We start from the raw sequence: 65,778 nt of genomic DNA, 5'->3' as shown, positions 1-65,778 counted from the left end.
TTATCTGCTAGACACTGCTCTTGGTGTTAGGATGTACCTCTGATCTTGTCTCAGAGAGGATGTCTCCAATACCCTGAATTCTTAAAATTAAGAACAACTTTAGAATAATCACCCTATGGCATGGCAACCGATAGGCTACTGATCTTACTCTTCACTGTTTTTCTGTGGTTTGTGTTTAAATGGGCCACACCAAGTCATAGAAAGAAGAATTGATTTTGGCCTCCTTTTTAGCCTGATTATTGCTCTAAGATAGAACTTCACACATTTTCATACTGTCACCACTCTTAATAATCACAGGAATAGTCAGCTCTATCTCAAGATACTCTTAGTTACCTAACTGATAGCTACTCGCCCTGCTTTAACCTTGCTGACAGAGCCCAGCTTTTTTCTAAGGGTGGTGACCCCAGCCTTAGAGAAGGCAAAAGGGTTGATCTACAATGGTCACAACTCCATTCTGGCCAGTGGAGTGTAAAAGCAAGTCTGTTGAGCTTTTTGGAAGTAATATTCCCACCCTGTTAGAGAGAAATGCTTAAGAAGTATCTGCTCAGGGCAGTGTGAGCATTTTTACACCATGAAGGCTGGTCAAGAGAAGCCTGGAGATGCCATATCAAATCTCTGTTACTGCTAAACAGCTGAATGACCCACGCACCTGTAGACTTCTTGTTAAGGGAATAATACACGTTTGTGTTACCTAAGTCACTACTCGTCAGGTTTACTACCCTGTGAAAAGCAATCAAACTGATGTAAATTTTTCTGTGCCAGGCACTGTGCTAAGTGCTTTACAGTCATTATCTCACTGAATCATCCTCACTTAGCAATCCTAAAAAGATACATATTGTCATTTTCCTAATTTTTGCAGATGTGGAAACAGGTTTACCCAAATCACAGATGATTAATGACTGTCTGACAATGATGTCTTCCTGACTTGGGAAGACTGGAGTTTTAGTTTGCTAAAGAGTTGGCTTTTATGGAGGGTATTTATTTGGGGTAAAAGCTTACAGTTCCAAGGCCGTGAAAAGTCCAACTCAAGGTACCCTAACAAGTGCTTGCTTCACCAAAGTCAGCTGCCACTTTGTGGTAAAGCAAGAAGGCCACTGATCTCTGCTGAGGTCTCTGCCTTCCCCTCCAGAATCTATTGTCATCTCCTGGAGTTCAGCTGTGGGCAACTAAGCATAGGGCTTGTCTCTTTCTGGGCCTCTATCAGTCTTGGCTGCTCCGCTTTCTTTCTGAGTTCTGCTGCAAGCTATCAGACATCTCTCCCTGGGCCTCAGCTCTTTGAACCTCTCAGGGGTTTTTCTCCTTGTAGCTCAGCTGTGGGTGAAAATGGAATCCTTTCCCTCACATGGCAGGATCACATATGGTGGCTCCCTTTTCCTGTGTGTCTTTGTTTATATCAGACCCAGCAAGAGGGCAGAGACTCAACCTGAGTCACTCCTCACTGACTAGTCCAATCGAAAGGGTCTCATACCCACAGGAATGGATTAGTTCACAAGCACATGCTTTCTCTTTTTGGGATTCAAGGAAATATTTCAAACTGCCACTTTAGGGAATATTGGTCACCCAGCCTTGTACCTCTATTCCCAGCACAGTGCCAGGTGACAGGTGGATGTCCCTTAGGTCAATAGAAAGGTTATTGAATGAAGGTTTTGTGCTTCATTTCCTCCTCATTCAACTACTTTTTCATCATTTTGTCTCAAGCAAATACAAGCATCAACAAGGGATGACACTTTCTAATGAAACATTATTTTTCCCTGTGTTTCAAATAGAAACAACATAGTACGAAATGAAAACGTCAAATAGGCATTTATAGTTATAAAAGTTCTGAAATTTCAGGCAGATAAGGGGCTCTTGCCATTCCATCTAATGTTCTTGGGAACTGGGGACAGTTCTGATAAGGAGTGCTCTGGTGTCAAGACTCATATGAAATTCATAAATTCTATCACAAGTCCTTGATGAGATTCCACCCTCAAATGTTCTTTCTCATCTCAAAAGTTACCTAGGGGGAAGCGGCTGTGGCTCAATCAGTTGGGCTCCCATCTACCATATGGGAGGCCCTGGGTTCAGGTCCCAGGGCCTTCTTGTGAAGGCAGGCTTGCCTGCATTCCACAGAGAACTGCCGGCCCCCAAGTGTCGCGGAGAGCCGACTCAGCAAGGTGACACAACAAAAAGGGAGACAAGTAAAATCATAGAAGAGCATGCAGTAAATGGACACAGAGAGTATACAACAAGCAAACTGCAAGGGGGGAGGAGGAATAAAGAAAAATAAATACAGACACACAGAAGAATGCTCAGCGAATGGACACAGAGAGCAGAGAACAAGCAAGCCCGGGGTTGGGTAGGGGGAGGGGAGGGGAGTGGGGAGTAAAATAAAAATAAAATAAAGTTACTTAGGTATCTTAGGTGAATCTGACACAAAACTTTCAGGTTATTCTTCTTGTCTCTTCAGAAAACTGAATGTTTTTTTAAACAAAATAAACATTGTGTCTGCTCTGAAAATTGCTTCAAGTTACTTATTATCTCTCAGCCTCAGGTGCCCTGATCTGAAAAGACAAGTTATTCACCAGCTCATTCATTCAATCAATCAGTCACTCACAAAACATTTCTTGAGCAGTTACTATGTGTCAAGAGAGATGCTAGGCATCAGAAACGGAGTGGTGCTCGAAGCAGACATTGTCCTCCTTAAGAAACTTCTGTCCCTCCGAAGGGAGATCTGTGAGTCTATGTGACTGAATAGTGGGAGAAAATGGACTTACATGGGGGTATTAAAGGAAAGGAAGAACAAGGAGAAGAATATTTCAAGTAAAAGAACTGGCTGGTGCAAAGACCCTGGAGAGGAAACAAGACCAGCCTGTTTGAAGCTGGTGTGTCTGGAGCCCAGAGAATGAGAGGATTGTGATAAGAGATGAGGTTGGAAGGTGGAAGCCAGCCACAAGGGCCTTGAAGTCTTGCGAAGGACTTTGTTTTCATCCTATAGCAATGAAAAGGCACTAAAGAATTGTAAGTAGTTAGATGTATTCTGTATACAGTGTGTGCAGTGTGGAGAGTTGATTAGGGTGGAAGTAGGCAGTCCAGCTTCTCGGCCATGCAACAGTGGTCTGGGGAAAAGATGGTGATAACTTGGATGAAAATGGCTGCTTGGTGTTCTCTGTTACTGCCTGTGATGGTTAGGCTAATGTGTCAGCTCAGCCAGGTAATTGTGCCCAGTTGTTTGAGTCAAGTAAGCACCGGGACTAATTGTAATACAAGGACAATTATGGGCTTTAGTCATCAGTGAGTTTACTGCATAGATGGATAATTACATCTATACCCACCAGGGAGATTGCCATCAGCAATGAGTGACACTTTATCTAATCAGTTGAATGCTTGAAAAGGGGAAGTGATTTCAGCATTCAGAGAGAATTTCCCAGTTTGTCTTTGGACAGCCAACTTCTCCTGGAAACTCATCAAGGACCTTCACTGGACTTTTCATCAGAGCCCCTGGTTTGCAGGCTCCCTATGGAATCTGGACTTGTGCATTCCCTTGGTCCATGTGAGAGAATCTTATAAATCTCATACTATTTACAGATATCTCCTGCTGATTCTGTTTCACAAAAGAATGCTGACTAATACGCTGCCCCACTTGGTGCCCACACAGTAGGCTGATGGCATGCAAAGGCACGGGGTAAAATGCTTAAGAATGTTTTTCAATTTGAGATGGTAATTTAAAACATCATTTTATATTAAATAAAATAGAATATGGAATAGAATGAAACATTCATATGACTTTTTAAAAATAAAACAGATTTCAAAGGCTTTTTCTGCTTGGGCTAGAATACTTCAGGCTATGCCTCCTGGTTTCCCTGTATGTGTGTGTGTGCACATGTAATTTTCTCTACAATAGAGGTACTTTTGTGAAATACTTTGAAAAATATTGTGTTCAGGTGTTATCACAACACCTGCCCCCAGGGTGGTTATTGTCTTTCGATAAATGAATCTTGAAACACCCAAAGGCTTTTGAAATATAAAGTACATCGCTAATTGGAGAATGCAAAAAATTGGGACAGGGGCCTTAATGGTGGTGCTCAAATTACATTGCATTGGCAGCTGTCCACCTTAAAGACAAATTAAAGTTGATCCCCTGCTTCAAATACTTTAAGGAGGGGTTTCATCTCTCCCTTTCATTGGATAAGTAACCATGATAACAGTTTGTTCAAGGTATTTCTGAGTTCACCCTCCCATCCCATCTTACTCTATATATTTTGGAACAAGCTCTTTATTTCTTTTTCCTATTATCTAAATTTGTTCTCATTTTTGAAGCTAATGTTTAATGTCAGTTCAATTGAATTTAATTCAATTTATGGAACCATAGAATCCTTAATGATCATTACATCATTTAGGACTCATGATTTTAAGTGACCAGAATTGCTATTCCAATTAATGGAAGCAGCAAAGAAAGTTTATACGCTGATGTAACTGAAAAACACCAAAAGCTTAAAAGATGTCATCGGATTTCAGGTTCTTTCTCTTTAATTTTCCTCAAGAAGGTCACAGTTTATTGGAAGTGGTCCAATTTTTAAAAATTGTGCTAAAACACACACTAAAAAATCACATCATTCCCATCTTTATGGACTTTATATAGGAAAACAAGGGGTATGAGAGGTGGGCTGGTTAAGAATCATTTGCAATCTTTGTTTAATCTCTCTCATATCCAGATACAAGTTCACTCCTTTCCCAGACATTAAGGTTCTTGCAATTTTGGGTAAAGGATATCATAAATGTACAATGCCTTTTCAGTAAACATTGTCCTAGCAAAAGATTACCTGGTTGGGAAATCATACAGAGTCACTCCCAGTGTGAAGTCTCAGTTTTTTATGATAATGTGGATTTCAACTCTCAATGTAGATGTCACGTCCTCTACAAAGCTTCCTGACCCCACCTGCCTCCTACCCCTAACAAGGATGACCTAGTAGCCCTCCCATGTAGCAAAGTGGTTAAGCTTGGACTTGGAGACAATGATCAGTGTTGGAATTCCAGACTTTTCCTTTCCCTGACTGGGTGTCCTTCCACAAGTCCCTTGCCCTCCCAGAGGGTCAGTTCCTCCTCCGTAAATTAAGGTGAACAACTCCACCCATAGGTTCATGTGGCAATAATAATTATTGTTATTGTTGTTAAATTTCTAGTGCCTTTATCAGTGTCCAGTAAGCACTAGGCAGTCAATAAATGTTCCCTCATCAATGAATGGAGGTTTTATGCATTTTCCCTGTGACATACTTATACTTCCAGTCTCAGCCCTCTACTTTCTGTCTCCCTTCCCTAGTAGCCTAAACAAAGCACCATAAAAAATAGAAAGTCTGTTCTCCAAGAATCATGATTTATTTCTGGATTACCTGCTACCTTGAACTTTGGAGCTGTGGCTTCTTTCTTTCAGTGCAAGAAAGGCAAAGCTGGCCCTCTTAAGCTGGCCCTCTTAAGAGGCAAGAGTTTTAAAATTTTCAAGTTAGCATTTCAAGAGTAAATTCATTTTCAATAAAACTCATAGTCATTATGCTAGCATCTTACTCACTTTCTTAGTGACACATTTTTCTTTGTTAGTGGCTTCTGATGGGACCAGTTAACCACAATGGGTGGAAGGTAGGTTCTTTTTTTTTTTTTTAAAGATTTATTTTATTATTTATTTATTTCTCTCCCACCCCCGTTGTCTGCTCTCTGTCCCCGTTTGCTGTGTGTTCTTCTTTGTCCTCTCGCATTCTTGTCAGTGGTACCAGGAATCTGTGTCTCTTTTAGTTGCATCATCTTGCTATGTCAGCTCTCCTTGTGTGCAGTGTCACTCCTGGGCAGGCTGCACTTTTATCGTGCAGGGCGCACTCTTTGTGCTTAGGCCCCCCGCTACAGGGGGACACCCCTGCGTGGCATGGCACTCCTTATGAGCATCAGCACGGCGTGTGGGCCAGCTCACCACACAGGTCAGGAGGTCCATGGATTTGAGCCCTGGACCTCCCACATGGTAGGTGGATGCTCTATCAGTTGAGCCAGATCCACTTCCCTGGAAGGTGAGTTCTTGGTGAAACTAATTTGGTTAGCAGTTGCCCTGTCAGTCATTGCTTCCAAACTAGCTTTGTCTATTTATCAAACCTTAGCTGTCAGGTGCACTCATAGTTGTGGGAGTGAGAGAGGGCATTAGATTCTTTTGGAGGTATCGGACTGAAACACTGAGTAGGTTTTGCCTTGCAGAGTCTCTGTGAAGTTTACAGGTTACTATGGTAACCAGCCAGAGATGGGTGTGTGCCATTCATCTCTCTTGCCTGCTGTTTCGTATCAGCACATGCCAAGGCGTGATGAGGCAGCTCAGCCACATGCAAACTGCCAGTGCCGTGTGCCAGCCAGACCCAGTGTGTGAGCAGAGGCTGGCCATCCATATCTTATCTCAGCCTGGCTCCCCAGTACACTCCTTCTAGAACTCCCTCCGTTTCCTCTCCCCGTGACTGCATGGGCCCCACATTTATATATCACATCATGCTTGGTCTGCAGTATTATGTTCTTGGGTTTGTATGTGTGGGTGTCTTTTTTCTGTCTTAGTTGAGGAAAAAAACATGATTTTTAAAAGCATATTTTTATCCTAGTGGATGATAAAACAAGATTTCTAAAAGCATATTTTGAAATGAAAAATATTACTTTTTAAAAAAGTAAATGTTTTGTTTACTTTTATAGTAAGGAAAGGCTCAATCAATACTCACAAATGCTCCTGAGCGTTCCCATAGAAAATATTTTCCATTTTTGTATTTGGTAAAAATAAGCATCTTAAATGATAATTCATGGTGCTACATTTATAGACTTTTGATTCTTTAAGGCATTTTCTGGAATCTATATGGTAATACTTTTGAAAATAATGAACTAATGAATCAGATATTCCTAAGATGGCAGAATGTTGTATGTGACAATAATAAATGAGAATAGCAGATATGATTTTATAAAAGATGAGCAGTAAAATCCTTAAGATTTAAGTTTCTATCTCAGAATAGATGCACAATATATGTTTATTGAATGAGTCATCATCATGTACATCAAGCTGTCACAAGTATAAACTTTCATCAATAAAACAGTCTTTTAGAAACTACTGAACAAGGCAAGATCCTTTTCATAGTTCACTAATTGTCTTGCAAGCTTCCCAATCTTTTTTACTGTCCTTGCCCCCCACTCTCCCTCCAACGGTGAAAACTTGGGCAGAACAGCTACTGGCAGCAGTGTGAGCCAATCAACAAAAATCCTGGGGTCAACCATTATTTAGTTTTTATTGAGCCATTGTTCAGTCATATAATTATTGGTGTTGCTGTTGTAATTACATTGTTACCATTCCTTATTAACCTCTTTGCTTTGCCAGAAGGTGAATTCTGATAACTGGAGAATTCCTTGCTAGCTGAGCACCTAGGTATGAATTTAAAAATCTATGGGAAAACACAGCTCACAGCTCACTAGTTTAAGATAGGGGCATGAAGACTGGACAAGATGCTGGGCAAAAGAATGCAGAATGTCTGCTTGACAGAGCAGGTGGAACTCCTAGAAAAGAATATAAGTCATACTGAGTTTATGAAGTTATATTCTATTGTGGAATATATAAGATAATGTCTTTTACTATTGTTCGTAGTAACCTGGACTAAAATCTACACCAACCACCCATGCTTTGGGTGAAGCGGATTCTGTCTGAATGTGAAGAGTCATTGAGATCTCTATTTAGCTAGGGACAGGATCAAGACAGCACACATGGATATCTGGGTTTCACAGAGATAACCAACATCTGATCTGATGGCTTTCTCATTAAAGGAGAACCATGGTCAACTCAAATCTGTGTAAAAATGAAAAAAGTACAATGAAATTTGTTTAGCTGAACTTTCAATATTCTCTTATATTTGCCAAAATTCTCTTTTGGCAAATATAAAATAAAATTGTAGTTATGAACACTATTGATATGATTAAAAGTTGAGGTTTGCTCATGAAAAGGGTGTCTCACATCTTTGGTGCCTCTATCAACAAGTACTAGCTTAAATATGTTAAGTGAATTAGTTGATGCAGCATTTTAGGATGCCTGGTCAAAGCTAATACTGAATTCTAGGTCCGATTCTTGGACAAGTTGGCTACCACCAAGCTACCATCATGCTTTCCAGTGGGTCAAGTCTATCAGGTGACCCAAGGATTTCCAGACAGATTTTTTTTATAAGGGAGAAATCATACCTCTCCTGGGAATAGCACAGGGTACTTAATGTTTTTAGTTTATTCTTTTATATAAAGACTTATCATCTGGAAAAATGCTGGCATTCTGGTGAAAGGAATGAGAGACCTGAGAAGTAAACTCAAAACCTCAAACCTAACCTGCCTCTTGGTTACCTGCAGGAGTCCAGTCTAGCTGAACCCCACCAAGGTCAGCCAAGCCCAGCAGACCTGAGACCCAATCTGGAGACCTGAGAGTGTAAAACAAACGTTCATTGTTGCGAAGAACTGTGATTTGGGGGTTGTTTGTTATATAACATTATCACAACAAAATCTGACTAATGAATATGGTGAAAGTGGTTTATGTTTTAAGATATTGTGATATCTGGTAGAGAGCCCATTTTCTTGACTCTCTTCTCCCACCCCCAGTTGGTTATTTGTCTACCTTTATTCCAACTTATTCATTTTCAAGTCAGCTTTTCAAGTTCTCCAGCAACAACAAAAAATCATGCTGGGTTTTGATTGCAGTGTTGTTGAATACATTGAAATTCTATCCATGAACATGATTCATTATCCATTTTTGTATCCTTTAATAATTAAAAATTATCCAGCAGACCTGAGACAGACACATTCCTGTATCAGAGGTTCTCAAAGTGTGATCCAGAAACTCCTGGGGATCCCTGATACACTTTCAGGGACTCTGCAATGTCAAACAATTTTTTATAAGTATTTGTCTTTTTCATTTTTATTTTTCAGAAGCTGAATGTGATATAATAGACTGAATGCAAATGCAGATGTGTGAATTTAGTCAAACATTAAAGAGATTTCCAAAAAATGTAAAACAATGCCACTCTTCTCACTAATCTTTTTGTTATTTTTCATTTAAATACTGTATTACATATGTTAACATCTAGTAATTTCTTATGATTTTAAAATTAATTTATATAAAATTTTTAAATCAGTTTTAATATTAAATAAGGTAACTGCTGACTAATGCAACTCACCACAAAAGCTCCTGGGGCCCTGGGTAATTAGGCGTGTAAAGGGGTTCTGAAACTGAAAAGTTGAAGAGCCTCTGTCCTATTATAGTTTTCTTGCTACTGTAGGCAGTATTTTATTTTGTCTTACATTTGCTAGTTGATTACTGCTAATGTATTTTAATAAATTTTTAGTTTTAGATTTCCAGAAAAGTTGAGAAGATAGTACAGAGAGTTCCCACACCCCTGTTGTTAACATCTTAACATTAGTATGGTACATTTGTCATAACTAATGAGCCAGTATTGATCGTTACTATTACCTAAAGCTAGACTTTAATTTGATTTCCTTAGTTTACCTTAAATGGCTTTCTTCTGTTCCAGTATCCCATCTAGGGTATCCCATTACGTTTAGTCATCATGGACACTCTGGAGTGTGATAGACTTTCCTTGTTTTTGATGACCATGACAGTTGTGAGGTATACTGTACAGGTATTTTGTAGAATGTTCTTCAATTGGGGTTTGTCTAATGTTTTTCTCATGACTGGACTGGGGTTATGGGTTTGGGGGAAGAAGCCCACCAAGGTAAAGTTCCACTCTCATCATGTCATATCAAGGTACATACTATCAAGATGTCTTATCACTATAGAGATTAACTATGATCACCTGGTTGAGGTGGTGGTGATCAGCTTTCTCCACAGTTAATTTACTCTTTTTCCCCCTTTCCATACTGTACTCTTTGGAAGAAAGTCACTATGCACAGTCCACACTTGGAGTGAATATTGCTTGTATACTTTATACTAGTGTAAGTTATTGGCTTTTTTTTAGTTGATGTTGTATTTAGCAACTTCCTTGAACTTTATTAATTCTAGGATTTGGTGTGTTGCTTGGATTTTTATTGTCAGTCATTTTATCTTTTAATTATGAAAAATTTACCACTGCTCCTTTGGTTCTTACATTTGTTTATTTTTTTTTTCGTCTTCACCACTGGGTGTCTTTATTTTTATTTTTTTTTTAATTTAAAATTTCTTTTCTTCTTTTTTTTCTTTTAAATGTTACCTTCAAAAAATATGAGGTCCCCATATACCCCACACCCCACCCATGCCACCCCTCCCACATCAACAAATTCTTCCATAATTGTGGCACAGCCACTGTACCCAGTGAATACATTCTGGAGAACTGCTGCAGCACATGGACAGTGGTCCACATTGTAGTCCACACTCTCCCCCAGTCCACCCAGTGGGCCATGACAGGACTCACAATGTCCAGCATCCACCCCTGCAGCACCACCTAGGACAACTCCAAATCCTGAAAATGCCCCCACACCGTATCTCTTCTTCCCTCTCCCGACCATCAGCAGCCATCGTGGCCACCCTTTCCACATCACTACTACAATTTCTTCCCTTACTAATCACAATAGTTCCCCAGAAGAACACCAGTAAGTCCACTCTAATCCATACTCTATTCCTCCATCTTGTGGACCTGGGATGGCTATGTCCAGTCCCCCTCTACATCAAGAGAGGGTTTAGATTCCACATGGATGATGGATGCAATTCTCCTGCTTGCAGCTGTAGGCACTCTTGGCTCCCTGGTGTGGTGGTTGACCCTCTTCACCTCCCTGTCAGCTGGCCAGGGTAAGTCCAAGAAACCAGAGGGTAGGAGCTGCAAGTCTACTGAGGCCCAGGGCCTGGCCGTCACATGGACAGTTCAGAGATTTAGGTCTCCTGAGTATATACCAACCCAAACACCAACCACAGGTCCATTAAAAATAACAGAAGAGGCATGTGTAGAAAGGTTTTATCTGAGTCCAACTCCATCTCCTTCAGGAACACAAACTCCAAATAGGGCCAACTGATGTGACCCTGAACTCCAGAGCCATCTGCCTTGACCATAGAACCTGTGGTTCACTGCAGCCCTCAGGAGAACCAGCACCTGGGTTTCCATCTACCTTGGCTGTTTCTGGTACCCTGCTGAGGCATGCATAAGCATCACCGCCTGATGACCTCCCAACTCTTTTTTGGAGACTCTTACCCATATAAACTCACTTGTCCTTTCCATTTCCCCCTTTTTATCCAAAGTCAAAAAGCAGTTTTTAACACCTGATATTACATGTAGGCTGAGATATTCTGCCAGTCTGAGTTGACCTCTTTTTTCATGGTCTTTCTGTAGTTACATCATCAGCTGGTGCTTGGTAGTAATCCCTCAGTGCCAGAGAGGCTCTCCCCGGGAGTCATGTCCCATGCTGGGGAGAAGACAATGCATCTACATGCTGAGTTTGGCTTAGAGAATGGCCACATATGAGCAACATGGAGGCTCTCAGGAGGTAACTTTTAGGCACCCCACAGCTAAAGGCTTAGTTCATATTTTAGGCACAGAGGCTCATTTGGAGCCATCAGTACCAATGGCTCATCATTGTGGTCCTTACATTTAATTTTTAAATCTTTGTGTGTGTGTGTGTGTGTTGGAAAGAATCTTCAGGACTGTATTGGTCAGCTATTATTAAGTTATAATGTGATAAGATACAAGCCCAAACGTGGTGGTTTACAAAAGGATGGTAATAATAATGATAAGATCAGTCATCTTTGTCCTTTTCTAAACTTAAAGGAAATGAGTAAGGAGTTTTTTTCATTAAGTACAAGTCTCACTGTAGGTTTTTTACTAGTAAATAGCTTGTTATTCTGTCATGGAAAGTTCTCTTGTATTTGTAGATTCTACTTTTTAAAAAAAAATCTTACTTTGGTTTTGAACCTTAATACATGAATTTCCTTTCCTATTTCTGCTGAGGAGATCATGTAAATTTTCTCCTTTAGTTCATAACATGAGTTAAATGGGTGTTTTATGTCTATCCATCTTTTCTTTTCCAGAAAGAAAAGCCTATTTGATCATGATGTATTTTTTAAAAATTCTATTGGATTCAGGTAGCTAATACTTTATTTAGGATTTTGATGTGTACTTTAAGTGAAATTGACCTACAGTTTTTCTCTTCTTGTATGTATTTGTCTAGATTTTGGAATAACCTCATAGCCTTGTAAAATTATTTGGGCTGCTTTCCTTATTTTCCTGTGTGCTAGAGGAATTTGTTTAAGACCAGGATTATTCTTTCCTTTGGAGTCTGGTGTAAAACTATCTGAACCTAGGACTTTGTTTGGGGGTGGGGTGGGGGCCAGAGAGAATATCTTGCAGACAATTTTATTGTCCTTAATAGTTTGGTGCATTCCAATTTCCTGTTTATTCTTGTGTCAGTTGCCCACCCCTCCCCAAATTAATGCATTTAACACAGGTTTCAGAATTACTGGTATATAGTTGTTCATGATTATCTTTTATAGTTTTAAAAATATCTGTTATATCCTTTTCCCTAATTTCTATCAACATGTTTCCTTCACTATTTTGTCAGATTTTTCAACAAAATCATTATCTCTGAATTTTGAAGAAGATTTTCATTTTTGGTTTATCATCAGCACAGAAAAATGGAGATATAGGACTTGCCCATGAACATATAAAGATGTATTTGGGCATTGACATTCAACTGAACTTAATAGAGGCACTTATTATATATCTTTTAATGAAAATATTGATGAGAAAAAGAGCTGTGATTTTTTTCTCTGAAGACCACCTTTTTTTCTCATAAAAGAAAACCCTAAGATGTGCTAAATATGATAGACAAAAGCAGTTAAAATATCAGGAGGGAAGAGAGCTCAATCTTGGCATATCAATTAGGAGGTTGGAAAACTAAAGGAAACCAATTTCAAATTGAGAATTAAGTGATTGACCAGATCGAAAGAATAGCAGCTGGAAACTTTGGCTTATCAAATTTGGACAAGCTGTATCTGTTTTTCTCAGACAGTAAATGCTAAACCTTGAGAAGAATTCATTTATCCAGTGCATATAACAATATGGTTTAAAACAAGCACACACATACACAAACACAGACACATCCATGGGCACACAAATGACAGAAAAACAAAACACTTTTATTGTGTCCAGATGAACCAACTGATGATAAATCAGGTTCCCAAAGCAGCCACAATGAGAAAGGGCAGCAGATAAGGAATGACTGCCCCCAAAAAAGAATTATAACTCTGCAACCTGAAAATTGGAGAGAGAGAAAAAATGACTAAACTGCTTATACAGACCAAGAATTGTACATATGTTACCTCATTTAATACTACAACTCAGGGAGGTAGCTTTTATTGTTTCCAGTTTAAAGATGAGGCTGAGTTTTAAAATGTCCCCAAGGTAACACATCTCGTGTGAAAAGGGCACAGGGATCTCTGAGTCCAGACAGTCAAGTACGTAGTTAAGAACCAGATGTTGCAGCTGCATTGTCTGGATTTGAATCCGGCTCTGCTGCTTAACAGCTGTATGGCACTGGTTATATTATGTGACCTCTCTGTGCCTTAAATTCCTTATCTGTAAAATGGCTACTAACAGTGCCTACTTCCTAGGGTTATGGTGACTAAACGAATGAAGACATAATGAAGCAGAACTGTTCCTGGACCTGAGTAAGCCCTCTGTATCTTGTGACACTAGAAAGGAGAGAAGAACTAGGAAAGCAGGGGAAGGTGCAGTGATGTCCTGAGGAGGATCTGACTTGCCCCTGGAGAATGCACTGAATACCTCACCATGGGGACGTAAAAAATAGTAATTCTGTCTGTTCTCTGTTCTCAGGCTTCAACTTTCCACCTAAACTATCCTCTGTCAGGAGACCTTCAAGTGTGCCAGCTTGGCTACAGATACATTATGCTGTCTCAGCCCCCTGGCATAATCAAGAACCTGGGGCTCCACCTCTCCCTCCTCTCCTTCTGTTTTCTTCTCCTCTTCCTCCTCCTTGTTCTCTCCCCCCCCCCCCTTCCTCCTCATTCTCCTCCTCACTCTTCTTTGCTCTAATTTCTGGTTTCTTAGAGTACTATAATCATGCTATTTCCATCCCACCTCCTTACTTTCACCACTAAACCTTTAGACTCAGCATCCTGTGTATTCCTAAACCTGATAGAAAAACAATCATGAAATTAGAGTCCAAATATTTTACTTCATAGATGAGAAAATATGCCAGGAGGGCTAAATGATGCACCCAAGATTACTGAGGTGATGAAGGAGCTAAAATGGTATGGTTAGAACATGTCCTCTAGCAGGTAGGGTGGGATGCTCTCCATTATCGTAGGGTACAGTCAATATTCAGGACTCTGATTTTTAAAAAATAATTATTAGAAACAATCATTATGTCCCTTTGAATTTTATTTATATTTTTTATTATAAAGCATGTTATATGCGCTCCTTGCATTCTTCTTACTATTATCATTATTTTCACTTTGTTGACCCTAAGTGGAAAAAGGGGACAAGGTTCCTTCCCTTATAAAGCTGAAGCTGGGCAAAGCTTCCCAGGGAGCATCACCCAATGGATGACTTGTGGAATTAGGCTGGAAACTTGGAATCCAGCTACTAGATGGTCCTAGACAAAGTCATGTGAGCATAGAAAGAATGACTAATATCCTAGCAGCTAAACATCATCAGGTGTTGACGACGTGGGCACACAGAAAGCAGGGAGGAAAACAACTGTGTTAAAAATGTTCTTCCACTCCCTCCTAATGAGGACCATACACGTAGTATAAAAGTAAACTGGAAAAATGAGCAAAGTAGACTTTGTGTGGGAAAATAATGAACTTGTCATTTAGTGGGGGAATACTGAGAAGAAAACAAGGTCAGGTGACAACAGGAGATGGAGACGGGTAGTCACCCGTTCCTCAAGAGCCTGCACTCTCCTCCCTGGGGCCTCCAACAAGCTCTGTGTCCTATGGACCTTGTTTCTTACCCTCCCTGGGCCTCGGTTTTCTTCTCTGTATAAGGAAGGATTTGGACTCCCTTGTCTCTAAATTCTCTTTTAGAGAAAGATGGTTTCAATGATTCAAAGCCTATAATTCTATCTAGTCTTGATCTTGCATTATTTTCTACAGGAAAAAGGAACCACTACAATCTGTGTGCCAGATGTCAGAGGTAGGGGGTTAGACAATAAGGGCACTCTTTATTGGGAAAGTATTTAACAAATCATGTTTTCAAAACAATTTCTCCTGACAGACAGGTCAACCCAATGGTTAGGTGCACAGGCCAGGGAGTCAGATGGCTACCATCAGCATGGATTAATTGCATGATCTTTATCCAGGTGTGAAATTGCTCTGGGGGTATCTGTATGTCCACCAAGGCTGCTGGAGGATGACACAGTCTAGCACAGAGGAAGCACTGTGTTAACGATCATGCCGTTACTTGGTCCAAAAGTCAACTGTGCTGTCTGCCCAAGTATTGCCTTTAATGCAAACATGGTTATGATGCTCGAGAACTGGCAAGAACACTGCATTGGCCAGGGTTTAACCCCAGGAGAAGGTGTTCCTCTTCCTACACTGCATTTATTCCACAGCACAGTCAAAAGCAGGGGTGCTTAAGAGGTCAGTGAGCTTGACCTGAAATTCAAACAAAATATTCTGGTAGGTATATGTTGTGTGGGTGTGATATATTTTTATTAAACAATACACAGTATAGTGTAGACTTAGTAAGGAGTCTGTGGTGTTCATCTGGCTGGCAAAGGGGCCCATGGAACAAAGAAGGTTAAGAGCCCCTGGTCTAAGGCGATGCTGCCGTCTCTATGGTTATCAAGGTGGAAGCAAATCAGAGCATTTAAACGCGTATCCTGGAGATGGTACAGGTTGCTGCGTTTGCGTGAGAACTGGCAGGACCCATATCACTGACCCAGTGGTTTGTGTCCCTTTCCTTCTTCTTCATGGACACAGCACCCCAGCCTCACCACCACACCCCTAGTGCTTACACTTTTGTAGCACTTTCTAAGCACCAGTAACAGTGTTAAGTGCTTCTGTTTTACTCCACATCATTGTCCCCATTTTACAAATGAGTAAACTAAGGATAAATGACAGTGTCTTGCTGGGGTCCCAGCGGTGGTGAGCTGTAGAGCCAGGATCACATTTGATGGGTCTCACTCTTCACCCTTGCCCTTTTCTGACTTTCCTCCTATATCCCAGCCACCCTCTGGTGGGTGCCCTTCAGACAAAGCCATAAAAAGAAATGCAGAGAATACATTCATCTTCCTTCTATGTAAGCTGCTGTATTAGTCAGCCAAAATGTGCTGATGCAAAATACCAGAAATCCTTTAGTTTTCATAAAGGGTATTTATTTGGGGTAGAAGTTGGCAGTTACTAGGCTATAAAGCATAAATTACTTCCCTGACCAAAGTCTTTTGCCATGTGTTGGAGCAAGATGGCTGCTGATGTCTGCCAGGGTTCAGGCTTCTTGAGTTCCTTTCTTCCTGGGGTTCATTTCTCTCTGGGCTCAGTGCCTTTTTTTTTCTCCGCAAGGCCAGCTGTAGACTATTAGGCAAATGGTTGTTTCTCTTCCCAGGGCCTTCTTTCTTTCATTACCACCACACTTCTCTGTGTGCTTACTTCCCTTGGCTCCAGCTCAAGACTCCAGCATCAAAAATCCCAGCATCAAAACTCCAACATCAAAACTCCAACTAAGTCCTCTGGTGCCATGGGTGGGGACTCAACAGCCTACTTGACATGGTCCAATCAAAACCCTAATCATAATTTAATCATGCCCAGGTACAGACCAGTTGACAAACATAATCCAATATCTATTTTTGGAGTTCATAAACCATCTCAAACTGCTAAAGTAGCATATCAATATTGTATCTTACTGAAGACAACAATTCCAAGGAGGTTTTATTTGTCTTCTTGTGTTAAGTTAATGTTGTATTTGATGTGTGGCTACAAATGGTTATTAACTCCCAATGCAAATAACATGTGCGTGTGCTAAACTACAAGTGGAGGGAATTCCTCTTAATACTCCACTTTACAGAGAAAGCCACAGAGGCCTGGAGAAGCTGTGACTTTCAAAAGTTACAATGCTGTTTCACAAGATTCCATCTTACTATTTTATAACTGAGGGGAAAAAAAAAAACAACATTCCCGAATTACTGCTTTGTTCCTGGCAAATAATACAATTCATATACCTGGGTTCTTACTTCTGTCTTATGGATCATTATTCTTTCCTACCTTACTCTGGAAACCTGGTCAAAATTATCCCACTCATATTGGAATAACTAAAGAAAGGTAATAATTTAATTATGATAAAGTGAGAAGTGGCTACAAGCCCTTAATTTATTTATCAGTCTGGCATGTTTTGGACTTTTTTTTTTTCATTTTTAAGACCTAGATGTTAATAAATGATTAAAAACATAGAAAATCAATAAGCAGAGTCTACACTGATTTTTTTCTCTAGTTTTTCACAGTTCCATTGAAGTGTTTCTTTTTCTTTTCCTTCCTCCCTCTCTCCATCCCTCCCTTCCACCTGCCTTCCTTTCTTCCTTCCCTTCTTTCTGCCTTCCTGCTTCCTGCCTTTCTCCCTCCCTCCCTCTCTTCCTCCCTTCTTCCTTCCCTGCTCTCTATTTTCTCTCTCTTTCTCTCATTTCTTTTGTATACTCTAGTAGAAATGCTCTCCATTCCTTTTGCATCTGGTGAGCTCCTACTAATACCCTAAAACCCATCTCAAGTGTCAACTCCTCTGGGAAGCATGGCCCTACCTCTCCCTGTTACCAGAGCAAATAGCTCCTTCTCTGCATTTGCATAGTCCTTGGCTCCTGTTCCTACGACAGTGCCCACCATGTTGCATTGTAAATATTTGATGCAAGATGCTGATCTGATCACCTGACTTCACTGCTCAAAATCCTTTAAGGACTTCTCTTTACTTTCAGAAGAAATCCTAAACCCTTACCCTGAGATCCACATTCGTTGTGGTATAAACCCTCATAACCTCCAGTTTCATATCTGACCATCCATACTTGCATCCTGAATTCTAGATACAATGTTTGGAATGCAGGAAAGGCCTCTGCTTCCTCACCTCTGCATCTCCAGCCCCTGTTTTAATGATGCCTTGACCTCCTCCAACCTTTGCCAGTTCAGAGCTCACCACTTCCAGGACCCCTTTCCTACACCCTCCTGACTCCTGAGGGGCCCCTTCCTGCTCTCCCAGGACACTTCTTGTACCATCACCAACAGCACTGGGCACATGGCATGGGATTTATCTACCCAACCCTCTTCCCCCAAGATCATGAGCTCTCTGAGTGGAAGGTCTGCACCTTCTTTGTCTATAGCCCCAGCCCCTAGATGAGTGCCAGGCACATTTTAGGTGCTCAACAAATTCTTGTTGATTTTCATAAATCAAGAGCAGCCATTGCCCATGATGATTCTGATAGAGCATTGCATGGAAATTGAATATTAAAAAGTGATTTTAATAACCTGTAATAGGAAGGTGTTTCACAAGAGTGCAAGGTATTGGTGAAAGGGAGATAGATGTTTGATGATAAGTGTGTTTGTTTTGTGAATTCACAACTTTTACTATATACTTATTTTTTATGTATGTTCATGTATGAATGATAGACTTGGATGAAATTTTATTAAATAAAAAAACCTATAATAGCAAACTAGAGAAGATAATCTTTTGGCACGAGATGCTGATGCGGTGGAACAATTCCAAAGCCAATTACTATTGTTGTTATTGCAGTTATTGTTATTTTCATTCTTCTGAGAGTTAGGGGGTAAAACACAATGTAAGCGTCCCCCCATTAAATACAGTAATTTGGGGCAGAGAGCTTGCTTGGAATTCACCCTAGGTGCTCCCTCTCACTGAAGCTGCAACCACACTCCACCTTGGCTTTACCACTCCGTTTGTCCTCTTAGGTCATTTATTTGCCCCACTGGCCAGCTCTCTCTCTCTCAACTATAATTTTTATTTGACCTCAGCAGGTGTAATGCAATATTTTGAGGTACTGCATGATTGTTCTAAAACAGTGCTTCGTTTTGTTCGTTACAAAACTAACAGAGTCCCTTCACATGCCACAGAGATAATGAAGAGAAAAAGTGAACACCTCGAAAATTATTGTCAGAGGTCATTTCCCTCCTGTTTCTGGTTACTCACCCCCTTAATTCCTGGCAGCCCTGCGTTCGTAGAGCTCTGGTCGCCAGCACCAAATGGTAATTTATCATCTTTCTTGGCAGGCTTCCTGCTTCATCCTGCACCTGCCTTCTTGAAAGAAAACAAGACATCAGATACTTATTCAAATAATGGAATAGCTGATCAACTGAGTATCAGAACAATAGTGACTTATCCATGATAAAAGAACAACTTTTTCATGCCTCATATGTGACATATGCATCCTTTCTCTTAAGATTTATGAACTCATGACTATTGGTATTGTTAATATAATCAAACCTTTTACAGCCTCACTCCAAAGCTTAAACTTATTATCAGTTGGCTGCTAGAGGGGAGTCAATCAATTTCATAAATGCTTAAACACCTGCACTCACTTTGAATCGGGAGGAGAAAATCAATACCAAGTCCTCGTTTTTCTCCAAGTATAGTACGACCAAATCTTGCTTACAAGTTCAGGAGGACTTGTAACTCAGGCAATTATGATGAATTAAAGACATCATAAACTTGATCCTGAACGGTGTTGGTATTTTTAGGAAATCACCCTTCCTTTTTTTGTTCCTGAGTGCTAATGAGGGCAAGGAGAGAAGGCGGCAGGGAGAGAATAAAGAAACAGGTTCTGCTAATGCCATTTGGGATTAAGTGCCCTGTTTGTGGTGTATGTGTTGCAATACACATTTATGTATCTATTAGCCAGGCATAGTGTCAGTCCCTAAATATGCAAGTGTGTCTAAGCCAGGGTCCCTGACTTCTGGCTGCTTGCTATCTATTAATGGAAGAAGACATACAAACAATGTGCTCTAATTAAAACATGAAATAGAATAATTTAGAATATGGGAGAAAGGGAAGGGAAAGGGAAAGGAAAGGAAAAAGAAAGGACAGTTTATCAGATGCTTGTTGCTATGGCCTTGCTAGAAACTTTGCTTCTATGATCACATTTGATTTCTGCAATGTATTGTGAAAATATGGAGGGAGACATCAGTTTTCTCAGCATGCTTTTAATTACTCTTTTGGTTGTATTTTTTTTCTTCTTTGTTACTTTGAAAATATTTTTTAAACAGAAAAGCTGAGACTAGTAGAGGAAGAACTGTTTATCCATCACAAAGAATTAATAGAAGTTAACCTTTTGCCCTTGCTGTTTCAGATTTTATTTAAATAAAATAAATGAATGTTACAGATAAAACTGAAGTCCCTTTGTCCCTTTCTCTATTCCATATCCCTCCCTTTCTCCTTTCTGAGAGACAACCACTCTCCTGAATTTGGTGTGTATCCTTTCAGTTCATGTGTTAATAAGTTTACTCCACTTGCTTACTCCCTGGCATTGTAAAATAAAGAAGGTGTCCTTTTTATCTCAAGGGGATTTTTTTGTGCATCATAAGATACTGATGTGGGCGGCTGACTTGGCCCAGTGGTTAGAGCGTCCATCTACCATATAGGAGGTCCACGGTTCAAATCCCACACCTCCTTGACCCGTGTGGAGCTGGCCCATGAGCAGTGCTGATGTGCACAAGGAGTGCCGAGCCATGCAGGGGTGTCCCCGCGTAGGGGAGCCCCATGTGCAAGGAGTGCACCCCGTAAGAAGAGCCGCCCAGTGTGAAAGAAAGTGCAGCCTGCCCAGGAATGGTGCCACACACACGGAGAGCTGACACAACAAGATGACGCAACAAAAAGAAACACAGATTCCCGTGCTGCTGACAACAACAGAAGCAGACAAAGAAGACACAGTAAATAGACACAGAGAACAGACAACCGGGGTGGGGGGGGGGGGGAAGGGGAGATAAATAAATAAATCTTAAAAAAAAAAAGATACTGATATGAAAGTGCTTGTAAATTACTATTTACTAGTTGTAAATGACTTTTGAAATGTCATTTATTACATAATTCAAATTCTGTTCATAGATAAATATGGTACGGTACTGCTTGTATATTTATATAATTTACATAACTGCTCAGATACACACACATATACATATTTAGGCACACACACACACATATGTGGAGCCGGCCGCCCTTCCTCCCACACACATACATTGCAACTTTTCCCTCAATATTGGACTTTGACATCTACCCATATTAATGTGGGTTCCAATAATAATCAGAATAGTGCCTGGTCCACAGTGGGCACTCAAGCAGTGTTTGTTGAATGGATGGCGTCTTCCTTTCCATTAGCCCTCAGCTCCTTGGGGACACTCGCTTTTCCTTGCAGTTGATCCCTTAGTGCCTGGTATGGGGTCTGGTGCCCTGTCAGTGAACAAAATATTGACTGAATTGCCTTGAGCCAGAGAATGCCTCCTGAAAGGGATGACATCTTACCTGAGTCCAGAAGGATTTGAAGCATTTCCGCAGGGGCGTCAAGGATGGAAGAACTCCATAGGCTCAAAGCAGGGTGGCTCCCAGACAGGCACTGGTGGTTTTGTTCTGCTCCCTGGACACTTCTTCCTGGATTAATACATCTTTTTAATCGTCATATTGTCTTTACAGAAGCATTGAAAGACAAGGTGACCACTAGGGGCTGGGAACACCACTGTCTGGCCTTTCTCAGAATTTTCCCCAGGTCCCCTAAAAGGTTATTTTTCCACTTTTTACACCTGGTGTGCTGTTTGATAGTGTGATACCTGGTGATTGGAATTTTCTAGCTTTCCACCTGCTCACAAATATGTTATTTCTTTAATCTAAAAATACTCTACTGTTTAAAAAAGCTGTAGAAAAGAAAAGAACCAAATAAAAAAGTTTAAATAGTCAAATTAAGCAAGAAACAGTCAAGGTTAGCTGGGGCTCCGTCTGACTGCTGTTAGTTTGTGTACACTCCTAGATGGAGGGAGGAAGTAGAAGAGATGGCTCCACTTTTACAAATGCTTGTCTTGACAGAGGTGATATTCCCTTCGCTTAGCTTTTTGTTATTTCTTTTAATTTCTTCAGAATTTAAAACTACAAAGGGGGTACAAACATGGCCACCTGAACTGTTGAGAAACAAAATGTTGCAAAGGGGGCTGATCAAACCAGATAATCTAATAGTCATTTTCCATCCCTGATTTCTTGGGTAACATAGGGCACGCACGTTCTCCTCAATGAGAACCATCAACTGGACAGTCTAGAAATGAAACATCTGCCTTATAACATACAGATATAGACTCAATAACGCCAACTCTGCAAATTCTGTTCTTATGTGACTTCCTTCTATTTTGGACCCCTAGCTTTTAGAACTTCAGTATCATTTCCAAATAAAAAAAAAATTTTTTTTTTAAATTTAATTAGTGATTTATAGAAGATGGAGGATTAAACAGGTGGAGGGATCACGTCACTCCCAGAAAAAATAGCTAGCGCTCAGGCAGAGATGGTCTGGAGGGCTGTTTTGGGGCTCAGGACACCAGGAAAAGGTGAGACACTACCCAAAAGAGAGAGGGATGAAGGAAAGGAGTCTCAGCTGGCTGAAAAGCTGAAAAATCCCATGAGTAGAGCTGCAAAAGCAGCAGCGGGTGTCTTCCAACCCCCTAACCCCCCTATGGAGCAAATAGCAGTCTGCAGACTTCAGTGGCTGTGGACTGCAGTGGCTACAGACTGAGGGGGTTGCAGAGGTCCTTTTCCCCAAGAAAAGGAAGAGGGAGGGACACAACCTACAGCAAATTCAGATTTTGGCCAGCGAACTTGGTCTGCTGCATTGGAGGAGTTCCAAGCTTCCAGGTAGGAAGGGACCATGACATTGCTTGCAGTGCAAGCCCTCAGGGAACTTAAGATAATTTGCCTTTCAAACACCCTTCGCATTGCCCAGGCTGGTAACTGAAGAGGCAGAGGGTGTGGCCGGTCAAGGGTGGAGAACATCCTCTGAGAAAGTTTGTGAGGCTTGGCCAGCCCTAAGGACATTGCTTCTGCACTGCCTACCTGCCCGAGGAGTTACCCGGAATGCATTCCCCCTTAGCACCTGTGGTCTGAGCTGAGAGGTCTGCCAAAGAGTGCCATCTGCTGGCCAGACCAGAAAAGTGCACGAAAAAGCAAAAAATATTTAAAAGGCAAGCAGATGCCTTTACTGACACCCTCTCCAAGGCCCTTGGAAACTTGCCTGAACCCCATTACTGGGTCCTTAGCAGTTAAACATGGGTAATACTATCCACTTGTAATATCTTCTACAAGTTGGCACAAAGCCACTTAACAGTAAATCCCTAGGCAAGAAAGAGAAACTAAACATCAGAGTAAACACAGAATCAGAAGCAGATGCCCAGATATCAGCAAAAAATTACAAGCCATACAAAGAAAAAAGAAGATATGACAAAGGAACAAATCAAAGCACCAGATGAGACACAGGACTTGAAACAACTAATCAGTATGGTTATTACAAGGATCCTAAATCAAATCATGGAGTTGAAGAACAACATGGCTAAAGGTATAGAAGACATTAAGAAGACATGAGTAAGCACAATGAAAAATTAGAACTCTGAATAGAAAAATAGTATAGCTTATGGGAATGAAAGACACAATAAGTGAAATTGAAAATACAGTAAAGACATAATAGCAGATTTGAAATCATGGAAGAATCAAGGATGTAGAGGAAAGAACAATTGAAATTGAATAGAAGAACAGAAAGAGAAAAGAATGGAAAAAATGATACACTAAGCACACCAACATACATGTTATAGGAGTTCCAGAAGGAGATGAGAAGGGAAAAGGGAAAGAAAGTATTTGAGGAAAAAAATGACCATAAAAACTCCCAATTCTCATGAAAGACATGAATATACATGTTCAGGAAGCAAAGTGTACTCCAATTAGAATAAATCCAAATAGACCTACCCCAAGGCACATAATATGCAGAATGCCAGATGCCAAAGATAAAGAGAAAATTCTGAAAGCAGTAAGGGAAAAATGGAACATCATATAAAGAATGTCCAATAAGAGTTAGTGCAGATTTCTCTTCAGAAACCATGGAGGCAAGAAGGCAGTGGTATGACATAATTATAGTACTGAAAGAGAAAAATTGCCATCAAGAATTCTTTATCTGGCAAAATTGTCCTTAAAATATGACTGTAAGCATAAAATATTCACAGATAAACAGAAACTAAGAGAGTTCATGAACAAGAATCCAGTTCTGCAGGAAACACTAAAGGGAGTTCTGCAGCCAGAAAAGTAAAGAGAAGAGAGAGGGGCTTGGAAGGGAATATAGAAGTGAAAACTGTCAAAGAGAGTAACCAAAAAGGTAAAAAGATGGACAAAAATAAGATATGACATATGAAAGGATAAAATGGCTGAAGTAATGCCTTTACAGTAATAACATTGAATGTTAATGGATTAAACCCCCAAATCAAAAGACATAGACTGATAGAATTGATAAGAAAACATAAACCATCCATATGCTATCTGCCAAAGACTCAACTTAGACCCAAGGATCCAAACAAACTGCAAGTGAAAGTTTGGAAAAAGGATATTTCATGCAAATAGTAACCAAAAGAGAACACGAGTAGCTATAATGGTGTCAGACAAAACAGACATTAAATGCAAACAAAGTGATGAGATGCAGAAGGTTACTATATATTAGTAAAAGGGTAATCCACCTGGAAGGAGTAATAGTCATAAATATCTATGACTCTAACCACCGTGCCCCAAAATTCATGAGGCAAACTTTGACAAAACTGAAAGGTGGAATAAACATCTCTACAGTATTAGTTGGAGCCTTGAACATGCCACTCACATCAATGGTTAAACAACTAGACAGAATGTCAACAAAGAAACAGAACTTGAATGATAAACAATCTGGACATGACAGATATATAAGAACATTATACCCCAAATCAGCAAGTTATACATTCTTCTCAAATGCCCATGGATCTTTCTCTAGAACAGACCACATTTTGGGCTACAACATAACTATCGATAAATTTAAGAAGATTGAAATGATACAAAGCACCTTCTCTGATCACAATGGAATGAAGCTGGAATCAATAATAGGTGGGAAAAGGGAAAATTCGCAAATGTGTGGAGGCTAAACAACACCCAATTAAGCAATCAGTGGGTCAAAGAAGAAATTGCAACCAAAATTAGTAGATACCTCAAGACGAATGATAAAGAATGTAACATATCAAAAACTTATGGGATACTGCAAAATTAGTGCTGAGAGGGAAATTTATAGCCCTAAATACCTGTATTAAAAAAGAGCTAAAATCAAAGAGCTTACTGAACAACTAGAGAAAGAAGAAAAGGAACAGCAAATCAATCCCAAAGCAAGGAGAAAGAAAGAAATAACAAAGATAAGAGCAGAAATAAATGAAATTGAGAACAAAAAAAAATAGAGAAATTCAACAAAACGAAAAGTTGGTTCATTAAAATGAACAAACCCTTAATAAGACTAACAAAGAAAAAAATAAAGATGGCAATAAAATTAGGAATGTGGAAAATACAATTAACTCCACAGAAATAAGAAGGATCGTAGGATATTATCAGAAACTGTAGGCCAACAAATTGGACAACCTAGATGAAATGAACAAATTCCTAGAAATGCACAAACAACCTGCATTGACTGTGCAAGAAATACAGCAACTCAACAAATGAATCACATGCAAAAAGACTGAATCAGTTATCAAAAATCTTCCAACAAAGAAAAGTCCAGAACCAGGTGGCTTCACAGGTGAATTCTACCAAACATTTCAAAAAGAATGATTACAAATTCTGTTTAAACTCTTCCAAAATATTGAAAAGGGGACAAAATTACCCAACACATTTTATAAAGCCAACATCACTCTAATACCAAAACCAGATAAAGATACAAGAAAAGAAAATGACAGACTAATGTCTCTAATGAACATAGATGCAAAAATTCTCAACAAATACTTGTAAATCAAATTCAACAGCATATAAAAACAATTACATATCATGATCAAATGGATTTTATTCCTGGTATGGAAGGGTGATTCAACATAAGAAAATAAATTTAACATAACACACTGCATTAACAGATTGAAGGATACATTGATTAATGCAGAAAAGGCATTTAGCAAAATCTAGCATCTTTCTTGGTAAAAATGCTGCAAAAGATAGGAATAGAAGGAAAGTTCCTCAACATAATAAAGGGCACATAAGAAAATCCCATAGCCAACATTGCACTCAGTGGGGAGAGGTTGAAAGTTTTCCCTCTAAGATCAGGAAGAAGACAAAGATTCCTACTGCCACCACTGTTATTCAACACTGTGCTAGAAGGTCTAGCTAGAGCAATTAGGCAAAAAAAAAAAAGGTAAAAGGCATCCAACTTGAAAAGAGGAAGTAAAACTCTCACTATTCACAGATGACATAATCCTGTATTTATAAAATCCAAAAATATCTACAACAAAGCTATTGAGCTAATAAATGAGTTCAGCAAAGTGGCAGGATACAAGACCAACATGCAAAAATCAGTGGCATTTTTGTACATTAGTAATGAACAAGCTGAGGAGGAAATCAAGAAAAAAATCCATTTACAATAGCAAAAATACAACTCAAATACGTAGGAATTAATTTAGTCGTAAATGTAAAGGATCTGTATTCAGAATACTACAAAACACTGCTAAAAGAAATCAAGGAAGCCCTAACCAAATGGAAGAACATTCTGTGTTAATGGACTGAAAGAGTAAACATCATGAAGTTGTCAGTTCTACCCAACTTGATTTATAGATTCAATGCAATACAAATCAAAACTCAAGCAACATACATCACAGAAATAGAAAAGTCAATCATCAAATTTATTTGGAAGGCAAAAGGGTCCTGAATAACCAAAAATATTCTAAAAAAGAAGTGCAAAGTCAGAGGACTCATACTCCTTGAACTTGCAGTGAATTATAAAGCTACAGTGGTCAAAACACCATGGTACTGGCATAAATATAGACACATTGATCAATGGAATAAAATTTAGAGTTCAGAAGTAGACCCTCGCCTCTATGGTCAACTAATTTTCAATAAGCATATCAAGCTCACTTTTGTGGGGCAGAACAATCTCTTCAACAAATGGTGCTGAGAGAACTGGATATCCATAACCAAAAGAATGAAAGAGGACCCCTATCTCACTCCCTATATAAGGATCAACTCAAAATGGATCAAAGACCTAAACATAAAAGCTAGGACCATAAAACTCCTAGAAGATATAGTAGGGAAACATCTGGAAGACCATGTATTAAGTGGGGGTTTCTTAAACCTTACATCCAAAGCACAAGCAACAAAAGAAAAAATAAATGAGACCTCTTCAAAATTAAACACTTCTGCACATCAAAGAAGTTTGTGAAGAGGGTAAAAAGGCAGCCTACTCAGTGGGAGAAAATATTTGGAAATCACACATCCAACAAGGGTCTAAAATCCAGAAAATATAAAGAAAAACTACAACTCAACAATAAAAAGACAAATGACCTAATTAAAAAATGAGCAAAAGACCTAAGCAGACATTTTTCTAAAGAAGAAATATAAATGGTGAAAAAACAGATGAAAAAATGTTCAACATCACTGGCTATTAGGGAAATGCAGATTGAAACTATTATATAATAAGATATCAGTTCAAACTTATTAGAATGGCCACTATTAACAAAAGAAAACTGAAAGTGTTGGAGAGGATGTAGAGAGGTAGGAATGATTATTCACTGCTGGTGGGAATGTGGAATGGCGCAGCCACTGTGCAAGGCTGTTTGGTGGTTCCTAAGGAAGTTAGACACGTATCTACTATGTGACCCAGCAATACCGCTACTCTATGTGTATGCAGAAGAACTGAGAGCAGTGACATGAACAGATAACTGCACAATGATGTTCATGGTGACATTATTCACAATTGTCAAGGAATGGAAACAACCCAGGTGTCCATCAACTGGTGAATGGATATACAACCTGTGGTTATAAACACATGATGGAGTGTTTCATCTGTAAGAAAAAATGAAGGCATGAAGCAAATGACAACATGGATGAACCTGGAAGATGTTATGTTGAGTGAAGCAAGCCAGGCACAAAAGGACAAATATTGCATGACTTTGCTATTATGAACTAAATATCATGGAATTAATGGCTAGAATAAAAGTCACCAGAAAAGAGTGTGGTTAGAGGAATGTAGAGCTGAGGTTTAATCTGTGCAGAATTGGAAAAAAGTTAGTTGTTTGTAAATATTTGGAAATGAACAGAGAAGGTGAGAACACATCATAGGATTTGTAATTAGTAGCACTAAAATATGGGTATGATAGTGTTTTTTTTTAAGTAATGAAAATGCTATTTTATTGATTGAAGTGATGAGTGCACAACTTGGTGATTATACCAAATGCCATTGATTTCACATTTTAGATAAAATACATGGTTTATGAACAAAAAATAATAGGATGGATTGGGGAAAAATACACCATTAGTGTATTTTTTATTAGACTATAGTTAGTAGTAATAATTTGATGGTGCTCTTTCATAATTTGTTACAAAAGTTTCACAACAATGCAAGGTATTTGTGGTGGGGTCATGTATGGGAACACTGTATGATTTTATGCATGGTTGTTTTGTAAGTTCACAACTTTTACTATATACTTATTGTTTATATATATTCATTTATGAATATATACTTCATTAAATTGTTTTTAAAGTAAAACAAATTTAATTAGCACAATTTTAAAGTGACTTCTTCAGTAATACACTTGTTTAATGCATTTAGAAGCTTTAGTAGAACTTAAAGGAAAAACTAGAGGCTGTCCTCAGAGAATGTAAACCCCACGGAAGATGATATTGCTAAACCCATCTGGGCAAAGACCATGTCCTCTGCTTGCAACTCTGTCCAGTCCCAATCATAAATTACACTGTGAGAGAGGCCTTCTCCCCTGCATTAGGGAGAAGAATATCTCTTTAAGATGAAAATCAAGGCTGGCCTTGATCAATGGACTCTCAGGCCAAAGCAGCAATCATGGCAGTGAATAGAGTTATTGCCACAGAATGTATCCTATGAGAGCAAAAAGCAGCAAAAGAAATTTCCAGTGCACAGTGATGGGCAGTGTGCATGGACTATATTTTCTCCCCCATATGCTAACTCTTGTCTTCTTCTCCTCTAGCAATTTCCCAGGCCCCCCACGCTATGCAAGTCTCAGTTTGGACATACCCTTGGAATGACCCCTGCTAATGTCATTATATCCAGAGTCTTAGCTTTGTCTTCTGTAAAAAGACAATTAAAACTAGTTTCTTTTCCTATCTTGTGGGTCTTTTTTGAGCATCAAATAAGGTACTAGATGTAAAACAGTTTTGTAAATTTCTATCAAAATATTATGCCATTATTTTATTATATAATTCTAATTCTTTTAGAATAGGACAGAATGAAATAGAATTTAAAAAATATGTAAAGCACTGATCTACCACTTCAGTTGGTGGTGAACAGGGCAGGGACATTTTCACTCCTAGTTTTGTTGCATCCCTTCCATCTAGCACAGTACCTGGTACACAGAAGGCCCTTAATAAATACTTGCTGCAATGAATTCTGCAAAGAATGAATGAAATTGTTCTTTAAGACCTTAAGCATTAGTAGCAAGATAAATAACAGAGAGTAGGAAAAGCTAGAAGAGATGGAAATGATCATCTGACCAAATAAAAGCACCATGTGTCCAGAAGGTATGTAGCTTAGAGTGACTTCAATGTTGGTGTTTATATAAATGAAACTGTTTTTTAACCTTTACATTCATTTCATTTCTATTTTTTCAGTGGGAAAAAAACTACAAATGCCAGTCTCTAAGAAATCCAGTCAAACCGAAGGATAAAATAACATGCTAGTTTGGGGATTGTTGAATGGGAAATGTCAGGCTGCAGGAATTTGCAAGCTAAACTTATTTGGAACGTGTGGCACAGCATTAAAATCCATGCATCAGTCAGCTAGCAAATACAGAGGGCTTAGGCATGCCGTGGTCTCTGCTGGGCACCGTGGGTGCCAAGGCCCACCACTCTCTCCAGATATCTTCTTTTGGCTCACCAGAAGCTGTACTGCTTGGATGGTGACCCATTTCCTTTCTCAGTGCTCCATGAGCAAAGCAGTCAAATGGGCAGTGCTTCTGAATTAAACCCTTCTTCTTCCAGTGGTTTCAGCAGTGTCTATAGGTGAAACTCTGTTTCATTTTGCAACAGATACCAATGCCAGGATTCATTTTATGTGCTACAGCACATCTATGACCTAAAACCAAGTGAACCTTTCAAATGGTACTTTAGCTGTATGTTTCAGAAATATCTTCACTCTCTCAGGTGTGATGTCAGCCATCAAAGGGCATGCAATAAACATGTTTCCAAGATAGGATGTGTTGTGCTGGCATGAACTTCACAGGAACTGCTTTTGTGTTTGTTTGTTTGTTTGTTTTCTTTCTTTCTTTTTTAAAGGAGGGGCAGGACAATGTTTTTCAAGCCATAGTGAAAAACACGGAGGACATATAACCCACCTTCAATCCCCTGGACTACGGGAGGAACAATTCACCCTAAGCAGTGCATCAAGACAGCCAGCTTCCATTAAAGGATAAGGTGAAGAGGATGAATGTTTGGAGAAGAGCTGACGATGCAGGGCGTTTTACTGCTAACCAAGCAGCCTTGCAGAAATTGCAGATTAGGGGACGTTCAGAGGTATATGGGGATGAGAGTCTGCAGTATATGGGATAGCCTGAGATCAAAAATTGGGATGGAAGGGCATAATGGGGTGAGCCTAGGGTTTCAAAGGGCGATGAGGCCCAGGGTGCGGGTGGGAGGAGGGGAGCTCCTGGTCAGGAATGCGTGGAGCTGCGAGCATGTGGCAGTGGCCAGGCTGCCGGGGGCGGCGTCTCCTTTGAGCCTAGGACTCAGAGGATGTCCCCCAAAGGCAGTCTAGTTAAGGAGGATGACATTATGGCAGGCTAGTAGTGAAGGGACCATGAAAAGGGTTAAAACAGGGAGGTTTTATGGCTTCTATCAAATCACCTTTTCTTCTGTGGTGACCATTCTGCTTGGGCACATGTGGGGCCTACTTCGAATTAAAGGTGTTCTTTTTAATATAATGCTGCTTTTTGCCCCCCTTATTATACATAGTTTCTTTTAAAAATAAAATTGAATATGCAGAAAAATAAAAGGAAGAGAATTAAGAGCACTGGTAATCATATTACTCAGAAATAACCACCATTATTATTCTGGTCTAGGGTCTTCAGACTATAATCACTAGTACACACATCTAATATTATTTACAAAACTGGAATTAGATTGTCTGGAGTGTAACTTTTTAAAACTTAACATAATATTGAGAACATTTTGCTACATCCTTTGAAACTGCATAATGTTTTCTACCATATAGGTAGGTCATAATTTATACTTCAGTTTTTTAATTAAAAGCCTGGAGAAATAGACTTGCACATGAATTTCTATGTGCATTGCTCATTGTTTCCCTAGGACAAATCATAAAAGGAGAATTACTGGATCAAAGAATACAGATAAATTTAGATTAGTTTTTTGGCTTAGATCATAAACATTCTTATCACAGATCTCTTTCTCTTCTATTAACATAGGGTCATTGTGACAAGCAGTGACCAGTAACCATTTCCAGTGGATGAACTGCATGTGCTAATGATGTTCTCCTACATAAACATGTTTAAAATTTTTAAAAGTACCTTATGACAGGAGAAAGTCTGGGCATAAAATCCAGAGATCTGGGTATTAATTCCCATTCTGGCACCAACCTATTATTTTCTCTTTGGCCTGGTACTGACTCCTATAAATTCAATTTCCATATCTTCTCCAAATTAAGTATGCTGGACTAGTAATTCTCAAGGCTTCCTCCACTTGTGAAATTCTATGATTCTATACTTGGTAATTTTATGAAAAAATTTTTTTCAGAGATGTGGATACTAATGTGTTTCTAGCACACAACATTAAGTCAATAAATACTTGTTGAAAGAGGGGAAGGTGAAAGTTATAAAATTTGGTAAGTAAAGTGGAGTTAAACCATACAAAATAAAATAAAATAAAATTCTAGTCAAAGAATAATTTGGGTGTCTACTTTGGGTAATAATTTATGTTAAGTTTTATTGGAAGACAGGAATATAAAGGGAACAGTTCCCTTCCAGCAGAACATTGATATGAAAAGTCATAAATAATTTTCATGGGGAAAATCTACAAATAAATAGCCATTATAACAATTGCCCTTAAGGTGCTTATAATATTGTAAATAGAGAAATTTGTAGACCCAGGTAAAGTGGCTCAAATACACCAGTAAGAAAAATGTAAAAATGTAAATGATACAAGTAAGACATTTTGTAAGACAGTGTTGTTTATCCCAAGTGCAGTGCCCTTAGACTTCTTGAACAAAAATACTAGAACAATATAATATTTTGGTTTGAAGAAAACTGCCTTCCAATTTGTTGAGGCAGTAACAGCTCAAGGGATCACTAAAAGGGAATAAATATTGCCAGTCTTTGCCACTATTCATGAGACTTCACATTGAAGTGGCAAAACTCACATTTCAGACTTCTTGGAAATGGTTTCTGAAAAATCTATGCAAAAACAGATATGCATTTGCATGCTATACCGAATTGCCAGTTTCACATTTTGGCAAGGCTCTGAAAATGTCTTTGTCTATTTTCAGCAAATTCTAATTATTCTCCTGGGTATTTGTCTTTGGGCTCTTGTGGTCTATTATTATTACTAGTTTTTAATTTGCTAGGTCACCTTGTACTCTCTGCCACAGTTTAGCATATCCTAATTTTCCCTAGAAACAAGAGGGGTACAAAACCACTTACTTAAGACCTAGCTTTAATGCCCATGACTTAGAAAGCTCACTTGGAATTCAAAGAGCAGAACTAATATACAAAGCTGGGTGCATCTGGTTGCCCGGGCTAGTCGACTTTCCCTGCACATGTGAAGATATTAAATTCCTATCCAGTTAATTAAAAAGAGCTTCTTCATGTGTCAACATAAGACCTACTCCATAAATGGGGTATTAGGAATTTACTCTTGTTTCAGGAAACAGCATCGTCTCCAAGTTTCTCACACATTTACTTGTTTTTCAGAAGCACCCACTGATCACCTCATCAGCAGACTAAAAACAATGTCTTAAAAATAAAGCTGATTGGGTTTTATAAAAGTGTTTCCAGGAGAGATAATTGGTCAGTTTCCATTAATTCAGATTGTATGATTTTTCCTCTACTCTTATTTTCAGACTGAAAATGTATGTGCTCATTTTTAAACAGAGCAATGACATTATTTTATAGAAAGGCAGTGTGGTGCAGTGACTTAGAGCCCAGGCCCTGCTGTTTGACAGATAACATCCCCAGCTCCATCACCTACTATCTAATTGACCTTAGAAAAGTTATTTATCTCCTCTAAACCTCGATTTTCCCAACCGTAAGATGACGATGATAATTGCACCTGCCTTGTAAGGTTGCTTTGAGGATTAACTCCCCATAATTCACATAAAGTGTGTTGTGCAGTGTCTGGCCCATGGTAAAGCTTCAACAGCTATTACCATTATTGCTTTTGGCCATGAGGCAGAGGGGTACTTGAGAATTTTTAAGTGCTTTTGTGAACATTATTGTATTTTATCTTCAAATGAGGAAAGAGGGGTTGAGCAACTTGCCTGGAGTCACTCAACCATGATGAGCCTTTGGCAAAAGACAACACTGCATTTCATGTTTCCTGCCTGCAACGCCAGTGCTTTCCCACTATACTCACTGGTTGCCTAAACAAAGACCTGTATAAAAATTGAACATATTGAAATTTAAAATCACTTTCTATATAGCAAGTGATGATAATAAATTGACTCCAGAGGAACAGATCTTGTTGCAATCCAATTCCAGTTTGGAGTCTCAGAATAGTAATACCTGAGCCCCAACAAAATACTACACTCCAGACTCTAAACCGGAATCAACTAAAATTATGGCTCAGAGTTCAATTTTTTAATTTGTTTGTTTCTGTTTTTCTGTCCTCTTTAACTGATCTTTTTGTCTATCCCTCTGCCAAGAGATACCTAGACCACACTATTTTAATTACTACAACTTTCTAATGAATCATGAAGTTTGGTAGACGTATTTTCAAAAATGCTTGGTCATTTGCTTTCTCATGTTAATTCTAAGAACAGCTTGTTGAGTTGGGATTTTAATTGAAATTACATTAAATTCAATTAATTTGAGGAAAATTGATTACGATATTGATTCTTCCCATCCCTGAACATAGTATAATTCTCCATTTATTAGATAAACTTTAAGGTCTTTGAATAAAGTTTTTTTATTTTTTTACACATTAATTTCTTGTACATCTTCACTTAGATTTGTTCCTTGGTATACTTTTAAAAATACATATTCTAATTGTTGGTATATGGAAGCATTAATTTTTGTACATTCACCTTTTTTGTTTGTTTGCTTGGGCCAAACTTTTTTTTTTAGTACTCTGTAGTTGTTTAACACACATTATTTCAGTGGTCTTATTGGGGGAGGGGTAAATAGGGCGGTTATTGCAGATTCCTAAAGAAATGTCAGAAAGGCAAGATAAGGCCAGCATTATCCATTTGCTTTTTTGTGTTTACTGGGTGAATTTCACTTCCTTACATGAGCATCTAATTTCAGTTTTTCATGCTGAAAACATTGAGATTTCAATTTGAAGACATCCTGAAATCCAAAGAGTAGTATTACTCTGTCCACTCTCTAATATCTAGCTTGTATAGGTAGAAAGATTTATCTCTCCACTTTAGAGGGCTAGATGTTTGTGTAAGCTCTTAGGAATGTTTGCCGCATTTACTGGGAAAAATCGGATGGGAAGTGGCCTTTAGGGACATTAAAACACTAGTACACAAGTCAACTCTTACACATTTAACATTTACTTGTTGAAAGCAATATCATAAATCAAATAAAATTAAACATGTTTTACTTTTTCCTCTCAAGAAAATAAAAATTATGGAGGAGAACTTAACAGGAAATTTTAAAAAGGTAACAAAATTTTTCCTCCTAGTAGTCCTTGGGTAGTTATAATGACAGTTTCCACATTCGTTTGAACAGGAGTTTTGGTCCATAGTTTTGTTTTTTAGTATCTGCTTCTGCCTCCTCCCCTCTCCACCCTCCATCCCCCCTCACCCCCAATCAGAACAGCTTTTTCTGCAGCCATCAGTTCTTAGTGCTCTGTGGCTTGAACTTCTGTAGGAATCACATGGAAGAGGGGACCCCCTTTCCATAGAAGGGAGAAGCCCTTTTTCTTGTCTGCCAACCCGATCATGACCACTTGAGTAGAGATCACTTTGGCTGCTTGAGTAACTATCTCAACTTTCACCATATCCTTCACATGAGCTGCTGCAATCATCATAGGAACTGCTTCTACCAAAAGATAGTGGGGCCCTCATCCAGGTGGAGCACTATGGGAGTTACCATGACTCTCAAACGAATCTCTGTAGGAACCTCCACTTGGATGATCTGAATAGTCTTGATCATGACTATAGATATCTCTGTCACTATAGTGACAGATGGTCACCACATGAACTGGAATGACCATAATCATGGTGTGTTTAATCTCTTGGTAGTGCATATTCTCTTGTATCACAGAACTTGGGTAACCTCTGCTTGAGTAGCTGTCTTTAGTAGAATACCCATCATCTCTTGGGGACAAATGAACATCTTTATAAGAGGGCAAGGGTTCTCTTCATGGTTAGCCTCCATAACTGTCTCTTTCAGGTGATACAGGAGCTCTCCAGCCACATTCATTGCTGCTGCAAACTGGTCCCGAGAGGGCAGAGGGGGACCTCCACTTCATGTGGTGGTCCTCTTTTTACTGAAAGTGGTTCCCTTGGAAGAACTCATGCTAAAATCCATGAAATAGCTACCACCATCCTTGTGCCCTCCACGTAAGGGAGGTCCCTGGTTCCTCGACTTCCTCTGCTGCCTCCTCTAAGACCTCTAGGAGGGCCTCTGCTTCTTGGAGGTGGAGGTTGTCCACGCCTACCACATTCAAATGATGGTTTAGTAGTTTGCTCCACCTTGATGGCTTTTGCATCTAAGGACTTTGCATTCATGTGTCAGGCTACATCCTTAGCATCTGCCCAGCTTTCAAAGGTGACAAAAGCAAAACCTCTTGATATTTTGGTTTCACAATCTTTCATCAAGAGTACTCCCACTCTTCCTTACATTTGCCAAGGGCTTCAAGGGCTGTCTCATTTGTTTCTGTATTGAGCCCTCCAACAAAGAGCTTCCCTGGATGATCTGCTTCAACTATCTTTTTTCCCAAGTCAGAGAGGTGAGGACAATTTCAAGCTTCCAGGAGCAGGCTGACAGGTGCTTCCTAGTGGCTCAGCAGGCATGAGGGTTGCCGGGTTGGAGGACAAGAGGGGGATGCCCCTAGCACTACCACAAAAGAAGCTGTACACTGATCTTTAATAAAGTAACATTGAACCTTTTATTAAATAACATTAATTCGAATAGTTTATATAGTCTTTTAGACTATCATGTCTGAATTATTACATACACATTGAAAAAAATTTTTCACAATTGTTCTGGCTTGTAGCACTGGTTCAATGTTGAATAGAAGTGGTAGTGGACCATCTTTGACTTATTTGTAACTTCAAATTGAAGGCTTCATCATTAAATATCACATTTTCTGTAGCTTTTCAGTATATGACATATGCTTTTTCCATCCTCATCTAATTTAAAAGGTAGTTTATATCATCTACATTGTCAGAGAATTCATCTATTACATACTATCCCCTTCTTAGCTCTTGTTATTCTTGGTTCTTTAGTCATTTAGACTGAAAATTATTCTCTAATAAAGTCCTCAGGAAGGGTTCATGGGAATAAATTCTGAATTCTTGCAAGTTGATAATAGTTTGTCTGTATCTAATATACTTTAAAATTTAATTTTATTGCGTATGAAAACCATGGCTCACTTTCCTTAAATATTTTGAATATACTACTCTATTTTCTCTTGGAATAAAGTGTTGATGTTGAAAAGTCTGGTAGAAACTGAATTTTATTTCCCTTTTAAGTCACATGGTATTCTTTTTTCTAGATACCCAAAGGATTTTTTTTTCTTTTCCTTTAAATTTCAGTGATTTTATTAGAGTTTTTCTCAGTGTTGGTTATTGTGGGGTGATAGTCTCAGATTCTAAGTATGCTCTTTCAATATAGTTTTTTTTTTTTTTTAATTTTGGGAAAGTCTCCTTGAATTTTAATTTTCACATTTGTCTTGTTCCCTTGTTTTGGTTTTCTTGCTCCAGGACTCTTGATATTTATATTTTGGATATTCTTTGCCTGTCTTTGCATTTGCCACTTTTGCTTGAACTCTTTCTATTGCTTTGTCTTAGATTTTTAAAAATGTTCCTCTTTTTCACTTTCTGTTTTCCTTCATATGTTATGTGGGTTTTGTTTCTTCTTCTTTTGTTCTGATTTTATCTATTTCTCTCCCCTCTCCCCTCCCCCACCCCTTTGTCTGCTCTCTGTGTCCATTCACTGTGAGTTTTTTTGCATCCATTTGTGTTATCAGGTGGCACTGGGAAACTGTGTCTCTTTTTTGTTGCATCACCTTGCTGCATCAGCTCTCTGTGTGTGGTGCCACTCCTGGGTGGGCTGTGCTTTTCTCATGAGGGATGGCTCTCCTTGCATGTAGTGCTCCCCTATGTGGGGGACACCCTTCGTGGCACAGCACTCCTTGCACACAGCAGCACTGCATGTGGACTAGCTCACCACATGGTCAGGAGGTCCTGGGTATAGAACCCTGGACCCTCCATATGGTAGGAGGATGCTCTATCAGTTGAGCCACATCGGCTTCCCATGTGTTTTATTTTTGTAGTTGAATATTTCTAGTTTTGGTTTTTTTCTGAACTGATATTTTATTTTATGTCTAATTTTTTCATGAGCTCTGTTACTTCATTTCTCAGCTTTAAAAGTTCTGATTTATGCTGTTTTTCATGTCTTGTATAATTTTCTTACTTTTCAAGCTTATTTTGAAATAGTAAGTTGTATTTTTGGTTTGTTTTATAGGCATGCCTTTCTGGCTTGCTTTTATCATCTCTAGGAATGTTATTCTGCTTCTCTTATCTCTTCTTTACTTACAAATTTGTATGGTATTTGCCTTGATACTTTCCGTTGCTCATTTTTGCATGAATTTAGTTGTCCTGAATTTTAGTATGAGGCAGGATTTAGTATGAGGACTTTCTAATATCACAACCTGTCCTCTTTTGTTGTTTTTAGATAGTGTTTGAAAATATAGTCACCTGCTTCCTGATATTTCCTGACTCTTTTCCTCACCCCACTTTCATCCACATTTTCTCTTTTCTTGTCCTTGTCTCTAACCTCCTCAATTTTCATTCTACTGCCTGAAGTTTATCCATAGTGCTGTTCCTGTTCTGGGACCATTTCAGTTTTGAGAGTTCATACGAGTTAAGCTATTCCAACCCCTTCAGTCTTTACGTTATGCTCTTTGAATTCACCTGGTAGTAGAGAGGGACAATCCTTTCCACGTTTTATCACTGTGCTTCCAAGAGAATACAGGTTGGCTCTTTGGAGTTCTGCTAGCCACCAGACACTGCCCATTTGTTTTGCTCTTTTTCTCCTGCCCAGACTCCAAGACCAGGTAGCTCTTGTGGGTTTTGGTGGTTTTCCCCTACTTCCTTGTATTTAAGGGTTTATGGAGATACTGTGTCATCTAATTTTATTGTAAGTATTGTCAATGAATATTTAAATGCTCTGCTTGCTTATGTGTGGGAATTTGAAGAGATCAAAAAACTATGCTGATGCTATTGCCAATTTCCTCCAGAAGCTCTAGATTGGGCTTAAAAAGCAAAAGCTACAACTATAAGTAGCATTCAGTTGTATAGTCATTATAATAAATACACATAAGGCATATTTACACAGAAAATTTTGAAGTCATAGAAAAAGGTAAAATGTTCAATTATTAATCAAAATATAATTGGCATAACAATATTAATTTCAGACTAAATAGACCTTAGAAAGCATTATTAGTTTTAGAAAAGACTATCATTGCACAGGAAATAATTCATTAGGAGTATATAATCATGAACCTGTACTCTCTTAAGAAAATAGCCATTAAAAATATTGAGAGCAAAAACTGAGATAATTGAAAGCTTAAAATACAATGATCAAAGCTGAGATCATTAATATTGTAGTCTTCTGTATAAAATAACTACAGAATACATATTTTTCAAGGATAAAGTGGGCACTTATACAATTTGAGTCTTTAGAAGGCCATAAATGAGAACTCAATAAATACCACAGTTGATATCACACAAACTACATTCTCTGACCACAGTGAAAAACAATTATACCAAAAAATTATCCCTCTCTGAAAATCCACATGCTTGGGAAACTAGAAAACATCCATAATAATTATTAGTTAAATAATACTGAAAGTTAGAAATATTTAGCATTTGACAAACAAAACACTAATAGCAAAACACTAATAGTTAGAGTCTTAAATGTGTATATCCAAAAGAAAGATTGAAAATTAGTGAGCCAAGTGCTCAACTCAAGAAGTTAGAAAAAGAGCAGAATCAACTCTAGGAGGAACAAAAGAATAACATTTTGAGAAGAACACAAATTAACAAAATAGAAAAAAAAGACTATGTTTTAAAAAGGTAAAAGTTGGCTCTTGGAGAAGATATATCATGTGGACAAAACTCGAGCAAGGCTGTCATTCTTGTAGAATGCATATAACCCTGGTGAGCCTTTAAAAATTTTTTAAAAATTAAAAAAAAATGGATCTGGCTACAAGAATTTAGAAAAGTTCATGGCACTTTGTTGAGATCTTTTGACATTTTACTTCCCGTAAGGCTGCATTTCTTTTGCACAGAGATTACCTCACATGATTTTACCTCTTTATTATTATCAGGAAAGTAAATACCAAGTGCACAAAGCATGACAATTTTTAAGAAGAACAACCAAACACAACATGGGATAATCCAGCTTCTAATGTATAGTACAATTTTCTCTGAAGTGTTCTTTGTTCTACAAAAGCATTTACAATTTAATTCCTTTAAGTAGTAAGTTTCCCTAGTGTTTTTGAACAATGATTTAAATTTTTTTTACCACTTTTTAAGAATATGGCTTGTCTATAAAATGAATTATTCTTATGTAAACTATATACCCAACAATAATCCAAATACTGAAATGGGATTTGAATTAGCTTTTCTCCCTAAACCATGGATACATGCACTTGTCTGATTCCTTAAATCAACTGTTTCCTTAAATTTGTGCCGTATGTACCTCACTCTCTTCACCCTAGTATTGGCCCTAGATATTTGTTCCTCTTTTCTAAAGCTACTTTTAATCCATATTATAGTTAGTCAGGGAACAGAAGAAGTAATTGTATCCCCTGAGCACAGTCTGGAAGATGATACCTTTTCAACCATTTTTCCCATCTTTCAGATGAGGAAATGGAAACATGGAAAGTTAGTTAACTGGTTCAAGGTCACACAGTCACTACGTGGCCAAGCCAGGACTGACAGCAGACAGCAGTGCTCTCAACCCCAGTAGTCCAAGGGCACAATCTTAAAGCAGGATTTACACTACAATATACTGTTCAGTACTGTGCTTTAGTCTCTTTAGAGGTAGATTGTTGGGGTTGGGTATAAAATTTGGGGTCTGTAAAATCTTTCTTAGACATTTATTTCCTAGTTTTTGGAAATGGTTGTATTAGATGTTCTCTATCATTCAATAATATACTCATGGACTCAAAGATTTAGTTGCTATATAAAATCAGCCAATTACATTAAACTAGCATATCTGCCTTTATTGTGTTTGCCATTAGCCTGAATTTAGAAAGGCCTTTACATTTTTTTTAGAAAGCATTTGAATGTGTTTTGTTTGGTATTGTATTTATTCAATAAACTATTTAAGTGTGAACTGGACCCTGTTGCTAAGCCCCAGCAAGCAATCATATCCTATTTTTTATGCATATCTGTCCTGCCCTATTCAGACAGCCCAGGATCATGAATACTTGTCTTCTCAGCAGTGATGAAAATAACTCATTTTTTTCTCAGGCATTTTGCAATGCTCTGTGTCACCAGAGGCCAGTACAATGCTGGCACCAAGTAGACCTCAATAAAGGTCTTCAGATTAATGAAGGAATGAATCAACTGGGCAAAAACATGCTAGACACTGTGCTTGTGGTAGCTCTAAAGATCATCAAGAATATGACACTTGCCATGTCTTTCAAGAGCACATATTCTAGTGAGGAGCTATTGAAAGATCAACATTCTCTCCAAATGGTTCAGAATATGGATTTTTAAATCAGACAGACCAGATTCACCTTATGGCTATGTGATCTTAGGCAAGTTACTTTATGCCCTTCATTCTATTTACTCCTCTGTGGAATCTCTATGAAATCGTCCTTGGTATGTCATGAGGATTAAATGAAATAACAATTGGAAGACCTCAGCGCAATGCCTGGCGTACAGGAAGCACCTAATACAGGTGGCCGTTGTTGTTGTTGACATAATTATGGGTGTCAAAGGATCACCCAACCTGGGATAGTGTATGTGGTGGACACTTGTGTGTGATGCTCTACTTGACAAGTTCAGTGGGTGCTCCAGCCAAAGCATTCCCATGCTGGTTCTTGTGGATTTTCAGCAATGGTAAGACAAGAGGCAGCCCTGTTCCATTATTCTCATAAACTGAGGTTTGTCTGTGCCTCTCTTCCAGGCCCTCCATTGGTGGCCAAGGCTCTGCTGAAAAAGGCAGTAGACCCAGACCCACCAGATGTCTCTTCCTGTGACAACTCCTACTTTATGGAAATATTTCTCATACTTCTCCCTAGCAAACCTGCAATCTGGTCAGCTCAACAACACTGCTTTTTAGGCACCACCTCCAGAAAGACACCCCAGCATGAATGCCCCAGCTACAGGGAAGGTAGTGTGTTGCCATAACTCCCTTAGACTCCTTTGCAAGGAAGCACAACTGTGTGACCCACAGGGCCACACTCCTTACTCTTGACTCTGTTCTGACATGGGCAGCAGGTTCATTAACTCCCTCTTAGCTCAGGAGAGCTCTCCCCCAGCCTAAGGTGCCCTGAGGGGTCTGGTCAAAGGAGAGGATGTGGGGTCAAGGATGTCTGGAGCGGACGACAAGCCTCACCACTGTGTGACCAAAGCCATCTTGGGTCAAGTCAGACAAACTTGTGTCCAACTCCCTGCCCTAGCATTTAATAGCTCTGTGATCTTAAGTTACCAAACCCATCGCAGTCTCGATTTCATGGGGATCTAACCATCCAAATTCTAAATCCCTCCCAAAGAGTTATGTGACTCCCTAAGAGGTTTATGTATTAGTCAACCAAAGGGGTGCTGATGCTAAGTACCTAAAATCTGTTGGCTTTCATAAAGGGTATTTATTTGGGGTAGAAGCTTATAGTCACAAGGCCTTAAAAAGTCCAATTCAAGGTACTGTAAGAGGTACTTTCTCACCCAAAGTCATTTGCTATGTGTTGAAACAAGGTGGTGGGCAATGTCTGCAAGGGTTCAGCCATCCTTCTTCCTCTTAAAGCTCTTTGGTCCCAGCTTCTTCTGATCCCAGCTGTAGGTTGGCATAAGGCTTGTCTCTGGGCTTCTCAGCTGCTCTGTTCTTTTCAGCTACAGACTATCTGGCTCATCTCTTCCCAGGGCCTCTGCCATGTCTATGGAGTTGTCTCTCTTCCTCTGTGTTCTATTTCTCTGTGTATCTACTTCAGTGTTCTTAATTGAGCATCCATCTATATAGCCCATCAAGGGGGTGGTAACTCAATCCTGCATGCCCTGTTGACATGGTTGAATCAAAGCCCTAATCTTGATTTAATCAAGTCAATGCAAAACCTTTGAATTTAACACAATCAAAGGGTATCACACTTTGGGAAACAGACCAGTTTACAAACATATTCAGTATCTCTTTTTGGAAATCATAAATAATATCAAACTGCCACAGCTTACATTCCTATCACTGAAGGATCCTTGAACAACACAGTTGCTCTCCTCCCTACCATGCCTTCCCACCTTTTTCCACCATTTTCCCAAACAGGAGAGCTTGACCAGTTTCCTCTATTTTGCTTGAGTTCCTGCTGACAGCCAAGCCCTAAGGTTGCCAACCTCTAGTGCAGGTTGTTTATCAAGATTTTGTTTCTCAAGATTTCGTCAACATTTTTCAATGACCTAAAAGGTGTTTTGGTAGCCACTATAAAGAAAAAATATATTTTTAATTTCATTACTTGTGAAAAGGGATTAATAATACCCATTGTGAGAATCGGATAGGTTAATAAGCAAAGTGTTGGTGCAGTGAAGAGCAACAAGCAATCACTTCTAGCAGATGTGAAGATTAACTGATACATGTGAAAACATTTTAAAAACTATAACACACTGTAAATATGAAAAGTTATTTTTATCATTACTGGTAGCTTCAGTACTAGTAGATGACATACTATGCAGGCCATCCTCAAAATGAGTGGAGGTAATGAGACTCCATGGCCATGTTCCTGTATTTTTATCTGAGCACTCTCCTCTCCTGTCTATAAGATGGTGGAGTAGAAGCTGTAAAGAAATTCTAAAATGAAATCCCTGGGTGACAAACCCAGTAGAAAACACATATATCAGCCATGGTTCACTTAGGGAAGCAGAACATTATGAATAATACAGATTAAGAAACTATTTTATGGGAACTAGGCTTTACTTCATCACAGGAAGAGCTGGGGATGAAAGCCCTGTAAAGAGAAACTGGAAGATCATAGAAGAGCCACTAGCCAGTCACCCAAACCACTAGTTCCAGACAGGTTGGAGATTGCTGAGAACTCTGGGAGCTAAGCACATTCAGCTGCTGGAGTGGGGGTAGGTGCAGACATCTGTGGAAGGCTGTTGTTCCTTCTTTGTGGGCATGCAGCCAAGCATCTTATATGGGCTTGTTTTAGGCCAGAAAGGTAGGCAGTCTGGAAAAAGAGCTGGACACAGAGCAGGTAAGAGAGGGACCAAACTGGAATTTGCTGGTACCTCTGCAATCTCTCACAAATTTCTTTTTGGCCAATTCTAAGCCAGAATCATGCAGAGAGGGGGATCCTGGGAAATGTAGTTCCAGCTTAGCCAGGTTGCTTGAACACAAATCCACCACCATAGTGCATCTGGAGATGTGTTTCTGGCATGGTGACCTGGCATGTTCCAAGCACTGTGTTTATGCCTACAGAATACAAAACAAAAACAAAAACAAACCCATGGTCTATGATGTTGAATAGTTTATTACCTTTTAATAATATATTTCCATTAAAGGAATACATGCAAAGGGTCATGGAGGTGGAGAGGGCTAAACTGTGAAAGTGACTCCAAGCATTAGGGACAGCATGTTGAAAGAGCATGTCAATACAAGAAATTTAAAGGTCACTGTGGCTGCAGTATAGCACACAGAGAGGGATAATGACAGGAGATATGCATGAAATAAAGTTGCTTGGACCTAATGACCAGGAGGAAAGGAAGGAGATCTGAGAGCTTAGGTGGTTGGTGTTTCATTAATTGTGACACAGAATATAGAAGATGATTTTGGGGAGGTAGTGAATTTGGATTTATACATGTTGTTTGAGGTATTACAAGCGAAGTAGAGTCATTCAGGGTAGACTGTTGGTCTCTAGACACATACAACAAATTGTTCTCTTTACATAGTATTAATCACATTTGCAATCACTGTTCAATGCCTACCTTCATATCAGAATGTCTACTCCATGTAGGCAGAAACCATATCTTGCTTTTGTTTGGCTGTTACCCTGTTAAATAGTGAAAGTCATATAGCAGATAAATATTTGTTGAATGAATGAATGAGTGAATATATCTAAGACAGGGATTCTCTTTGGAAGCATCAAAGAGAGTTCTGAATTCAAGATATGGATTTCAATAGTATTTGAAGTCATGGAAGTAGAAGGACTTATTCTGTAATGTATACAAAATAATATATTTTTAAAAGCCCCAGAACAGAAGCTTGCAGGTATCCCCATATTCAAGGGGCAAGCTGAAAAGAAAGTAAAAAAGACAGCTGGTGATGAGGTCTGAGAAGAAGTGATTAATGGGAGAGGAGGACCAAAAGAAACTGGAATTTGAGAAAGCAGGAATTATGTCATTTTAAAATAAAGCTTGCTATTGAAGCAGTGTGACTATCTACTTTAATTCTGTGTATATAGTGATGATGACCCTCTGCTCCACCTAACATGCCATGAAGATCAGTGTGCTTTGTTTTATTTCAGTCCCTTCTCTCCTTTCAGGAACTCCTCACCACATTTCATGAGCAAGTGTACTGCACATTCATTGTTTGCTTCTGCCTTCCTGGAGTTATCAAAAGGCTGCAATTCTGCGGCCACTGGATTTGTTCCTTCAGGCTGGGCAAGGCTGATGCTACACCAATTGGATTGTTTCTCAGAACTGAATATAAGTGTTACTGGGAAAAAGGATCCTGGGATATAAAAGTGAGAGAAGGAGGTCTGGGGCTGCTAAAGCCATCTTGCAACCACGAGAGGAGAAAAGAGTCAACATGGGGAAGAGAACTGAGAGATGGAGGAAAACTAGGGCCCCGTGACATCATTTAAGCTGCCAGTTAAGCCATGCCTGAAGCAAGCCGTCTCCCAGTTATATGAGCTGATAAACCTCTTTGCATTTTTATCTCAAGTCTTAACTGACATTCTAAGAAATAATGTATATTAGAGTCCTTTACAAAATTGAACACACACATGTAGATACATTTGATTACTCAAAAGAAGAAAAATTTCTTTTTCATTTATGTCAGCTATGTAAAAACTGATGTTCTCTAAGTACTATTGTCATAGCTTGAACAAAAACCTTAGCAGAGAGTAGCATGACTTTCCATCTGAATAGTAACTAGCTCTGCTGAGTCAATGTTGACATATGTAACTCTTTCCTGGAAGGCTAGAAAATCTGAGGGTTGACTGGTTTGCTCACTCACCCTGGCTTTTGTTCTCTAATGAATGGGTAATATTAGTCTTTCAGCATGATAACATAAAGCAGACTGATTTGCCTCACTTGGTATTATCAGCCCTGTGGATTTGAGTTTGTTCTCTTACTTAACATGAGCTGTACTGAAACTGGGTAGTCCCTGTTTGTTCAGCAGCCTCGTTGGAGTGCCTCCCTTCCCTCCTGGATTGGACTGGAGCAGTGAAAAGAGAGATGTGGAAAATGAGAGAAGAGGTATACTTAGCAAAAACACCCATTCCCAAACTTCACTGTGCCAAGGACTTCCATCAGGAACTTGGGTATTATTGGACATCCAGTAACTCCCAGACTGAGAATAGAGTTGATTTCCCATTTGGGCCCAGCTGGTCTTCGTTCACTATGCTCTTTTGCAGTGTTTCTGAATCATGGTAGCATAATACTGTGATCTTTAATTACTTTCTAGTATTCATACTTGTAGAAATTGATAAACTCTCTCTAGATCCTGCTGTTTCATCTGAAAAGTGGAGATAGTTATATGTAACTTTCAAGGTTATTAGGAGGTTTAAATGAGAAAACAAGGTTATTAGGAGATTTAAGTGAGAAAAGAATACCACTCGCAATCTCCTGAGTTTCGCAGGCCTGGATTGTCCCCTCTAAGTCCACTCCTGTCTGCTGTGTGGAAGGCACATCCCCTCCGTGGCCCTCCCCAGAGCCCCCACTCCGCCCTGACGCCTCCTGCCACTCAGCTCATTTCTGCGGCGGCACAGGGTAAGCTGGACAGAGTTGCTGGTTTTCTCATCATTCTTCCCCACCGAACTGTGAGCTGTTTGGAACAGGAATTCCACCTCAATCTCCATGTTTCCAGGGACTGAACCATGTCTGGAACATTAATAGGCACTCCATAAATGTATGCGAAATGTTAAAAAGAAAAGGGAATTATTTTTTTAAGTCAACTATATACCAGGCACTGAGAAAGCACGTTCGCATACATCATTACCCTTAATCCATTCAATAAAGCGTTTTTACAGATGAACAAATTGAGAGACAAAAAGAGGTTAAGTGACTTGTGAAGGATCCACAGTTGGAGGGTATTAGAGGAGGATTCCGTTCCATTCCTATTTGACTCTGAAGTAACTGCCTAAAAGGCAAATAAAAATTCACCTCCTTCGAGATTTCCTTAACTTTGGAATTTTCTAGTTCATTTTCATGTCTGTTTAGTTTCTCAAAAGAACCATAAAATCTTTTTAATTATATGTATATATATATATACACATATATAACCATTTGAGTGAAAGACAACTTAATTTGCAAATGAAAATGTTTTGTTCATATAGAAATTTTACGTGAATAATTGTCTTCATATAACTGGATTACTTGAATTATTGTTTAGCTTTGCAGACAGTGCCAGAAAGAGTTTAAATCAAATTATTTGAATATTTCATTATTGGCCTACTGTAATATCATATCATGATATTTCAATTGTGAGAGTTAAACATGATCACGGTGATTTCCATAGATGTAAATGAATAATGGTAGTGTATGATGACAATTTGTTATAGCATAGCTAAATATATGCCAAGAAAAATTCATTCACTATTTTGAAAAGAAAATGAAGTTTTTTCTTCTTCTTGTAAATTATGTATTTAAGTTTCAAATGAGTTTTATGTCTTAAGCACAGAAAAGGATCTGAAAGAAAGGAAATGTACCTGAGTGGTTAAGAGAACAGGGTTTGAAGTAATAAAGACCTGGATAAAAGTGCTCTCTCTCTCATTTACAGTGTGACCTTGAGTAGATTACTTATCTCTTTCAAGCCTCAGTTTTCTCACCTGTAAAATGGGAGTAATAGTGCATAACTGCTAAGCTTGTTAGGAGGATGGAATGAGAACCTGTGTAAAAGGACTGAGTCCAGTGCCTGGCATCAGTGAATACTGAAGCGCTCTTAATCTATTGACTCTCCTCATAACTAAATCTTCATTACTGAAATTTTAGGTACATGCTCATTTTAATACAAGCTTGGTACCAGTAGAGCTAAGTCCAACTGCTAGAGATTTATACAGAGTAGGCAGGAAGCTTGGCCCAGCTGGAGCAGGGGCAATCAGGGAGCCTCTCCTGGCGAAGGTGATGTGCAAGGTGAGTCTTAAAAGGAGGAGTTATAGGAAAGGAAGAAAACTGGGGTAATAGTGGGAAGACAAACCGACCTGTGAATATTCATGGGAACTAGAAGGGCAGAGCTGCACTTCTGCTTTCTTGTTTCAACCTTGCAGCATTTAAAATTTTATCCCTGAAAGGAAAGATGAATAATTTTTAAAATTTTAATTTTACAAGAAATGATGACGTTATAAACAATATGCTCAATATGTTCACTGACATATAAAAACTTCTTTGACATAAAATGAGCAAAATATTGGATGGATTTCTTCACCAAGGATAAAATTATTTTGTGGTGCCTAGAACAGATTAAAGGCTTGTTTTTGCTCTATTTTATATGTAGGTATGAGTCAAAGAAACTGCAAAGCACTTTGCTGGCTTATGTTGTGCTATAATACTTAGATTTCTAGCACATTTTATCTATGTCATTTTTGATTAAATATTAACTGAAAATATTAATACTATGAGACTATTAATTAACAATATTTTGGAGAAAATGGTACTTGTTACAGGAAGGAAAAGGCCTTAATTTGACCAAGTTAAAAATTCATAGACTTGAAATTTCTTATTAATATTGATTTTTCAGTTGGTTCTTTTTTAAAGATGATAAACTTTGTAGTTTCTTGCAAAACATAGCTTTATAAAGATAAAATATTAAAGTAGCTAAAATAATTTTCAAATGATTGAAAATAGAGAAAAACAACATATAATAATCTAAGTTAATTTGGTTTTTACAAAATTAACTATTTATATTAAAAATAAGTCATCCCTACTGATAAATAATCCAGGTTGAGAAATTTCAGGCCCAGGGTATTTTAATGTTTTCTTATCCATATATTAATGAGACAAATTTCACACTGAGTAGAGAAGAAGGTTTTTTAAAACATAGTCATTTTAAGCTCTGCATTTTCATTCCTCTCTGCTTTCACTTCCCCAGATTCAAAGCCTCCATCTGTTGGACCCAAAATTGGATTGTTTACTCTGACCATATGAACAGATAATCCCTTTTTCCCAGGTCTGTGTCTTTAAAACAATATTAAATCATTGCATGGTTGAACTACTTTTATGACTTCATTTCCAATATTCAGAATGTTTAGGTTCCAAGGGTTATATCTACACTGTAGGCAAACAGTGACATCTTTTTATTTTTTTTAATCAGTTTAATTAAGTTTGATCACATATGGTACAGAGTCAGATGGCATAGGATCATTTGAATACATTCTGGTATTCTTCCAAATCCTTTAAATCCAGCTCTTTGAAAATAGAGTTAATTGCTAAAGAGGTAAACTAATGAATGGTAAATGTTTATCCAGTGAAACTTCCCCCAGTAAAATTCCCTTTGATTTCCAGTAAGGTTCTATTAAAAGAAATCGGCTAAACAATTTCATTGCCTTATTGACTAATTTTCATCTGTCCCACCTGGATGCCCTTGACTCACATTTCAGCCTGCCCATTTCCTTAAAGTTCCAGCTCAAGGGTGAGCTCTTCTCTTCAGTCTTTTGTGTTGCTGCAACTGGAAATCCTTCTCTTCTAGTGACTTAGAGCTCTTGTTTTGGGCAGGTCATAGGCACTTAGTAGCCAACATACTGCTTGGTCCAATAGATACTTGGATATATGTTCTTTATCTTCTTCTAAACTATCACTGATTGAAGGGAAAGTAATGCTGTATATGTTTATTTTTTAAAAGTTTCTCCACAATGACTTCTATACGTTAAGGCTCAATACACATTTAGAGAACAAACTAAAACGTGAACAAACCAAGAGACCACTATTTTTTTCAACCACAGTTGCTAATCTCTGCATTAGCTTCCACTTTTATGAGATATAATGCAAAAAAGCAATTATAAAATGGTTAGAGTGTTCCTGACATTTAACTAAGCATGTTATTCATGCTATCTCATTAATCCTCAATAAGTCTATACATTAGGGATGACTTTCACTCTTCTTCACATGGAAAATGTAATGCCCAGAAAGAAAAAGTAGCTTGCCCATCATTGTTTAGCTGGTTGTTAAAAGAAGTGGGATTCAATCACACAGCTTTTTGGCTCCATAGAATGTGCTCCTTCTGTTAAGCAATCATGTCCCTCAAAAAATATTGCCATTTTACAGGTAAGAAAATTGGAGATAAGAGAGCTTAATAATCTTGCCTAGGGTTCTATAGTAAATAAGCACTGCTGAAGTTAGGGGTCATCTTTCTTTGCCAGATCAGTTTTTCAATGTCTGTTTCCACTTAATTTGTTTTACCTAGAGATAATAGTGTTAGATACTTTTCATACTATTGGAGTGGGGATTGAGTTTTTAAAATATGCTCTTATTATCAGTCCTCTGGGATCCCTGTAAATGATCATATTCATTTTAGACAGTTATTGATTAATGGTTAGTGAAAATAAGATAATACAATAATATCCTCTTTCCTTTCATTTTCTTTGCTTCTATTTACTGTTTATCAATAATATGTTTTTTAAGAGATGAAATAATATGTTTGCTTCTGAAATCACCTCAAATAAACATCCTTAGAGAAGTTCATGAAATTTTGGATCAACTTCTGTTAGTTAGTTAGTAAGCAGGAGTGTTAATTAGAGATGGTATATCCATGACACACTGGATACATTGCCACAAAGGAAGAGAATATTAATGTCATGGAAGTGGAATAGGGAGTGAAGTGAGAAAAGAAAGTGAAAAGTGAAATATTTCCTAGTAAAAATAAGGCAGTTCTGTGGTCTAAGAGTCAAGATAATAAAGAAGAGATATTTTATATGTATATGGTTATTTTGTAGTATAATTTTACATGTCCATAGCACCTTTGCAGATCAGAATTCTGCCTTGACACCATTTAGGGGTTTGGGGCCTCTATTTTCTTCTCTCATAGTATGCCAGGCATTGCTTAGGTGAAGAGGTATACTTAGAATTGACAGACAACGTCGGTAGCAGCTGAGGCTGAACGTATGGGAAGATTCCTGTAGTGTGTGGAGGGAATTCCAACACTGCCCTTGTGTAAGCAGCCATCCATGAGCCAACCTACAAATGGATCCACCCACCTTGAACAGATGGCCTCAGAGGGACTTGGTCTTCCGTAAGGCATCAGCCCTTCGTGGGAGGAGCCTTCTTTAGGTTGATATCAACCCAAGCTCCCAGGAGGCTGGCATTGGGGCCTTTGCCTTGTATGGGCAGGGGCTTTCAAATCTGAAAGAGACAGGTGACTAAATATTTTCTTTGGTAATGACAGAAACGTTGAAGGTAGTTAGAGATCCCTGCCCTAGAACCTAATTCTCGACCTCAATGCATACTGGAATCATTCTGGGAGGTTTTAGAAATACTGATGCCTGGGCCTCACCCCTAGAGATTCTGATTTAATTGGAATGGGGTGTAGCTTGTGGAACAGGATTTTTAAAAGCTCCCCTGGCCATCCTAGTGTGAGGCCAATGTCGAGAGCCAGGGCCCTCAAGTACCTCTTTCTTCTCGATAAAACACACATTTATTTTGCTTTCCTCTTCTTCTGGCCCTGCCATGGGTAGCATCTATTTTTCTACTGAAACATAAACTACTTTACCTTGTCTTTTACAGCTGGGAAAAGGAGACAAACTAAAGCATTTTTAGAAAATTAAATCCAGTGGCTAAGAATAATTACCAGTACATTGTTAAGCTTATTGTGAATAGAGTTTTACTAACAAAAGGAAACATTTTCGACTTATGAGAAGGGCATGATAAATTGTTAAGTGTGTAATTATAATATTAATATGCCTTTCAGGCAGATTTTTAAAAATGTAAATGGCAAGGCACTGAGTAAAACAGGACCTTATTTTCTGAATATCTAATTGAAATTATTTTACTGATTACAAAAAGGATATTGTGAATGATTTAGTGGAGGTTGGGGCATGTGCAGCATGAAGACATTTATCAACTACTTGTCTTTTTTGAATTTTCTTTTCATCTTCACTTGATTTCAAATATATTACACAGCAAGATTTTTCATAAATTTCAGATACTAAATAATTTCATGTAGAAACCCAGAAAGTTAATTATGATTGTATAATTATAAGAAGCAAGTGGTAAAGTAAGAATGATGGTCATGATGATAATACTGGAGATAGATTTCCATAATAGACAAGTGACCCCATGCTGGATTTAAATAGAATTTATGTTAATCAACTTCATTTCAATATATTGGGAAAACTTAATATCAAATATAATTTTAATGAGTCTTTTTATAAAGTGAATCATCACAAATATATTCTTTGCACACATTTGGATTTCAAGCTATTGTTTCCAAAGTAGCAAATAGTATATTGTTTTTTCTTTTCTTTAACAAGATGTTTAATCACCTAGCCCAACTTGATTGCCATTTATTTCTATTCCAAATGTTAGCATTGCAAGATCTTGGAGTACACAGCTGATGCTTATTTTACTGCAGATGGTTAGTGGGATAAAACGATTTCTCAGAAGTTAGAATTTCAGTGTTCAGTGAATTTTTAAGTTTTTCTTTAACAGAAAAAAAAAGAAGAAATTTGGAAACTGTCATAAATAACTTTCTTAGACAGTCATAAGTATGACAATATATTAAAATAATATTTCACAGGCTATTTGATGAACTTCTGTGCAAACTACTACTACAAAAAAAGGATTATTGCCATGGTTGTATCTGTGTAGAAAATGCAATTTAACTCTCATCCAAGAGTTTCTGTTTTGTAAATTAAGATGGAAATGAAGTCTGAGGAAATGCTTCATACCACATCTGAAAGAAAATAAATTTAAGCACAAATGTGATCTAATATGTCCTTATCTTCACCCATCTCAGCACAGGTGGGTCTCAGAGCCGGGCTCCAGTGCTGAATTTGGAAAACTGGGGAGCAGAAGGTTAACAATTAGTTGGCTTATGGAAGGCAAGAGGTTCTTAAGTCTGTGTGATTCATGGTCTAAGATGTGAAGTAGTAGTTGACCTCTGTGAACCAAGAGAAGGAAAATGGAGAGAAAGAAAAGGATGCACCTACTGTGGGAAAACATCCCCATCAGGCAGTTTTCATTTTAAATTGTTCCTGGAAGAGCTTTCCAAATGCCATAGGATTCAGCAAAGAGTTTCACTAAATCAATGTATAGGCACTAAATCTGCAGGGCTTAATCAAAATAACACTTTAAAAAGGATTTATCATGTATGCTAAATGGATTTGGAATTAGCACACGTTTTCAGGCTCATCTTTAATCATATGTTGGCTCTCCTGTTAGTCTTAAGCTCCAAGAGGGCAGAAGCCTTGTGGTCTGCAAGTCTGTATCTCCCACAATGCCTTGCAGAATACCTCATTCAGAGTGGTTCTTGAGTGAACATTTGTTAAATGAATGAATATAGAATTTTATTGCTTGAAAAATCCTTCAGTGATAATTTGGCCTAACCCATTTATTTTAAAAGACCAGGAAAGTGAGAACCAGAGAGCAAAGAGACCAGCCAAAGGCCATACACTCTTAAGATCAAAGCTCTGGCTGCGACTTAGATTCTGACTCATGTTCCAGTGCTCTTTCTACTCCACCTTCGGAAGGTAAACAGTGAAGCTGGCCAGAGATTTTTCAAATTGTCCATGGAGAGTGGTCTGAATGGCAGGTGCAACCACTGAATGTGGTTACTCGGTCTATTCAGTTATATTTACTTTTAATATGTTTGCTTTCTGAACAAGAGAGACCAGCTCCATTAGGTAAATGACTAATCCACTAAAATGGAATCTAAATAAATGAAGTGGCATTTTAGGGCTGCATACTGTTATGGGATGGAGGAAGGGGGAGACAGGGGTTGGAGGAAGAGATCTCCAAAAAACAAATGTACTAAAATATTTTTAATACCAAACAGCTATATTTTTCATGGATATTTTAAAACAACATCATTGTATATTTAGAGACCAATTGGTTAAATAATCTTCTTTGTCAATAAACTTGTCCTCTTTCTCCAAATATGTGTGTTAATAAAATGTTATTATTTACATTTTTAGAGTGACTGTCTCTTTGCAGTGATTGAAAGATATAAGAACATAGCCTTCTATTATAAGTAATTTGTAGACCAGCCATCCATTCATTCTTTTATGTTCAGCAACATGTGCAGGACATCTACTATGTTTCAAATGTACTATTACGTACCCCAGATAGAGTCAAAAGCTATAGTCCCTGCCCTCCAAGAGTTTGCAGTCTTCTTGGGGAAATGTATATACACATAATTTCAACTCAATATGAGATGTGCTTTGTTAGAGGAATGTACGAAATGCTGCTGGGTACCCAGGAAGACATGACTCTAATTTTGTATATGGGGCTGGGAGGAAACCATTGAAAAAGGTTTCAAGGAAGGTGTAATAATTGGGGTGTATCTTAAAGCAGGAATCAATTAGCACAGGCCTGTTTGTCCTGGCACGTGGAAACAATGATCCTGGCATTAAATAAAGACTCCAGGATTAGGTCTCTATATATTCTGACTAATGTTATACTTGGCTGGTGCATCAACACTTCAGAACAAGTGTCATTATTCCAAGCTGTAACTCTGGAAGGCGAAGATGTGAGAACTCTGGAATCAGAGGGCCTGACTCCAAATGCCCAGCATCATGCATGCTAGGCATGTGATCATCAACCTTGTCTTTCCTTCTGTGTTTTAGCTTCCTCATTTGCAAAACAGTGATAATAAAAGCTGCACCTAAAGCTTATGTTGAACCCATGTGCCTAGTATAGACTTACTGGTTGTTTCTTGTTTGCTCCTGTTCATACTGCTTGGTCTTAGAGACTCCCCTACTTGACTCATAGATTTGCTGTGAGGTCTAAATGAGATAATGCATGCTAAGGACTTACCTTAGTGCCTAGATACTTTTAAAATAATAAGTAATAGCTTAAATAGCAAATGCTGATGGTATTCAATAATTCTGAATGTGAAATATCTCAGTAAGGGTCTTTTGTACATGATGGACATTCCATAACTCCTTGTTAGTTGAATGTCTAATTTTCAGAGTTGTACTTACTGGTAATACAGCCTCTTCTCCTGCTTTCTTTTCCCAGTTCCTCCATGGTGAATCCCTAACCAGTCTCCAGCTGGAAGTTCAGACTCACAATAAAGCAGACTGACAATAAAGCAATAGGTTTTGCTACCTGCAGCTTCAGGGTCCCCTTCTCCATCACCCAGACTCCCATGAATTAGAAGAGTTCTGAGTAAACTAAGTCCCAATATCTGTCCATGCACATCCCCTTCCAAGAGAAACCACCCACCCTGTCCGAGCCACAGCTGATTGGAAAAGATGGATGGCTACCTCCTCCAAGAGGAGCCAATCATAGGCCATCTAGTTAACCACTTATGGCCTAATGCAGAAAGGTAAGCAGGGCCAATCAGATGCTCTCTTGTGATAAGAAACATAAAGAGACTGGTTTTCTGTGTGGCTGAAGGGAAAAGGAGTGACTCTTAACCAAAGTTACATGAGACCAAAAACACAAGGAGTAGAAGCAAAGGAAGCTGGTGTGGGGAAAGAGACAGGCATCCTAAGAGAGGTGCAGAGAGAAGAGACAGGCAAGAGATGGAGCAGAGTATGAGAGAGGCAAGAACAGTAGCTTAGGGCAAGAGATACCTGGAACCCTGAAGACTTTTTGGTTCCTGTTTTAATAACAAAGTTGATGATAGAACAGAGGATAAGGGGGAGGTAAGATAATTACAGGTAACATTTTTTGAGAGTTTTCTAAGTTTTACGCAGTTTGTTAAATCTTTTATAAGGATTAACCCAATTAACACAAGAAATCTACATGGCAAGTTTTACTTTGGCCCCATTTTGTGGAGTGCCCATTTGTAGTCTTATAAAAACCTCCCCATATGTGCTCACTCTCTCCCACTTATTCTTAAGGGAAAAATAAAAGACCAAAGAGACAGCCAGAGCAGGGGCTCATTGCACTCCCAGGTTCAGACACAGTGGCCCAGTTTCAGTTCTAGGTCTCTGTTCTAGGCATCTGTGTTGCCCCATGAGCCTTGTCAGCTGCCAGCCAAACCCAAGTCTGCAGTTCTAGGGGTGAGCTCTGAGTTGCCCACTTCCCTCATCCTTACCCAGTTTACAGAATTGGTTTCTACTGCCTCCATTCAGACCATGTTCCTAGGTATTCCCCAGTCCTTCCATCCGTGGTCCCTCAGTCCTGACAAGCCGATTTCTCTGGGCCTCCATATCTTGCCTAGTTCTCAACCGTCTGTGCTTATGGGCCTGCATCCCCTTATGTATCCCTGGATCAAAGTATGCTCTCTAACTCTTAACAAAGACAGACCATGCTCTTAGAACCAGCTCAGCAGCCTGCCTGACTCCCTAATAAACATCAGGTGCTGAGACTTCCAACTGGAGCCTATATTTTAAAAAATTATTGCAGAGACCCTTTCACTCCCCAGATTTATGCCCAAACAGTCTAGCTCTTCTTGCTAGTCCAGCACTGCTCAAGCTTTAATGTGCCTCACCTGGGGCATCGGTTAAAGTATAGACTCTGACACAGTAGATACGAGATTCTGTATTTTCAACAAGTAATTAGGTGATACCAAAGTTGCTGGTACAAAGGGCTTGGCAAACTTTTCCAGAAAGAGCCTGAAAGTAAATATTTTAGGCTTTGCAGGCCATATTATCTGTATTGCAGGGACTCAACTTTGCTGTTGTAGTACAAAAGCAGCCCTAGGTAATATGCAAACTAATGGGTGTGGCTGTGTTACAATAAAATTTTATTTAAAAAAATAGGCACTGAGCCAGATTTAGCCCACAGGCTGTATTTGCCACTTCCTGCTTTAGAGTGAGCAAGTCAATTTGTCCCTTCCCCTCTATAGCTATAGCAAAGATCCATCTCAAGCCTCCTGTGGTATATTGATTGCACAGATGACCACAATTAATGGCCTCCCCAGGTCCCCACCCTTTGCGGTGTGCCTTTGTAGATCTTGCCTTCAAGGGGAGGACTCTACTTCCTCATACTTTGGATCTGGGCTTGCTTTGTGACTTGTTTTTACCGATAAAATATGGCAGAAGCAGTTATGAGCCCAATCCTGAAGAGGCCTTGCACACTTCTGCTTTCTCTTAGTGCTCCACCTCCTTCAAATGACAAGTTTGGACTAACTCATGGAGCTGATTAAACCACGTGGAGGAGAGCCAAAAACACCTAGACAGCCACAGAAGCAGAGCAGCCTGGATGACCAGCTGACTGAAGATACATGGGGGAATCTGGCCAAGACCAGAGCTACCCACTGATCCCAGTTTGAATTATCAAATCTCAGAATCATGAACTAACTAATGTTTTATTTTAAGCCACAGGATTTGGTTGGATGTTTTTGCAGTAATAGCTAACTGATACCCCTACTCTGAGCTAAACACGTACATTATCAAGAATCGTCCCAGCCATTCTGAGACTTTGGTATTGTTATGCCCGTTTTGAAGAACTAAGGTTTAGTTAGTGAGCCTGTCCAAGGTAACCCAGTAGGTAAATGGCAAAACTGGGATTTGACTGACTCCAGCACCTGGGTTTTTGTTGCCATACCAACCTTATCTGTCATCTTGGTTTGGTTTGGTGTAACTGATAGGTCGAATTAGGTACCCAACAAATACATGTCTTTAATCTTAACCCAAATTCCTGTGAGGAGCAGCACTGTAAATAGGACCTCTTAGAATGGTTATTTTTAATTAAGGTGTGCCGACAAAAGCAGGTTAAGCCTTAGTCCATATTAATGGAGGCCTTACAAAGAAAAGCTGGAAGTCACAGACACCAGAAGGAAGAGGAATCGCCCTGTAACAGGAGGCAGATATGCAAGCCAAGACCCCACAAGACTTGTCCGCAGCTAGCACCAGAACGCTCCACTCCAGGAGAAAGCAGGCCTTGCCGGTATCTTGATTTTGAACTTTTTCTAGCCTCAAAACTGTGAACCAATAATAAGCCAACCCATTGCGTGGTAATTGTCATAGCAGCTGGCAAACTAAGACACCCCTGCCTCCTCTTCCTCCCTGCACACATGCAGAATTGCAGAGGACTTGACACTTGGAGTTCAAGCCCACTGAGGAAGCCACAGCTAACTTTATCACTGAGGGAATTTTGTAATAACGTCCCTGTAGCCTTTGTTATTTCTCTCAGGCTAAGCTGCCTTGGTTACATTTCAGAGTTTACATGATTTAGCCTCACACATATCTGAATCCACATGCTAAAAAGGTATTGAAAGAATGTTGACATCAGTGTGCCTGTTTAAAACTTTTAAAATACGTATCATGCTTTCTTCCGAGGAATATTAATGCACCTCTTGCCAAGTGTGGGCATTATGCAAGGATGCAATGCTTCTTTGGACACTTTCCCTGTGAAACACTGCTGGATCTGCCAGGGCTCTCATCCTTTTTGTAAGCATGATTTTTGGTCTCACAGATTTAATGAAAGATTGATTTTTTTTTCCTTTCTAGACAAGAATAAGCCTCATGAAATGGTGATTTCATTCACAACACAAAAGCATGAAAGCCCTCCTTAAAATTAAAAGAAGTCTTCACAAAAAAAGCAGGTTCATTCACAGTAATAGACCACTTTACTTTTTTTTTTTTAAGGCAATAGAACTTTGCTAATTCTCACTAATGACAGAGGAGACTCATTGTAGAAGAACCAATTTTACTGATTACTGAATCGTATAAAATATTCTGAGAAAGAAATGAAATCTTGGTCATTCAAGACCCTGTTGCAGTTCCATGTGTCTTGCTGAGACATCATCAGCCACTGCTGTTTTAATTGAGAGAATAATCAGGTTTGCAGTTTAGTGAACTGAGATAATCACAGATACCATCCTTAGGCAAACCTACATTTCAGCCATTATTAAGGAAGACACTTCCAGGTGATAAAATAGAGCAGATCCCATGGGACAAATCAACAACTCACAAAGTTCATGCTAAATGCTTTAGAGTTGTGTTTAATTTTTCAAGCCATTGGGGGAACAAGGGCCAGTTATTCTAAAAGAGTACTCATTTGGCAAAATCTGGCCCAGTAATTTTTCATCTCAATGTACACTTAGAATCCCAGTATTAAAATAACATTTTGACATGAAAGGTTAAAACCAAATGTGGACTTAGAATCTATACTAGACTCACAAAGTACATAATGGATGATTATGATTCTGAAAAGTGATTTAAAATATTTAAATCAAATGCCTTTGCTCAAAGAATAAAGAAAAACAAAACTCTTGGAAAACACAGGCATGCCTGTGTTTAACTCAGCATAATCTCAAGAGTGGGGACCCATGGTGGATGCTAGTGAAATAGTATTGCATTTGATTGCAAATAGTGTCATATAATTTGCACAAGAGCCTATGGCTAGTAAGCAATATTAGAATACAGATCTGGAGGTGTGGTTCCAGTCTGTACCCAGACCCATACTACCTTGATAAGAGTATAAGATGCACCTGTCCATCTTTGGGGGAAAATTGTCATGAACATTATTTTATCTGAAAGACCATCTTAATCATTAATATTTCCATGACAACTCCTTCTAAAATAACAAGGAGATGAGATAGGAAAAGTTCAAATTGGAACAAAACTTCTAAAATGATCAGTAGCTTATTGTTTACTTGACCTTCACTGTTGAACCTCTCTTGGCGTCTCTATCTTTAGCAAGGTCAAGTTATCATATTGAAGATAATGGGAACAAATCCAGTTAAATGGGAAATGTGATCTGACTTGTCACAAAGCCTGCCATGGGTGTGAACTGAGCTGCCAAATTGATTCAAGTTGTTTTAGTACAACAACTCTGGAACATCTGGGTTTTGAATTACACAACAATTAGTGTAAAAATGTCAGTAGTATTTATGGAAGTCTATTCATATCCTATAATTAGTTTGCTCTAACCCAGAACATTTTATAACGTTCAGGCAGACAGATTCTTTCAAAATGGTTTTTAATTAGCAGAGTCATAACCATGGACATTTCTGCATTTGAACATGGAAATTCACATATTCTTTCAGCATTTATATATTGAGTCCTTCCTAAGGGGGGTTGAAGGCACAAAGATGACCAAGATTAAGTTACAGACTTCCAGGTCTTTCATAATACAAATGGAGAAAGAATAGATGTTTTCACAAATAAATATCATGCAATGGAAAAAGGACAATTCATAACTGATAAGTAAGTGCTATTAAGGTTTAGAGGAAGAAGGAGTCTGAGAAGGCTCATAACACACATGGAGGGTTTGATATGTGGATTGGGGGAAGGATATTCTGGAAGACAGAGCTGTAGGAACAAAGGCAAGGCACAGCAAGATACCAAAGCAAGTCCAGTGGTCCAGTATGTCAGCAATATTAAACACATGGGACAGTTTTGGAAAATAATCCAAGGAAGTAAATTTAAATAAATGTAAGATTGTTGTGAGACCTGCAGCTTCCAGCACACTGAGCAGAGTGGGATGTGCTCTGCACCAAAGGAGTGGGCCTGGGCAGGGTCAGGGGTGTCTGGCACTGCACTAACCCCCATGGATTTTTTAGAGAATGTGACCATATCCCTAAGCACTCTTCCCCTGGTCCTACTACTTTCTCTTAAGTCACAATTCACAGAGCATCACCATGACCAAGTCAAGTGGAGTGCCTTGCAGACAGAGCCAGTTTCCTCACTGTTCACTGATCCTATTAGGAGAATTGGGTCAAGATTCATCTGTTCTTCCCCACCCATTCTTCAAAATGCAATTGAAATGGCTTTGCTAGAAGTCCAGTGGGGCAAGGAAAAGGTATTTACCAAACTTGTTCGTTGTTTTGTGCAGGCAAAATTGATAGAATATACTGAGAATCCCAAATGTGATTAAAGAGCATCCAAAGGATTTGACTAGAGAAAGAATGTCAATATTAAATCTGCAGGATGTTCATTTTCAAGACTAAAGAGAAATGCACCACCCACAATTAAATAAATATGTAAATTCATTAAATGTGACTTAGGAAGGATGAACACCTAAAACTCTACTTGGATATAAAGAGAATAGTTTTCCCCATTGATTTAGAAAAAAATTAAAAAGATGGGGCATAGAATGGAGAGTGTGCTCTTACTTTGGATTCATTAAACCTATATGGCCATTAAAATGATCAGGTAATATAAAAAGTGTTTATGTTCCTATTTATATGTATAGTGAAAATACTTCCAGATATTACTGTAAATGCTCTCTGTATTGTTTTAGCAGTACTAAATGTCAACATGCATTATGTAAAATGTTACATTAGGCTTTCACTGTTTTCTTGGGAACTGAACTGTTGAATTAGGGGCTTAGCTTTTGATGTTATATTTGAACTTTTCTGTAGTAATCAATATGTTCTGTGTCTACTAGGGATTGAAATCTATCCCAAATTCAAGTATATTTAGTCTACCTTCCTTGCATGTACATAAAGTCCAAAGGTTGTCATTTCCCTTCATGCATTTGAATTCAACAGGACTGTCAGAGACATTTAGCTGCTATACTTAATCTGATGCCAAAGATTATAAATTATAAGACCTACTTTTAGGCAAATTATCTCATCATGATTTTGTCAACTCAAAGGAATAATAGTATTTTTACAGTGGAAAAATCCACCAAGATTAACCAAGTGATCAAGGTAAATCTCACCATGAGCTATATCAACATCATTAACTCTTGATATGGTGAACTGGGAAAAACACATTATTATTGTGCCTTTCTTCCCAAAAATGCATAATCTTCCTCCAGTCAGGAGAAAACATTGGACAAACTCATACTGATTACACAGTCTATAAAATAACTGATCAAAATAACTTGATATTTTAAAAGTATTAAGGTCATGAAAGACAAGCAAAAACTGAGAAACTGTTGCAGACTGGAAGAGATTAAAGAGAAATAACAGCTAAAGGCAATGTAAGATCCTGGATATGGTCCTAGAAAAGAAATATTAGTGGAAAAATTGGTGAAATTTGAACAAGGTCTGTATTTTAGTTAACAATATTGTACCAATGTTAATTTCCTATTCTTGATCATTGTGCTATGGTTATGCAAGATGCTAACATCAGGAGAAATGGGGTGAAAGATATACAGGAACACTATACCATTTTTGTAACTTTTCTGTATATCTAAAATTGGTTCAAAATAAAAAGTTAATAAATGAAGCATATGATCTTGATAATATTAAAATATTTATATTAATTTCTGCTTATGTTGAATAATCTTACAATTTAAAATATGTTTTGAAGGTATATTTTAAAAATTAAGAGGTAAACACATGCAATAGTCAAAAGTAAGGAAAATTGGGAATTTAGGGAAGAAAAATTGGAAGCTCGTCTTCATTAAATTTATGAAACTTTTATATTCTGTAGATGCTTTGTGTACCTGTTGAATCAAGATGGCTACATTTGGGACATGAAACTTTAGTAGGCAGAAGTCTTTTTAGGAATATACATTCCAGAAATTCTTTGGTTTCCATGGTCACATACTGATGCTTTGATGTTCCAGAATCCAATATGTTCATGATAGTTACCACAGTCTACCCTATGTACCCCTAAAAAAACATGTTCTTCCCATACGCAAAATACATTCATTCCATCACCACATCTCAAAAACCTTAAGTCATTTCATTGACGATGCTAAGTACAAAGTCTCATCAAAATCAGTTATGGGCATGATCTGCCCTGGGGCAAAATTCCCATCATCTGATGGACCTGTGAAATCCAGCAAACAAGTTATTTGCTTCCAATATATAATAATCAGAAAGGCATAGGATAAACATTCCCATTAAAAGGGAAAAACTGGAAGGAAAAAAGGGGTCACAGTTTCCAGGCAAGTCCAAAACACAGCAGGACAAACGCCGTTAGATTTCAAGATCTGAGAACCATCTCCAGATAAATGCTTTGTCTGTGCCTGCAGCAGCTGCAGCCCTATCTGCTTCCAAGCACTTGCGCAGTGACCATTCTCTACCTGAACACTCAGGTGTAGGCCTACTCTTTCTGAGCATCTAAAGGGTGGCTAAATGCTCCATGAATGCCAGGGGACAAAACCCATCATCTCCAAAGCATTTGGATGCCAGTCAGTCTCTCCATGAATCCTGGGGCACAGGCCCACCATCTCTGAGCATTGATTATTCTCCCTGAACATCAGGGCAAAAGGCCTGCCCCTCAAAGTAAAGGTTGGACTTTCCATTTCCACACTTACAAGTGGGTCTGCTTTCCTGGCCCAAGGACCTCTATTTGGTCCAGATCTCTCTTTCCATGGTTCTGTCCTTGAAGTTATTCTTCCATCAGTTTGTCCCTTCTCTGTAGCTTTCAGTCCCAGCTTGCATTAGTTCTGCTCTTAGAAATTTCACAAAAAAAGTATTGACTTTGCATACAATTCAGGGGAGTCCAAACCATGTATCCACCGATAGATGGACTTTCCACCAATCCTTTCTGGATAACTGCATTTCCAACACTGACCTCCACTGAAATGGATCCATGTTCAGCCACATCCTCTTTAACAAAGAATTGTTCAGCTGAACTCTCACAAGGAGCATTATCCTCTGGGGACTCACTTCCAGAAAGCTCAAGGAGGTCCCTGATAGAGCTACTTCTTTCCTTCATCTCAGAGTACACTATCTGGAGAGGCTGAGAATTTTCTAAGCCATCAGTTTTTGGTTTCTTTGCGCATAAGGATTCAATCCTCACTTTATCTCTTTCCTTTCTCATTTTACTAAAAATTGTAAGGAAGGACCAGGCTGTGCCTTCCATACTTAGCTTGGAATTCTCCTCAGCTAAATATACAAGTTCATCCCTTGCAAGTTTTGCTTTCCATCCAACATCAGAATACAACTTAACTTGGTTTTCTGTCACTTTATAAGGATCACCTTTCTTCCAGTTTCCAATAACAATCTCATTGTTTTTTCCAAAAGCTCACTGGCAGTACCTTTAATGTTCACATTTCTACTCATAGTTTCCTCAAAGCAATCTAGGCTTTTTCTATCAAGCACTTCACAATCTTCCCAGCCTCTCCACATTACCCAATTCCAAAGCTGTTTCCAAATGTTTAAGTATTTGTAAGAGCAGCACCCCACTTTCAATAACAAAATCTGAGTTTCCTAACTGTGTTCATAATACCACAAAATGGGTAGTTTTAAGCAATAGGATTTTATTAGCTCACAGTTTTGAGGGAAGCCCCAATTGAGGTACCAGCAAGATGATGCTTCTTCCTTAAGACTGAGATGCTCTGGGGCTGCCTGCCATGATCCTCGGGACCTTGGCTTTTCAGTCACATGGGAATGCATGAGGAGATGTCCCTCCTTTTTCCTCTGGTTTCCATTGACTTCTAGCTTCTGGGCTTTTTCCTTAGCTTTCTCTCTATATGTCTGAATTCCATTCTGCTTATGAAGGACTCCAGAATTCTGGATTAAAGCCTGATCTGATTCTGCTGGCCACACTTTAACTAAAAATAACATCTTCAAAAGGTCCTATATACAATGTAGTCACACCCACAGGAATGGATTAATAATAAGAACATGTTTTCCCTCTGGGGTACATAATTCAATTTACCATAATAGTCTCAGTAACAAAAGTAATTGTGTGTGAATGACTTTTTTTTTTTTTTGCTTATGTCTCTATTCTGTTGGTTATTACTTCTTTCATAGAATTTCTCACATTATGGAATTGATTTGCAATGAACACAAACTGTAATTTAAAATAAATAAATGGCCAAAATAGCTAGAGAGTGAAAGAGTGAGAAAGAGAGAAGACTATGGTAGACCTAAAGTGCATGCTAAGAAGCTTGAGATTTATTCTGCAGATGATGGAGATTCTTTGAACTTAGGGAGGTAGAGAGGAAAATAAAAATCAATAAACCTGAGTTGGGAGTCAGACCGGGGACTGTGCCATCTATCAATACTGTGATCCTGGCTTAAGTCACTTAACTTTTATGCGACTATACTTCTTCATCTGTGAAGTAGGAAGAGGAGATGATAAGGGACAGTTCTTTTTTTTTTTTAAGATTTATTTATTTATTTATTTCTCTCGCCCCCACCCCCGACCCCAGTTGTCTGTTCTCTGTGTCTATTTGCTGCGTCTTCTTTGTCCCGTTCTGTTGTTGTCAGTGGCACGGGAATCTGTGTTTCTTTTTGTTGCATCATCTTGTTGTGTCAGTTCTCCGTGTGTGCAGCACCATTCCTGGGCAGGCTGCACTTTCTTTCGCACTGGGCGGCTCTCCTTACAGGGCATACTCCTTGTGCGTGGGGCTCCCCTACGCGGGGACACCCCTGTGTGGCAGGGCACTCCTTGCACGCATCAGCACTGCGCATGGGCCAGCTCCACACGGGTCAAGGAGGCCCAGGGTTTGAACCGGGGACCTCCCATGTGGTAGGTGGACTGCCCTAACCACTGGGCCAAGTCCGCCAAAGGGACAGTTCTTTTAATGACCGTGAATCGTGTGGCATAAAATATAATCCCTTGCCAATCAATGTCTCAAAGATGTTAGAATCCAAAGAGAAAATGTTAGAAATTTTATTCCTTAATTTTAATCTCAACTTGTAAATTTTTAAATATTTTGCATATGACATAATGGGAAGATTTTCTCAGAATTAGACTCTGAAATGAAAGCGTGAGTGATTTCTTAAACAGAAATCCATGAGAGAGTGAGAGACAGGGAAGAAGAATCCAAGTAGAGGTGAGATTTTAGGTGAAGTCAAACCACATCCTGATCCTGTGAGGAGCACCTTGAAGCATGGAAGCTGGCATTTCTGCT

At 38.7% G+C, this 65,778-nt stretch overlaps 1 pseudogene; it reads right to left on the bottom strand.

Moving 5' to 3' along the window:
• Positions 1 to 35,398: 35,398 nt before the first annotated feature.
• Positions 35,399 to 63,632, bottom strand: LOC111762042 (uncharacterized; annotated as a pseudogene).
• Positions 63,633 to 65,778: the final 2,146 nt, after the last annotated feature.

This window comes from Dasypus novemcinctus, chromosome 12 (assembly GCF_030445035.2).
Source record: "Dasypus novemcinctus isolate mDasNov1 chromosome 12, mDasNov1.1.hap2, whole genome shotgun sequence".
Taxonomy (NCBI): domain Eukaryota; kingdom Metazoa; phylum Chordata; class Mammalia; order Cingulata; family Dasypodidae; genus Dasypus; species Dasypus novemcinctus.
The sequence above is the reverse complement of the archived record's forward strand: the minus strand, read 5'-3'. Positions and strand labels throughout refer to the sequence as shown.